Source organism: Chelon labrosus (assembly GCF_963514085.1).
Source record: "Chelon labrosus genome assembly, chromosome: 9".
NCBI lineage: Eukaryota > Metazoa > Chordata > Actinopteri > Mugiliformes > Mugilidae > Chelon > Chelon labrosus.
The window spans coordinates 23,490,692-23,547,179 of record NC_140359.1 but is presented as its reverse complement, the minus strand read 5'-3'; the positions used below and the strand labels follow the sequence as shown (position 1 = coordinate 23,547,179).

Sequence of the window (56,488 nt, the reverse complement as noted above, 5' to 3'; positions counted from 1 at the left end):
AAATTTGGCACGTATTCCCAATTTGTCCACTAAGGGTTGTGTTGTTTTAAGTAGTTGTGGACATAACACAACAGTGAGACCCAGAACTAAACAGCAAAATTGTGAATTTTTGTCTTAAGAATTCTCAGGTTGCTCATAAAATGTTTTGTAAAAAGATAGTTTATTAAATGGAAACCTTTTCATGATATTCGTTTTTTGCACAAAAACTAGGGGAAACATTTGAAATTGTCATTATTTAGAGGTTGTTATACTATAATGTTAATGGTCCGGCCCATTTGAGATCAATTTGGGCCGTGTATGGCCCCTGAACTAAAACGAGCTTTGACACCCCTGCTGTAGACAAACCAATAACTGCAGTTGTATTGTGTAACCAGATAAATGGACTACAATAAAACTGGGAACTACTGAATATGTCATAAAGCTAGAGATTTACCTATTAAGTGCGAATCCTCGATTTCTCATGATGCGTGGCAGCTAAACCTCCAAAAACGCCAGTGATTTTCTTCTTACTATTCTGCTCTAACTACCTTAAGTGGTCATTTATATTCATTATGACTTTTTGGAGATTTCATGGAACAAAATAAATTTCATGGAACAAAGTAATCCTCCTCTTGTAGTCAGTGCTGCTTCTCGTGGCTTAATTAAGCATTGCAATATACTGCACATTTAGGAATTGGGGCTGTATTCACTACACCAGTGTTGGGGGATGTCATTCCAGTCATGGATCAAGCAAGGACTAGCCACAGACCTGTTATGGACAAGCCGGCTGTTCTGGGTGGCTGTATCTGTGCGAGTGTACATGTGTGTGTTTGTGTGTTTGTACATCTATCTTTCTGGGGACCCATTAGTGTTCAGTCACCTTGGGAGTGAGGACAGTCTCACATTTTGTCAGCGAGTGTCCTCACAGAGATGGAAATAGAAACGTGTGCGTGACTGTCTCCTCTATACTAACTGTAAACCCTGTAAAAAATAGAGAATAAGAGGACTCTGTTTAATTTTTAACCAAATTAAGTAATCTGGGCAAAAAAAGGGACCCATGCACGCACACAGGCACACATTCACACATTCACCAGGTGTTCATCACTTGTACATGTGTTGACCTCTTTTTACATGGGTTGTGAAATAAGAAGATCTTTGTGGTCTGCACAAGGCTGGTATGGGCATGGTTAGCGTAACTCCTGGGATTTATCAAAGATACTCAAGAAGGTATTTGCTGTGAGCAAAGATGGCAGTGATTGATAGATAACGCCAAGATTGCAGATCCTTCAGAAACCTTATTTTAGAACTGTGGTGCTTTTTAGACCTTATATGTCTCTGCATTGGTCACGGTGACTGATCCCAACATTGTTCTGGTTCTCAATAAAATCCCAGTCATGTTGTGCTTCTCTCTTCTCTCATTCTGCTGCTCCCTCCTCCCAATGATTTATTCAGAAGGGAGAGAAAGGTAATGGGTACGACAGGTTAAATAATTCAGTGAGGATCCAGTGACAGAATGATCACGGCTGTTTTCCTGTCTCATAATCACATTGTGGTTTTGATAAGACTTATGCTTTAAACTCCCTTATTTTTCAATAAACATGTTTGCAACGTACCACAGGGATTATCTGAAGTCAGTGGGGCTGTGGAAATATCACAGTATCGCCAGAGCAAACCCAGGCTGATATACAGTTTCAGCCTGTTGATTCCATGATGAACCCTGATATCACGTTTGTCACCTGAGCAGCTGACGCAGCCTGTTGATCCGGGCTGTTGCGTTTAACCACGCACCGTCTCTCTCAGTGCTAGTTTCTCTCGTGCACTTCGTGAGGTTCGGCTGCTTTTGTGCATTTTCTGAAAGTCATGGAGAACTTCTGGATGTATCAGGTAGAAAAGCTTGAGGAGGAACAAGCCAGGGAGAAGCAACAGCCTGACAAACAGGATCCAGATGAGGTATTGACTGGCTGAGTTTGTTGTGAATTTTTCCATGGGGTGTTGATGGTTTATGTTTATGGTCATGGTGTCAGTTGTCTCAGGCAAATTCTGAAAATAAGCAAAAATCTGTTTGTTTTTTAGAAAATACAATGTCATACAGAAACAGAATCTTTATGCTAAAACTGTCTGATCACTTGTTCAGTCACAATACAATTGCACAACGCGATAACTGACAATATTCAGACTTAAAACTATGATATTACCCACTGAAATATAGAGGTACATTTCTTGAGACACACTGAGAACTATGTCATTTGAATCTAATGTCAGGGAGTCATACAAAGAAAAGTCAAACTGACGTAAATTAGTCAGACTTTCAAATATGTGCTGTCTTGGTGTCGTGGTTGGAAATGCTTGATAACAATTACGGTGTAAAAAAAGAAAGAAAGGCACCAGTAGGAAAACCAGGGCCACCGGCTACTGTAGATAAAGCAGTCACCTGAGACTAGACCAGACCGACCAACCTATGCACCACCTGGATTGACTACGAGAAAGCCTACAACTCATAGCCTCACATGCATGGATTCTTGAAACTACGACCCCTATAGGGCTTTAAAGAGCCTCCATCAAGTACTCAATGGGGCTGTGGAAAGCAACGCTTGAAGACAACAGATGTTGATCTTCATAGGCCTAAATCCACCTGAGCCAGATCATTACCAAGACTGGTTACGGATACAGTCCTTAACAGTGCAACCATCAGCCACTCCCTCTATATAGACGACATCAAGCTGTATGTCAGGAGTGAGCGAGACACTGACTCGCTGATGCACACCACCAGGATCTACAGCAACGACATCTGGACGTCATTAGGATTGGATAAATCTGGTCTGATGATAACAAGAAGAGGGAAGGATGTTTAAATCCATGTACGAACAATGGGCACCGAGATCAGGCCAACAGTTTGACTTCAAATTAGCTGTAATCAGTTGGAAATGAGAACATAAACGTATATACTTACATACTATGAATATATACTGTACAATATATTGACATTTTCCATCTCTATCTGACATCTGCCATTGTGGGAATAGATTGGGTACATTAAGAGATTGGGTTTTTTTGGTATGCACCTGACCATCAGGCGTCTGTTTTACACCAAAACTTGACGGACACAAACCATTTGGTTCATTCCACCGGTTACATATGCATTTAATTGGTTTGTTCAGGACTGAAGATTTTTGCTTAATGATCGTACTCCTTATTCTCTCCCTACAGTCTCCTCGTTCAGGCTCTCCATCTCCTCTAGGAGCAGAGTCATCCAGCAGACACCTACTGCAGGATGACAGCTATGAATCGTCTCCCTCCAGTAAAGAGGTGTGTTCAGGGTTTGACTAATTGCTATGAGGTGTGTCATTTTTAAACTGTATTGAGTAAAAATGCAGTTTGAGAAATATTAACATTCTCATCTCTTTTTATTCATAGTCCAGGAGAAGCCTTGCGTCCTTTCCCACTTATGTAGAAGGTGAGTTTTCCACCAAAGGAGTTTCTGAGAGAATACTCTTTCGACAATAATAATAATAATCATTTTTCATATTCAATTTAATTCAATTTTATTTATATAGCATAGCAATAACAATATCAAATCATTAATAAGACATGGAATTAAATATAACTCATTCTCCCAACTCGTAACTGCAATCAGTTGTAACAGTATAATACTGATTAGTGCACCTTACTGTGTTAATCCCAAAGTGGGAGTAAGTACTGTGTCATGTAGTGAGACTGAACCGCTCTCATTACTCCAGTGCCTGGCCCCTGTGACCCAGAGGACCTGATTGATGGGATCATCTTCGCAGCCAACTACCTAGGCTCTACTCAACTCTTGTCGGATAAGACACCGTCCAAGAACATCCGCATGATGCAGGCCCAGGAGGCCGTCAGCCGCATCAAGGTGAATGAATGTGGATATATGTATTTTATTTTATTGCCACAGTTGCACTGAAATGTGCATTGTGCTTATAAAGAAATACAACACTGTATAATGATCAAGTTGGGATGCTACATAAAGTGGAGTTAATGATGAAATCCACAAATTGTTTGCAATTTTACGTTACGTTATGCGGTGTTTAATTGTTAGCTCTTCACTTCTGCAAGGCTAAACCTTTCAGGGACGGTCTTGTTATATTCCACCTTTTCAAGTCCTTTGTTTCCCCTGTTGTTTCCTGTGGTGTCTTGCATGTAACTCAGAATGGCACGCCTAAGAGAGCAGACATTATCCCTGCAGAGATCCTGTGTCATCATCCTGCATAATCAGTGGCGATTAATCGCACATTAACTGTGGAAATCATGGGATTAATCGCAATGATATATTTTTTAAAATAGAAAATGTATGTATATATATCTATATACATACATTTTCTATTTTTACACAATAATACATAGGGTATGCTCATGTGTGTCTTTCATCAGTGCGTTCTGTTTCCTTAGCCTGACCCTGGTGGTAGATATTCAGCTACTTTCCTTCCCCTCCTTGACCATAGTCTTCTTGATGTTCTTTTGAGCTACATTTAATCAGAGTAAGAGTATATCACTTCAGTCTGAAAAATACAGCTGCACATTTTGTTCCTAGTTTCCTTTTACAGGAGAAAAATCATCCTATCAGTTTTAATAACTGAAGAAATGTAGTTGTTTCTGAACCTGTTAGGGATTCCAAGGGGATGACGTTTAAGCAGATACGAGTACAGTTTCCCATCTTGCCAGAAAGTCCGGGTCATTTTACCAGGCGTGAACATTGATCACCTAATAATAGATATTGGCTGTGTTGCAAACAAATAAGGAAGAACCAGAAATGCTACTTGCAAGGCACAAAAATATATGTAAGAAATTCACAAAAACAATCAAATCCTTCAGTCCTTCAATCCAACGAGTCACCAACTTTCCATACTTTTAAATGACTTTTTGTACATCAATTAATCAAATTAATGATGGCATGTGTTTCTGTATGATCGATAATGTGTAAAGTCGGCACTAGACTTACATACTTACAAAAAGTAAGGCTGAGAATTAGGGAAATAAGCGAAATGTGCAAAATCATTCATGACATGAGTCTGGATAAAGACCCTATTTTGACCCTTTTTGCTTAGTATCTTAAAATCCCCTCTATGAATTGGGCTGATAGTTAAATTAGGAATAAAAACCCTTCTCTGTATTGTTTTTCAGCAGTAGAAGGATAATCCTTGCAAATAAAATAATGCAGTGACTGGTATTGTTTTCCTTTACACATTAAGAAAACCACAGCAAGTCATCAAAAGTCCTAGTTACCGTTCTAAAACTGTTACACCACACTCTTCAGTAGTAATTTTATGAAGCTCCATCAGTAACTCTCATCTCATTAATCTTAAACACAAAAACAGTATTCCTTCATCTTCAAATACTGCACATATTTATTAAACTAAGACGTTCACCATATACAAATACAGGTACATACAGCCATGCATACAATTTCACATATACACACAGCAAATCCTTGGCTCCCTCCCTGTGATCTAACCACTATTTCCTGTGCACTGCTCTAACCCATAACTCTCCTGTCTGCTTTGTTCCATGCCTGACAGACGGCCCAGAAATTAGCCCACAACAAGAAGAAGGTGCAGTACCCCACATATCTGTCTCATCTGCTACACGGCTCAGTGCAGCTTTCTGTCGGCTCGGCGCTGTGTTTCTCTCTGTTTCTGTGTGTCTATATTATTATCCTGTCCTCTGTATCCTTCTCCGTGTTCTGTCACTCTGATGAATCGCTGGCAGTTTCCTGAATCCAGCATCAAGCCTATTGTATTGCTGGTGTTGCTCGTTGCTTTTAGTCCTGCCTTTTGGATCTCCAGTACAACTCAACATAATTTTCATTCCATTAAAATGTATAATCTGTTAATCGCTATTAATAGCTAATCTCCATTTACTTAAACTCAGAATATTTAAACAATTCTCCGTTTCTACAACCAACACATCTGCAAACACTTAAACATGCATTATCACTTGGTAGTAGTTGCATTTAGTTTTGTTCAGTAATTGGTCGGTCTAATAAGAACATGTACCGTTGCTCAAATCTGCAATCACAAAACTGCACTACATCAACATGAGGAATAGATCTCGTGAAACCTTGTGTTCAAAACATAAGCAGATAATCCCATCACGCTTTATTATGTTAGAAGAAGAAAACAAGCCAAGGACAGTATTCATAAAATACTGACAACCCCAAAAGGCGTGACCACTTTCTTTTGAGCTACATTATTGGGCGGTTGGTCCAAGCCAAGTCATGTCCCATTGCAGGATGAATTAATTCATGAAGGTGAAATATCAACGGGTTGAGGGAGTACTTCCCTGAGTTTACAGTTTGTTGGCATCCATCCATTGAGCTGCTGAATGTACTGAACGTTTTCAGTTGTCAAGGCTGAGCATCTTCATCTTCACACTTGCTCCCATGGTTGTACATTTGACAAATTGACCATTCCTGATCCATAGACTGAGAAAATCCAGACCTCAGTTTAAGTCTGTGCAGAACAGTTTCGATGACCCTGACAGTATTTCAATCAGATCTCAGTAATGATAAATGTGCAGCTTTAAGTCCAGACCTTCCTCTTATCTGTTCTCCTCTTTCTTTCTTTTCTTTTTGCTTTACTGTGCGTGCTCTAGGACATTTACTGTATGTCTGTACATTGCATCAATATTGCTTGTGTATGTGGTTCTGTACATGTGTAGGCTCCGGAGGGAGAAACTCAGCCCATGACGGAGGTGGATCTCTTCATCTCCACTCAGAGAATCAAAGTCCTGAACGCAGACTCCCAGGTACTACAGTACCACAGTACACTCTCTGGAGGAAAGGTAGAGCTGGGTGTCGTCCGCATAGCAATGAAAGTGAATATTGTATTTATGTGACCAAGGGGGAGGAGGTAGATGATAAAGAGGAATGGACCGAGGACAGAACCTTGTGGTACACCAGAGAAGATAGGAGATGGCTGGGATGCAAAAGTTTTTAATTGAATGAATTGATTTCGGCTAGTGAGATATGAGTGGAACCAGTCCAGAGGGGTGCCAGATAATCCAATGGATGCTAGTCTATGGAGAAAGATGGAGTGGGAGATGGTATCGCATCAATTTCAGCACAGGCTAAAAATAAGAAATCCTTTCTAATGGCAAAATGAAGCAGTGCAACTTTGAAGTCATTAGGTACATTACTTTCGAATAAAACTACCCTGCATCTTAGCTTTATGAAGGGTGTGAAACACAGACGGGGGTAAAAACCAATCCCATGCAAATAGGACTTTAGTTTATTTAAGGACTGTTCTTTGACTTTAAGGAAACCATGATTGACCACCCTTTGCGGACCATCTCCTACATTGCGGACATCGGCAACATTGTCGTTCTGATGGCCCGGCGCAGGATGCCCCGACCCGACTCTCAGGAGAACCTGGAGGACTCAGACCCAGGTCAAGACAGCAAGCGGCAGTACAAGATGATTTGCCACGTGTTTGAGTCTGAGGATGTGAGTCCAACATTTCTGACGTTCCTGCGATGGAACGCTAAATTTCACGGTTTAATCAGAGCTGACCATGATTATTATGCCAGGAATTTAATGTCTGCCGTGTCCCCTAGGCACAACTGATTGCCCAGTCTATTGGGCAGGCCTTCAGTGTGGCTTACCAGGAATTCTTACGGGCCAACGGTATTAACCCTGAGGACCTAAGCCAGAAGGAATACAGTGACCTGATGAACACACAGGACATGTACAATGATGATCTCATCCACTTCTCCAAGTCTGAGAACTGCAAAGATGTAAGTAGACAATGCATTAACCAACTCCAACTGCACTATTCTATAAAATATATGTTTATTATAATTTGTTTGTGTGAAATTTGATTATCGTGGGTTCTTTGACCTCAGGTGCTCATAGAGAAAGCTAAAGGGGAGATTCTTGGCGTGGTCATTGTGGAGAGTGGATGGGGCTCCATCCTACCTACAGTCATCATTGCCAACATGATGCATGCTGGGCCGGCTGAGAGGTCTGGAAGACTGAACATAGGAGACCAGATCATGTCAATCAATGGGACCAGTCTGGTCGGACTGCCGCTTTCCACCTGCCAGAGCATAATAAAGGTAGAGTCCACAGCTCCCCCTATGCCATTGCAACAAATAATGTTGACAAGAGGGTCACATACACGATCAGGCATAACATTATGGCCACTGACAGGAGAAGTAAATAACATTGACCATCTTGTGACAATTCAGTGTTCTGCTGGGAAACTTTTGGACCTGGCATTCATTTGTGTGGATGTTACTTAGACATGTAGCCGTAATTTTATGCATCTCTTTTACTTAGGGTCTCAAGAACCAGTCTCGGATCAAGCTGAACATTGTGAGATGTCCCCCCGTGACTACTGTACTCATCCGACGCCCAGACCTCCGCTACCAGCTGGGCTTCAGTGTCCAGAATGGGATTGTGGGTGGCAGCATGAAGATATAAGCAATTCCGTAGCTTAAGTGGAAATGTAATGCCATTTAAAAGAACTAACACGTCCCTCCCTTCAACAGATCTGTAGCCTTATGCGTGGAGGCATTGCTGAACGTGGCGGGGTCAGAGTGGGCCACCGCATCATTGAGATCAACAGCCAGAGTGTGGTGGCCACACCCCATGAGAAAATTGTCCACATTCTGTCCAGTGCTGTAGGAGAGGTGAGACACCATGCTGGATAAGTTGTGTTTTGTATCCTTTCTATCCTTCACATCCCGGATCTGGCCGAAATCCCAGGTCGGAAAGTTCAAAATGCCGTTTAAATTGAATTATGTTTCACATGGATGCAAATATCAGGCATACACTTAGTGCTTAGAGCAGAGTGCACAGTAAATAATCTAATATGTCTTATGGAATGTATCTTACGTAAGAGTAATAATGGGTTGCCCGTGACGTTTTAGTTTTAATGGACTAACTTTGGTATTTACATGGGATTTATTAACTATAATGTAAAGTATTGTTTGCACACTCAGCAGGATGATTGAGTTTGCATTGAGCTGACCAAGCAGGGCATGACGCAACCTCAGGGAGATAAGCTGATGAGAAATAATGCAATCATTTTTAGTATTTTTCCCCTTGCAGTGATACTGTCAGTTTACTCATCCTATGGTTTCTCTGCGAGCCTCTGCTGAGGTTTGAATAATCCACCAATTCATCTTGCATTCCTGTTCCCTGCAAAAGGAGTTACAACCACCTTACACACTTATTATACACTGTACTTAATTTGTTTTTTACAACTACTATGTCACATCCTGTTTCTATAGCGTCAAATTAATAACTTAAACGAAACTTCCAACAACATGACACTTGACATCAACATTATATTAACTAGCTGAAATGACAGAAGCCATCCTTGAAAAATGAAAAAAATTACTTGATCTGTATTTTAGTGTTTTAGTTTGGCTCAAGTCCCGCCCACTAACATGGAGGGGGTGGAGCTTATGACCTATACTGCAGCCAGCCATCAGGGGGAGCTCTACTGGCTTTGACTTCACCTTTAAGGAGCGTCCGTATCTATACAGTCTATGGTTAAATTATTCAAAGTATTTTTAATTGAGAATGCAGAAACTGACATGACAACAATAATAACACGAACAATAATATAAACTCACATATACTGTATATTAATTCAGTTGACTTTTCAGTAAAGCTATTCTCATTTACATGATTTCCTGTTTTCACTTAATGAGCATGAAATAGTGGCACATTAAGACTGTGTTAAACTGCAGTTATTTCTGTTTTCAAGCTGCTGCTCCCCACTGCTGAAATCCAGATATGTTTTGGTGTAATTCTTTATTTTTAACAGTTTCCACAACGTTGGAACGGCACATGGGGGGCAAATTACCAAAAAAAACAAACAAAAAAAACACGCTAAACAAAGGAAGGGCGTGTGGTGTAAATATATTTCTTCCAAATTTCATCAAATTTAGCTTCCCGCAACTTCCTGGAGAAAGTGATTCTTACCATTATGAAAATTTCAGGGATTATTTTGTACCAATTATCCAGAGAGGGCAGAACTGGTTTAAGAAACGTCTTAGTGATGGCTTTTCTTGCAGCAACACTCAGTAGTAAACCAAACAGATATTTTGCTTTTATATTAATCCTTTTTGAATTTAGAAATCCAGTATGAATTATAAGAAATTATTAATGGGCATGCCCAAAATATGTGGTGATGACAATTTCTCCAGTCTGAATGATGAGACCAAGCAAACACTTATTATCGAAATTGAAATTCACAATATTTCACCCATGACTCCTCTGAAATCAGAGTTATTAGTTTCCCTGTCCCACCTTTGTTTTACATGTACATAGTGTTTGCAGTTTTTGCTTTTTGCAGCCCTGTGTAAAGTCTAGACAAAATCCTGATTTTATAACTGCATACGCATAAGCTCAAGGCAACGGGTGTTCTGGGACTTCGGGAATATTTATCAAAGAAGATTTAAGAAGTTTTTCTTTATTTGGATGTTGTATTCATTTGTCGAGAGCTGACTTTGGCATGATTGGGTTCTAGGAGAGCTTACAGAATCCCTTGTCCTGTTTGTGTTTGCCTCAGATTCACATGAAAACCATGCCTGCAGCCATGTACCGCCTGCTGACCGCCCAGGAGCAGCCCGTCTACATTTAAACAGCACAGCTCTGACCTCGCACCCCTCAAAGCTCCCGCAGTCAACTCTCTCCCGTCAAGTCGGACCCCCTCAGCCCAGCTCAGTGCTCTGCCTCTGCGGCTGGTGGATTGCAGTGAGTTGTTCTGTTGCTCAGACTAGTCTCGGGGCGACACGGTAACCCGAATTATTATACACGTGTCTTCGCTAAAAGATTTGTTTTCGTACTCTGATGCATTTTTGGCCCCTAGTAACGCCCAGGGATCCTAAATCCTTTTTCTTTAACTGGTGATGTTTTGAGACATTGAGTAAAAGATGCTCTTTAAGACTGTTTAGTCAGTGTCTAATAAGCAAAATTAAACCTTATTTTCATGAGCTGAGAGCTGCAACCTGAAGCCTGCATGTCTAACGCTGATTGTACCTTTTTTTCCAATGCTGCTATTTCACTGACAGGACACTGTCTAGTGTCCAGTTACTTTCCCTTCACCGCACAACTACAAATTAACAATATTACAAAAACAGAAACAGTAGTTGCATTTCAAAGCTTGTTTTCACTCACGAAACATTCTCTGTGAGCTGATCCACAGAGATCTCCCCAGAGAGCGTGAGGACACTTCAACACATTCCCCACAGTAGCTGCATTGTTGTTGAGTCAGCGCTGCAGCTCATTTGTCTGATCCACGTCTCCGAGAGGTGGATCACGGTGGTTGCGTTTCCCTTTCCTTTAGTTTCCTTTTTGCATTCTCTGTAAATAACACCAGCGCTATCTCCAGTCATCATGTAATAACCCCCGTTAAACCCCTCTGAGCTGATAACACGGTACTGTTCGGCTAAACCTACAATGAAAAAATCTTTGCACAAGACCCAGGAATGGAATATCAGTGGAATGTATGAGGCTCAGTGGCAAAAACACTTCTCTGCCTATGGTTTTGTGCACAAACAGCATATATTATAAACAGTGCTGCTTAAACGTATGTGCACCACTCAGACTTTTCTACATTTCTGCACAAAAATGACTCAAAACATCAGCGGATTTTCACACAAGCCATGAAGGTAGACAAAGAGAACCCAATCAAACAAATGAAACTGAAATATGATGCTTTGGTATTTGGAAAATGAACCTATATTACATATCTGCGAGTTGCAAACAGAAGTGCATCTCTAGAAAGTTAATTTCAAGGCCAAATCCAATCAGTGAGACTCAGGCGTTGTTCAGCGCCCCGTTTTGAAATCAGTTATTTGTCACAGTCTGAGCTTCTGAGCTTCACAACACATTTTTGCGGACGTGCATCTTGGCACGGAAAACTGAGCTTTCTGAGGACCTGAGAAGAAGATTTGTTGTTGATCGTCAGGCTGGAAAAGGTCACGAAACCAACAAATCTACTGTCAGACAGACAGCTGTGAACAAGCAGGAGGAGATTTAAGACGACTGACCGGCAAAGGTCACTCTTAACAGCAAGAAGCATAACAGCTGGAGGGGTCGCAAGGGATCCCAGGGTAATGTCTAAGCAGCTGAAGGCCTCTCCCACATTGGCTAATGTTAAAAGTTCATGAATAAATTCTCCCAGCCGCTCTAGACGACTGATTACGAGTCACCGGAGACGTTTTCTTGCCGTTATTGCTGCACAAGGGAGTCACACCAGACTCTGAAAAGATAAATAGGTAGATAGTCCTTTAATTTATCCCACAGTGGGGGAAATTTTTAGCGTTACAGCAGCATATGAGTTGAGGACGGTGCACAAGACAAGAAAATATTAACATTAAATTAAATGAATGCAAAAATAGCAAGGTTTGTGGTCTACTGGCAGCAGGCTTGTTTGTCCAGCCTCACAGATGTGTACAAATGATTCATTTTCTTGAAGAAACAAATGCAAACGCATCACGTTTCTGTTTTATTTGATTAATCGGGTCGTCCTTGTGTACTGTCAGGACTCGTGTGAAAATCTGCTGCTGTTCTGAGTCATTTTTATGCAGAAATGTTGAAAAGTCTTAGCAGTGTAAAACCTTTTAAACAGCACTGTGTATATATATATATATATATATATATACATTCAACAGATGATATAACCCCAAATAATGTAGCGTGAGCTTGTGACCAAATCATGCTATGTATGTGAATGTACACACCATGCAGCACGGCATGAGTAGTCTGTTTCCTTAATACAGAGCGGACTGTGCACTGCCTACAGGATGTACACTAGTAAACCTAACCGTGCTCAAACATGCTACAAGATGCGTCATGTGATAGCTGGATGCATCATGGACAGATATCCGTTGCACATGTCGTACGTCACGTCTTAACTTCTGCTTTGGTGCTCTTTTTTTCTTTTTAACACAGTCAGTTTCTTACTTTCTTACCTCATTCATTTATAAATATTAATAAATAATTCCAGTTCCTTCTAGTGCACACTGAAAGTCAGAACTACTTGGAGATGAATCAGAAGCTTTTGGAAAGGTTTTTAACGATAGGAGTTGTTGGTGTATCATTGATTAACTGTGAATGAAACAACTAAGGATCGCTGGGCAGTGTGAACACAGAAAAGACGGTAAACCTGTAGGACGTGTTGTGTTTGCATCAGGAGCAAATTAAAAGACAGAAAACAGGGAGGTACAAATATGATGAAATAGTCTTGACAGCCCTTGTGTGTGCGAGCGTTACGTACCCACTGTGGGATAAATTAAAGGATTATCTTATGAAGTGCTCACACATACGTGGTGGTGTTCGTCATGGTGTTTTGTGCAAATATAATCACAAGTCTAAATGTAACACAATAAAGGGCAACGTGTTAAAGTCAATTAAAATGAGTTTGTTAAAAAACTCAGCGGGAAGGTAAATCCAAAAGAAAAAAACAAAAATGCAAAAGGCAAACAAAAAGCGCTGGAAACTCCAGGGGCGAGGAAAAAACGCAAAACGGCTGCAAGGGCAGGTAACTGGCTCTCTCAGGGAGGCAACAGGGAAAAAGAGAAAACACAGGAGTTCTAAAAAAGTGCTGGCACAGACCGAAACACACAAAACTATCTGGCACTGGAGTGAAGCCAAGGCCGGCCTTTTAAAGAGAGTTGATTGGTGATTGGCCGCAGCAGGGTCAGGTGCTCCCGCCGGTTTCCTGCCCAGGTGAGCCGAATGAGAGTGACAGAGGGAGAGAGAGTGCAGGGAAAAACAAGGCACCGGATGCACAGGAAGCCCAGGACCAGTATAGAAAGAATGCAACACGGTGCCTAACCCTAATCCTGACCCTAACCATAACCATAACTGTAACCTGAACCCTAAAACCAAGTCTTTTAAGAGGCTGTGGCCCCTCAGCATCAGTATTGCACAAGAGTTTGGCCCCTACAATGTTAAAAACAAGAACACACACACATATACCATTTTTTTCTCTGCACACTGTGTGCATAGCTAAAACAAAATCTGCAAGAACTGCGGACTGATAGCTACATAGCAGTACATAAATATCATAACCTTTAATGTCAGTCTGCCGAGGACTGTGCTGCAAAATATATTCCAACTGTAACTGCAGCTTTACACGGGTGCCACAAAGGCTTTTATCACAACTCATCGCATCATGTTAGACACAACAGTGTAACTGCTTTACCATGGAAACACAGGCAGTATGTAGACAGGAAAGCTAAAGGAGAGTGTGGTGATCTACTTTATTGCAAAAGGAGTTCACACTGACGACCTCTCTGGGACTCAGACCGGTGAACCACGACGTCACTGGAGTAGTTCCTGTTATTTAAATCCCCCCAGTCTCTTCACTCCCAATATTTCCTCCACAGCTATAAGAGAACGGATCATTCTACTAATTCCACAGCCCCTAACGTCTCCCTCCCCCAGATGAATCTGAACTGAGGCTACTTCACACCCAGACTATTTGTGTAACGCCCTGCAGCAGCTCCCATCTGCACAGACTGATGCTCCAAATCAGGCCAGCAGAGGGCGACAAGTCTCCTCAATTTGGAGCTGTTTGTTCGAGCAGTTCATTTATTATAAAAAGACACCTAACCAACCTATTTACACAGATGTTCTCCGCTATCAAGGAAGACAACACAACACAAGGTTGCAGTTGTGTTTAGTTAAGTCTTAACTGAAACACAGAATGTGCGTTCGTCTTACCGGTGTACAGTCATTCAGACGATTCACAGCCATCTGCTGCATGTTTTCCGGGGGCCGACTTGTTTTCGATCATAAAGTAAAACCATGCTAATCCGAATTTAATGTCCACCACGGCTCTGCTGCAAGCGCTCCATTATCTTCCAGCAAAGGTTCGACTCTTACGCCACCACAAGTGCAATGGGATTTAGATTGTGTGTGAGTGTGTGAGCGTGCGTGTGTCGTTTTGATAATATTTTGTATCTGTACATGATAATGGCATCATACAGTAGCTTTTTTTTGTCTGTTTTTTATTGCTGCTATAATAACACACACATAAATATATACATATATCAATTGTCTATAAGATAACAATGTGGCTATACCCTTAAATATATTGTATATTGTCACCAATTAATCTTGCAAAGATCTGAGATGTTGTGTTAAATGATCCATCACTATTTCTAGTTTCTACAAGCTGATCAGTGACTGCATCGAGAGAAAAAAATGGATGTTGTGCTGTGGAAAATAGTCAGCAGGTATTTCAACTTTAAAAAATAAATGCATTTCTACTAATTAAACTGACGTGAACTCAAACACAGAGACAAAGGGAAATAGATTTGCCCTGTCTGTGGAGAGTGTCCTACATCCTGCGCAGCGCTGTGCAAATCTTTTAGGCACACATGTCAAACCTGCAAAAAAAAAGGAAAACAGATGAAAACAAACTCGATCAAGTCAGAATTTAGTGACTTTGCCTTTTCAGGCAGACCCAGTGCTCCTTGGTACACCTTTACAGAGTTTTCATGCGCTCTGGAAGAATGTGCCTCAGTCAGTCCTTCTGTGCGTCTTCTGTCTCTTCACCCAAATCCAGACTGAGTTTACAATCTGATACCAAGTCTGGCCCGTAGCATCAGGACTCTTGCTGCTGTACACCGACCAGCCACAACATTAAAACCACCGACAGGAGAAGAAGTGAATAACTTTGACCGTCTTGTGACAGTTCAGTGTTCTGCAGGGAAACTTTTGGACCTGGCATTCATTCATGTGGATGTTACTTAGACATGTAGCACGCACCTAGACCAGACCAGACCAGACACTCCCACCCCATAGCAATGACACTCCTTGATGGCAGCAGCCATCCCCAGCAGGATGCAGCCTGACACAGACACACACACAAAAACACTTTAGGAACAACTAAAAAAAACGTGAAGAACAGCACAAGGTGTTGACCTGGCCTCCAAATTCACTAGATCCCAAACTGATCAACTATCTGTGGGATGATCCACAGAGGCCCCTCCCCTCAAAGGCCCCCTCACTAAAAACATTCTGTTTCCAGACACCACAGGACACCCTCAGAAGGCCCATTCAGGTCCGTTCTCTGATGAGTCACAACTGATTTGGAGGCACAAGGGAGACCTACACGATATCAGGAAGGTGGTCATAATGTTATGACTGATCGGTGTATGTCACCACTAAAAGACATGACAGCAAAAATTTTAAATAGGTCTACTTTTACTGGAGGATATTATTCATGTCATTTTTGTGTAACAAGTAGTCACGTATAAAAGCCACTGGTCTAATATTAAAGGATTAAAGTAAAGATTAAAGGTAATGCAGGTTGTTCGTCTTTAGCTTTACTGCATATATATAAATAAATATATATATATATACACGTACAGTGCCAGTACATAAAGGATTTATTTATGTAATAGCAAAAATAGTTTTTCAGAATTGAATTGCGTTATTACCCTTCAAGTAAAATCGAGTCAATCCGATTGGTTGAATTGATAAAGCTTCTGTAAATTCTCAAGTGACGTTAGTCTGCGAGTGCAAAAATAGATTTCTCAACCAGTACAGTATGTAATATAAAAAGTCAATTTCATTTTAATTTAGAGCTTAAAGCGTTGTGCATACTCTTTCCTTTTAACAGAAATAGTAGCGGTGCATGCACGTGCAACTGTTCTTTTCAACGGCAGCTCATCGCCAGAGGTGGTTTTATTATGTCCTTCTGACCGGACATCAACTATAGCAGTGACATTTTATTTTTTATTATTCTTAAAGCCTTTTTTTCCATCCTGTTTTTTTCTTTTTTTTTTTCTGCGAATGCTCCAGCTTTCTTTTACTTTTCCCTTCGGATGTCGTGAACAGGGCTCGTGTTCATTGACTAGACAACACGTTGACAACAACATAACGGCAACATTGCATCTGTGTGGTGTGTGATTTACAACCATATTAAAACAAAACAACAACCACAAAAAAACAGCTGGATGTATAAAATATGCACATAGGTGAACTACACAGTATATAGAAAACTATGTAAAGGTATATAACGGTTGTTTGTGTGTGTTTGGGTGGACTTGTAGGCGAATTAAGTAAGTAAATAGAAGGAATTGCTAAAAGTTGGGTGAAATGTAGGAAATTGGTCGTGTGAAATAACATCCATGTACAGTATATATTGTATATAGCCAGAGCACAAGGTGTGTGTGTGATATTTTCCCTCTCTGGTTTGTCAGGGACTGTACTCATGATAGCTGGGCCAGTCAGAGGCAACAACCCTCGATCCTGCTGGTAGGCAGGGCTGGCAAAGTATTTACAAATGCACTTATTTTGAATGTACAAGAAACATTAACTCTCGTCGTCTCTAAACATTAAAATAAAAAAATGATTATAATAAAACAAGTACAAGAAAATTGCAATTTCTGTAAAGCGGCAGTAATGTTTATTTATTTGCTAGCTTTTTTTTGTGATGTTCTCACAGAATGTTTGTAACAATAATTGCAACAATAAATGACTGGCAGAAAGACTGTGGCTGAGATTCTGGTTATTGACTGAGCAAGACGTCCTGGAAATTAAAGACATGTAGCACCCACCTAGACCAGACCAGGCACCCCCACCCCATAGCAATGACACTCCTTGATGGCAGCTGCCATTCCCAGCAGGATGCGGAAGACATGAAGAACAGCCCAAGGTGTTGACCTGGCCTCCAAATTCACTAGATCCCTAACTGATCAAGTATCTGTAGGATGATCCACAGAGGACCCTCCCCTCAACCCATAGGATTCAAAGGCCCCCCACTAACAACACCACAGGACACCCTCAGAAGGCCCATGTCCATTCTCTGATGAGTTACAACTGTTTTGGAGGAACAAGGGAGACCTACACAATACTAGGTCATAATGTTATGCCTGATTGGTGTATAAGACACAAGAGTTGTGCGATGCCCTTGACCTTAATTTAAACACATTAATGTGGCTTAAAGTATGCACAGTATGATTTGTTTAAGTTTGAAGTTAATGGAAAATGTGTTTTTTTATTGCTGTTTCTTCATGCCAGGCAGGGGCAGCGTATTTTTGTGTTTCTCTCAGGTTTGTTTCGTAGGAGCTGATTGCACAATTGGCTTCCACCTGTGAAGTCTGGTAGCTCTTGCTAATTGCTTGATTCAACCCCAGACTTACCAACTTACCCAGGGAGCCTCATGAGAAGGGGACCACCTGGAGGATCCAGTCTCCTGCCTGTGCATACTTTGAGCTGTATATGCTTTATGTTCGTGTTAATAGATATGTGGTGGAAGGTTGTTTTTTTCGTAACGTAGAGCAATTCACCAGTCATGCTTTGTTTTGTTATATTTCTTTTTATTTATTTGGCACAACCGCATGGTCCCATCCTTCCCCACAGTTAGTGTGTAATGCGTTAAAATAAATCTGTTCAGTTTGTCTTCTATCCTGACGTAGCTTCCTTCGCTGTCATGCGGTCGTCCCTAAATTCACCAAGGGACATAACATTCGACAACGCTGACATGAAATAAAACTTCGGGACAGATGCGGAAAAGCAAAACACAACACATGTAAAAAGAAATAACATAATGGATGTTTTACACCAGGCTGTGAGGGAGCAATTGCAGGACGGGCGTCAGGCAACAAGATTCCCGGTGACAACATCTTTTTATTAAACCTCCCTTCAGTGGTACAACTGCTCGGTCAAGAGGAAAATGAGAGTTTGATCTAATTGACCTCCACCAAATGTATGAAAGTGTCTCTTATTACCACTCCATAGTTTAGTAGCTGACAAACTCTGGGGTAGACCTCATAATAGACAAGACGTACTTTTATGGATCTCCCATATGAGGAAATTTGAGTTGCCACAAGAGCAGCACACTCAACAAGAAAGATGCTTCCTTACATTTGAGTAATAAGTAAATATAACAAGTATAAAGAAACTGTGTCTGGAATAACCAAGAGTTGAATGAGTAAAATATAGAATCTATCCTTATGTACATGTAATAGAATACAATGTGCAATACTAGGGGTTGTACCGACTCGTCGACTAGTCGGTTTGTTGTGACGTGACGCTTTAACGATCACGTGACAATAACAACATGGACGCCTCCGAGAAGACGGACGAAGGAGTCCAGTGGGTCGTTGCAGCAAACTAGCAGCGGTTCATGAAGTGTGTGGAAATACTTCACTAAAGATGAAGCCCGTACTACCGTAACGTGTCCTGAAATACAACAAAAGCTACGACTGCCATGCACACTCATCTGAATACACATACCCTTTTGGAGGCACAACGGAGACCTGCGCAATATTAGGTAGGTGGTCATAATGTTACGCCTGATCGGAGTGTAAAAATTTGATCAGCTTGTTTCCGATTCCATCTTTTCCTTCCCCGTGTCCACAGGTTTTATGTAAAAAATCCTGAGTCCGTTTACGTTGAATTGTATTTTTTTGATAATGTTCCTCTTACGTATGAAAACAGTCTTTACTACTATGTTAGTATTTCCTTTATATTTCAAGTGAACACTCTCATCCTAAAATTGGGTAGAACCCAAATTGGGTTATACGTCACTCACACTTTTTTTGCAGTGAACGTAGAATTTGGATTTTGACGAGTGTAAAATGAAAAGAAAAGAAAATCACAGGGGGGGGTATAATAAAGTTTAACACATTTTGTTGAATAACTCATGAACCATTTATCACACATTCAATGCTTCGTGTTCCTCAGATGGAACGGCACCTGCTAACTGACAACATTACCATCAAATGATTTTCTGAAACTTGCATTTTTGATCTTGCAAGTTGGATGAATGTGCACCATTTGTGGATTATACCCTGTGACTTTGTGAACAACCTCCAGATTGCATACGATTTTACAAAAGTGTGCGGTCTAATAAATACTTACACTAACTTACAGTGGAAATAAAAATAAATAAATCTAGACGCTAAGTTAAAGCTGCAGGAATTTGTGATGTAAAAACGAACAAAGATAAATCATATCAAAACTTAAACCTTTTAATGTAAATATTAAAACCTGTGCAACCCCGAAATAACACATTTCAGAGAGAAAAGTTTATAAGTTGGCAAACGCCTAAACTAATTATAAACTGATTCACCCTTTGGTTTTATTAAAGCTCTTGGTCTGATTTCTAGACCATGCCAAAATAGACTGGCCCTTGGAGATAGTCATAATTCTCCATAATCTCCATTAAAGCCCCAGTCACAGCTGAAGAAATGCAAAGCCAGTGTATGATGCTGCCACCACCATGCTTTACCATGGATGTGGTACTCTTACGCTGATGTACTTGTGTTGTTTCTGCATCAAACATAGTGCACCTCCAGTTCCATTTGGTTTTAGGAGACGAGACCAACATTCTTGTGTTTTTGCAGGAGTTATGAATATATTATAGTGTGAGTTTTGGCGAACAAAGTTATATTTCTTATCAAATTTGTACAATTACTTAGATATCAAGCCTCTTTGCCGTCCCTGGCTGTGTAGCTCAAGGTGAATTGAGATCCTTGCACCCTTGTTTGAATGACATTTCCAGATTCAGTTCAACATAGCGAAATAAAACAAGCACATGTTGACAATAAAACGCTGTTATATGAATATCTATTTGCACAGTTTTATCAGAGCTGAGAAGTAAAAAATGCACAGTGGAGGCAAGATTTTTAAAGAATAACAAAGTAAAGGGGAATTACCATTTTTTTACAACCTGGACCTCTTTTCTGGCATAAAATACAATCGTTTACTCACCCATATAACTTGGGTGTCATTTGGAGTCGCCGATATTTAGATCCAGCGGAGCTCCGCGTATATCCATATAGTGGGAGTGACTGGGGCACCGAAACGCAGCCTCTAATAACGCATTATCTGCCGCGAAAATCCAATATTTGGTTACCTGTAATTGGCTACTGCTAGTTTTTTGCAACATGGCTGAATATTTTTCCGATTCTGAGGTTGTGAACAACGACTTTGTTTATGATGGACGTCCTTAGCATTTTGAGCCAGAGTATACGGATGAGGAGCTCGTTGAAAGGAGGATGCGGAGGCAGAGAGAGGAACAGCTGGCCAAAGAACAACAAACCGCTGCACGTCCGCGAATAGATAACAGGTAACTCCGGACTCAACGGGGAATAGCACTAGCGTATCATAACAAAATATTGGTGAAATGAACGAGTTTCGCGGAAGATAATGCGTTATTTAGAGGCTGCGTTTCGGTGCCCCAGTCACTCCCACTAAATGGATATACGCGGCACTCCACTGGAGCTATCGTCTGAATGACTCCAAATAAGACCAAACGATCGTATTTTATGCCAGAAATAAGGTCCAGGTTGTAAAAAACAGCAATTCCCCTTTAAGTTAAACCAATGTGGATATGGTCATATCTAATATTTCACGACTTGAAAATCAGTAACAGAAACAAATGGATGGGTTATTTTTCTCTTTCTTTTGTGTGTTTTTTCCCTGCAAATTTCATAGTAACAGTATATTTGAAATTATGATGAATTATAATGTGTGTTGGACAAGATTATGAGAGGGACACACTATTGTGTATGAGACTTCACTCAAGGAAGATAAATAAATCTTGCAGGAGGTGAGACGCCGGTGTAAACGAGAGCTAGAGAGATCCATCTGGGGAAGAGTGGATTAAAGCTGGACTATATGGAAATCCAGAGACTGAACAGTATCAGCTTTCTTACACATTACATTAGCAGCAGAGGATTTAGTGCGGCTGGGTTAAAAGAAAAATACAACCCAAACCTCATGGGACAAAGAAAGTAAAAGGCACTTCAATAGATAAATAGATAAATAGATATATAGATATATAGATACTGTATTTAAGCACAGGCACTATCATAAAGGAATGCAAAGATTATAGAAGAGTATAGACATTTATATACATTTGTTGGATATAACTTCCAGTAACAGGACCTTGAAAAGTGAAGGCCACAGATAAAGCGCATTGTGTTTTTTGTTTTTTTCTTTGTTTGTGGTTGTAGTGAGAGCAAAACTCAGTGGCAGTAGGAGGTTTCACTTGCTGTGCACAAACGGAAAGAGCTGCATAGGCGAGAATACAAAAGTGTTTCCTGATCACTCGGTTTTGACACTTAAAAGTTACAAACATAAAAGCAAAGTGACGCGTGTTATCCTCCGCTCGCGGACGGACAGTGCAGACTGTTCAGGGGAGGTATTTATCCTCGGTATCAAACAAGCAAGAGTCGCTTTAAAGTCAGCAGTGGACTTGTGCGGGGCGAGATGGAATGATTAGTAAATAAGGGAGTGCACCTCATGTGCAGTGCATTCGTGTATGTGTCTGTGAATGCTGAGGGCAGCTGGAACGGCTGCTGGCACGGCTGCTCGGCGGTGACCCTAAAGTTCAGTGTCCTGGTAATGATGAGAGTCTATGGTGTAGTAGCCGGCCAGTGTCTCCTCCTCTGCCTCCTCTTCACTGAGGTTGAAGGGATGTTCCTCATTGGACGATGGAGGAGTATGGGGTTCAGGACAATAGCTCGAGCTGCAAGCGCACAGAAAAAAAACATTTAAACTCCAATATACAAAATGAAGAATAACCCACTAACCCTTTGGTATGTGGACAACCCGCTCTACCTACTGAGCCACAGCCGCCAGAGCCAGTGCAGCTTGTGCTTCACTATTCTTGGTAAATCAGGTTGCAAAGACACAGCAACACTTTAGTCCAGAGTTATCTCAACAATTATTGGATGCATTACTGTAATAATGTACGGATCACCTGCTACAGTTCCAACATTGTGCGTACAAGCAATTTAAGATCAGATCCGTGAACATGCACGGTTTGTGCATGAGGCCCAAGATCACGACTTCGAAGACATGGGGAAGGCAAACACTGCAAAAAAAACTTTAAATACACTTACAAACACAGTCAAAGCAAAGCTGGGATAGAATGGTAAGCCTACCCGATCAGCTGCGGATGACTGTGATTCAGCTTGGCAGTCTTCACAATAGCGTAGATGTCTGGGTGCATCCGAGCGATTTCAACCTGGAAATACAGAGATGATGAAAGTGGTTTTGACTGGTATCCAATTAACATGCAGTTTATTGTTAGAAAAACAGAAGAATTAGTTTACACTCTAATTGTTGCACTGCAGGAATTAGAAGAAAAGTATAGAATGTTTTACGTGGGGTATCAAAGTGGGCACATGTATATACTGGTAAATGATAAAAAGCACTTCATAGCCGAGCTCTAGGGTTCAGTGTCGTGCTCAGTGACACTTCAGCATGTGGTCCCATAGACTGCAAAAAAAGTAGATGCCATGATAGATTTCGACATTGAAGCCAAAGCCAGTAGAGCTCCCCCTGGTGGCTGGCTGTAGTATAGGTCATAAGCTCCACCTCCTCCATGTTAGTGAGTGGGACTTGGGCCAAACTAAAACATTAAAATACAAGTCAAATAATTTTTTATTTTTTGTTGAAGATGGTTTCTGTAATTTTAGGAGGTTAATATAATGCCGATGTTGTTTTAGTTAGTTATTTTGGTGATATATAAAAACAGGATGTGACATCGTGACGATTGACAGTTGCCAATGACAACCATACCAGGAACATGGAAAATAACCGTCTGTGTAAAACCTACAAAATGAGTAGTTGTGCTGTAAGCTGTGCTAACCGATCTCAAGGGTCTAAGGGTTCTTTACAATTAAGTTAAACTGTTGTTTTGTGAGATTGTAAGTGAATTAATGTAAATAACTACCTAGCTAAAACAACACTCCAGCGTAAGATCTGTTGGGAAAAGTTGGAAATCAGTAGTTAGCATTTACAAAGTCTCAATCCATAATGGTGCTTGTTTTAAAAAAATAATAAGTGCAGTGTATAATCTATTGGAAGTGTGGATGGGCCATCGATAACTCGACTCCACACTCGGACATTATGTGTAAAACAAAGGAAAGTCCTTTCAAATATAAAAACATGCGCTGGTGCGTGTGAAACCTCAACTCTCACCTCGTCAACTGCGACAGGTTCGGATGAGCGGCTTATGGCAGAGTTGTGAAGCGTTCCCCCCTCGGGCTCATTGTCGGTAAAGGCGCCGCCCTCGTCCGCGACGTCATCTGGGTTGGAGACCAGCCGGCTGTCTATGCTGAGGTAGTCAGCTGACATCGTGGACAGAAAGGACAGATCCTCCATGACCTGGCATTCCAGGTCACTTTCTTCTGCCTCCAACTAAAAGAGACACATGATGGACGTCAGCACCGTCGCTGTGCCTCACCAAAAAGAGACAGTTGCTGCCACAGCATTATGATGGTCAATAATTTAGTAAGGCCCCCAAAGATGTTATTAAAGTTGAAATAAGGCTCTCACAGAAAAATGCTCCACACCCCGGATGTACAGGCTAAATTCAGTAGGTAATGCTGCTACAGCAAAGAACAAACTCTGTTTCCTAGCATTCAGCAAATGATATGTGTTTATGGTTATTTGCATGAAACAAGACATTAGTCTACTCCAAGATTATGTCTTTAAATGTGTATCCCTGCCAGTATCTCTCTTTTTTTCACATTTTCCAGAAAGCCATTCTGTCTTTAAGAAATTTAAGAAATCATTTGTGTAGATTTTGCAAGAATTGAGATTGATAAACTTGCACCAACCGTGTGACAGAAGGCTTCATTACCCACAACCACTTAACAACTGCTAGTTGGTTTGGATTGACATGTGGCAGGGGCTAGAGTGGAGTTAAGTTGGAGATCAGCAGTTTAGCCAACACTGAGGCTGAATAACGATATAGTGTATAAGTTCCCAGTTCAATAGGTCCACCTAGCTAAAACCAAGTTTATATTGTTATGTTGCTTGTAATGTTTGTGTCTGTTTTAGGTCACTCTCATTGACGTAAACTGGATGGACACAAAAACACTCCATGTCAAACACTCGTAGCACAAACTGCTGCTGCAGCCGTCAGCCTCGCATATTTGGATTTGTTGGCTTGTTTTAACGCAGCCTTTTCTGCAGGAACAAGATACACCATCAGGGATTTGCACTGACCATTCAATTGACTGCAGTTGGGAGAATATGAGGCGCACAATCTCAAGTGGATAGGGAATTATAAACTGAAATGTCTGTGAAGTAGATTTTCTTTTTAAAATGCGTTTTTTAAAAATTGTTCAGTGCCTCAATATTGTATTTCATTTCCCATTTACGGATACTGTTTTTTTAAGAGGTGAATTCCAGATTGAATTTTCTTTGTTTTGTAAACTGACTGAAGCAGGTGTCTGTGTGATGACTTTCCAATCATGTTTGCACTGGCTTTTATTAAGAATTCATGGTTTCCACACCGCTATGCCCAGGGCAATGCAGACTCTGGATGTGCAGTTCCATTTATTTAGGGCAAGTGTCAGTCTGCAGCACAGATGGCAACTTCAGCAGTTTGCTAAATTTACGAAACATGCAGATGCCGAAAGCAAAAAAACGGTGTTTAGATTGCTAAACTAAACAAAAACATAATGCACTGTGGTAATCTGAAAGATGTTGGTACTTTTCTAAATGCAGGGCATTCAATTCCCAGGTGGTAAAAGGCTACAGTAACACACAAGGTAAAACTGTTTGTGTGTCTATGTATTTACCTTGCCGTCAGAGACCCAGACAGCCTGCATCTGCTGCCTCCGGATGGAGTCTTTGACGCTGCCGTACCAGGCATCGTTGGCAGAGTTCAGATCAATGGTGTCTGGATGAGAAAACCATCCAACCTCAGCACACAATTAAATATTTTTTTTAAAAAAATATGCACAGCTATAAGACTAGTGCTTTCCAATGATTGAATCTCTGTATGATTGTACCCGTGAATAAGTGAGAGCAGGTTTTCCTTAGTTTGACAGCTTGTTCATAGAGTTTGTGGGCACTGCGGTTGGAGTTGGGTATGATCCTCTGTCTCATGACCTTGATGCCGTTCTTGCTATCTGGGTTGAAGAAAATGACAATGGGATACCACTGGGTGTAGTTCAGGGTGTCCACTGCCTTGGGTGTCACATCCAGCAGGGCATGCTTGTCCTATTAGGTGTGAGGGACAAAGAGACACGAAATAATTGTGGACATGGAGGTGTATGTGGCGTATGTTATTATTACTGCAACAATGCAAAATTGTCAATTGCTCAATGCCACTCCAGCCAGTGATCAAATCAAACCGAGAGCTTGCGTGTAGGTGTAAGTACCTGCTCAATGATTTGCCGAATGGTTTTCAGACGAACCACACCCATGGTCTTGTCAGAGCCGGCATCCTTTGGTTCGGTTTCTAACAGAACCACAGAGAAGCGATGGGGTTGTCTTTTGTGTTTTCACGCAGGACAAAAAGACTGAAAGGTATAAATGTGTGAACAGACGGAGACTCACTAGCAATTACAAACAGATCGGGCATTTCAGAGGCCAGCTTCTCAGTAGCAGCATCGGCAATGGGGCCAAAGAGAACCACAGGTCGTCGGAAACCGGCTGCGATGACAGTGTTGATCGTAGATGCAGAGGGGAGACAAAGGGAGATGGAGAAGGAATTAGATAAGAAATTAGAGGATAGGAGTTTGGTCCCAGACAGAAGAGAGTAGAGGACAGGTCCTCAGTGCATCATCCCCCAGCAGCCTAGGCGTATAGCAGCATAATTAAGGGATGGTTCAGTGTCACTGACATCCCTAGAGTCCCATAGCAGGTGCTTCACCCACCTTCGCGGAGAATCACTCGTTCATATGCTGGGAATCGGGTAGTCGGGCTTTGACTGCCCAAGCTCTCTCTGCTCTTCCTCAGGTCATTCCTCTTCACAGAACGCTGGCCTCGCAACCGCCAGAAATTAGCTCGATCGCCCACAACAGATTTTTGACATCTCTGGACGCTGGCCATCTGCTCCGCTCTGTCGGGGGAGGATAATGTATTAAAGTTAGTACTGTTTTAGTATTTTTAAGGACAAAACAAATACTTAAGAATGCATATGGTATTATGGAGTAAACCAAACAGTGTCCTTGTACCATTCTTCAAAGTACAGCCTCTCGCTGTGTTACAAACTTTCACTTCCATGCCCAGCTTAACTCTCAACTGCAAGAACCTCAACAGCCCCCTTCATGGTGTAATAATGTTTAAACTGTTATGTGTGAAATGATGGACGCTGATCTTGGTTATGTAGCAGAGGTGAATGGACCACCATTCAATTTTCAAACTTGGAAAAATGGCACCTGACGGCACCTGAAGAGATTAACACCTCAACATACAAATGTTAAATTATTCACGACAACACAAAGAGTCTGGAGGACAGGCTGTTACAGATAATGTGTACTTCAGCCTAGCCTGATCAGAATCAAATAGTGCTGTGCATGGCCATCCACCATCCAATAAGCCTTTAGCCTGCCACCTGTGATCAAAGGCTCCATATCCATTACTATAGCTACTAGGGGTTGTACAGACTAGTTGACTAGCTGGTTTGTGGACTTCACTGCTGTGACATGACGCTTTGAGCATCATGTCAACTAGTCAACAACATGGACAGTTCCAAGAAGACAGGTGAGGAGCAATGCACATTCATCTGAAAAGGCATCTGCTAATGCTAGAAGAGGAACAGTCCAAATACTGATGAATGCTGATGTGCTGCCTGTTTTATACAGGCTATACATACCTGCAGTGCACAGTATGTAGCACAATGAGCTGTCTGTCCTCAGCATATGTATTCAGGTCAAGAATATAGGTTTCATTGTTGCAAAGCATTACTTTCTGCTGTTTTTGTTTTAGTAACGTCATCAGTGACTGGTCGGTGTAGACTTGACTTTCATCACATTAAAAAATCTGAAGTAGTGCAACCTCTAATAGCTACACTATCTCTACAGTGTACCCAAGGTGGAGATTTGACACGGTAGTAAAAGAAAGAAGAACAGGTATTGGCTCTGTTTCTCAAGGCCTCAGTGTGCTACAAATGAAGATGTGGTCTGGACATGTCTGAAGTGGTTTACGTCCTCTAATTGTCCACATTCTAAGGCACGGTGGAAAGCAAGCTATCACAGTCCAGGCCCTACCTGCTCTTGCTGGGGATAATGCCCTTCTCCAGGAGCTGATTGTCCTTGCCAACGCGGATTGCCAGCCAGCTGCCCAGCTTGCCATCATACAGGGTATCAACCACCTTGAGAATGTCACCCAGACTGAAAGCCAGGCTCTGAGAAATTTCCTTTTCATACTCAAAGTGGGTGCGGATGGAAAAGGAGTCACCACGGCCCGTCGCCAAGATATCATTATAGACTAGAAAGACAAGAAAGTTAGAGGTGAAAATAAAAGTATTAAAGTATTAAAAACAGTGAGACAACTGTTGATGTAGGAAACGAAGAAGGAAGGGAGTAACAGAGTAAATGATGAATTGAAATCTTTGCCTCGTGGCTCAACTCCCTCTTCACCACAACACCGACATTTGCACCAATTTCCACCTTCATCTATTGTTTCACTTTACTGTCACTTATGAACTACACTAAACTCCTTCACTTGGTGCAGCGAGTCAGCCCCAGCTCAGAGAGAGCAAGCCAAAGTTTTCCTGTAGAGCACGATGACCTCTCATCTCATCATGATTCTCATCCTGGCTGCTTCACAAGCTGCAAACTACCCCAGCGCATGCTGAAGGTCACGGTCTAATGAAACCACGTCATCTGCAAAAAGCAGAGATGCAATCCGGAGGTTCCCATACCAAGACACCCTCATTACCCCGGCTTCACCTCATCCTGTTCATGAACATGTGGAACATATGAACACAGGGACACATGAGATTTTATACGAACTAGTTTAGCCACACACTGATAAAATAGGTTACGCAAAGATTGCCCTTGTATAATTTTCTTCAAAGACAAAATCCTGTGGGTTGAGGCAGTGAACTGGAAGAAGTCTGAATAAAGAATAAGTCATCTGTTATTTGTTTAATCCTAACAAACAAGAATTTAAAACAAATGGCATGCTCTGTTTAATGTGAGGTTATGTACCCAGAACAGTGATTTGGTCACCACCCAAAGTTTTGCAATAGCAGGTTTCTTTGAGGGCAGGGTAGTTAATATGTACTTTAACAAAGTTATAGAGGTACTATATCTGATTACTATATATATATATATTATATATCCTTTAATCTTCACAAACCCCACTTGAAAATAACACCACCAACAAAGAGTCTGTGGCTCTGACCTGCAATTATATTAGTTTCTACTGAAAACAAATATCATATTTACCTACAGGGGAGAATGGGATATGTATTCATTTTTTTAATGAAAGTTTCTCTTTTGTGTGTGTAAAGGTGAAATATCTGTCATGATAATACACAGAATATATTTGTCATTTTTAAAAAAAAAAAAAAAAAACAAAGGTTGCATTCTCATTCAAATTTGAACTTAATGTGAAGAACCGTGACCATGCTTTTGTGTTAACTGATGTTTCTAGAGGACGTGTATTACCATCAGGTTTGCTCTGGGCCAGGATCGTGATCATTTCCCCTTTAGGGATGTCCAGAAGGAAGAGCACTGCTTCCTCCCTCAATACACCTTGAAAATCGACGTTGTTCACCTTCAAAGCACAAGCAGAGTGAACCAGAATTAGGGCTGTTTAATAGTGCCATGGAACCTATAGATAAAGCATGATATGAATATTTTATTTTGATAAACTCATTTTTCTCTCTGTAAATTTAATGGAGTCAGCCAGTTTACATCTCTGTCTGTCCAGACTCAAATAATACTCAAACAGTTTGTATATAAAGCCTATATCTATATCAGAACAAGCTTTGCCAACATGTGCCAAGCTGATAAGACTCTTATCCAGGGCACTGCAATAAAATCAAAGGCTGCACTTGTGTAGTTTATACTACTTTTTATTAATCTGCATTTTTAATCTGATATGATTTATCTTTGTTTGATTTCTTTTTTACATCCAAAAACCCACTGATTTAACAGGAATGTACTGTATTATACCCACTGTCTGTAGTGAAGACTGTGAAGAATTTAATAAAAGTGTTTTTGCAGATCGAATGACCTTTAATCTTTGTCGTTCTATCGGTCAAGAATTTTTTGCTAAATTTTGTCATAAAATATGATTGTTGAGCTGTCGCCACAGTTTTTGAACGTTTGATTTCGTAGAATTAAGCCACTCATAGCATTTAACAAAATCACTAGGGCCTAATAATAAAGTCTTTGTACTGATTCAGCTACAGAGTCTCTCCAACAGGATGCTCTTCATGTTAAATAAACTACTATGGTCCACGTTTAAAGAGAGAAAATTAACTGAGATAAATGTTAAATGCTGGAGAGGTCATGCAATTTCAGACCACTATCCAGCAGTTCAATAATTGTCCGAGTTTATATTAAATAATCAAAAAGGCTGAGACAGATTGACAGATTATAACCATGTAAGCAAAGAACAAGGAACAAACTGTATTTTGTTCATGCGGTAAATTCTGTGTGATCAGAGCACCTTCAGGATCTGGTCTCCGATGCGCAGGCCTTCCACTTCAGCGGGACTGCCCTCCTGAACACCAGCAACGAAGATGCCGACCTCATTTCCTCCCGCTAGCCTCAGCCCGACGCTGTCGCCTTTCTGGAAATTCACCATCACTGTGTTTGGCCTGCGGGAAGAGGAACACATGTCGCCATTAATAAGACTTACTAACATGAAAGTACACTACAAATATACAGAGTTTCTATATAAATCTGATCCAAACAACCATTAGACACGTGTAAACCCAGCGGGATGTGTCATTATTCATACACCTTTCTTTCTTTCTTTCTTTCTTTCTTTCTCTGTTTGATGATAATGTGAGTGTAATTCCATCACTATGTCTCCTGAGGCTGCTCTACTGTAAATTAAATGCAAAAGTTTGAACACGGACGTACGAAGCCAACTGAAGTCAAAATTTGAGATTTGGTTTAAAATGATGGAATATGCACAAAATGAGCTTCAGCTGCCTTCACCATGGAGAAGAGGTCTGTCAATTTTATAATGCCCAATTTGCCCAATAGTACAGAAAAGCTGTGAAAAGATAAAAAGGAATAATCACCCATATATTTTTTCCTCTTCTGGACTTGGTCGGAGGAGAATCTTTGGCGTGGTTGTTACAGCGACTAGGAATAACAAATTAGACATGTTAAAATCCTAACGCTAATAATCACATGTCATATAAATTAAAATTTATTCCAGTAAATGGAAGAAGTTTCTGAGTTTAGACAACGATCTAAACATCTCTCAACATGAAAATAAAATCGCCATGCATGCGTCAGTGTGAGGACTGGACTGATGACCTGGAGGCTCCTCTATGTGCGGCGTATCCGTGTCCAGTTCAGCTGACGTCTGGGGGTCTTCAGGTACTTTAAAAGGAGAGGCCATCGCTGGTGCCTTGAGTTGGGTCTTCATGGGTTCGTTCCTGTTACCCCACCCCCCAGACACACACAGATACATAACATACATACACAGGATGAGGCTCTAGAGCAGGGGTGTCAAACATACGGGCAGGCGGGCCAAAAACGGTCCACCAGAGGGTCCGATCTGGCCCGCGGGATGAATCTGCAAAGTGCAAAATTGACTTTTTTCAATAAAACTAACTGCGATTTGTCCACTAGGGATGCACTGTTTCAGTAAGAGTTGTGGTAAAATGTTTTGTAGAAGGATAGTTTATCTCATTATGATATTATGTTACTGGTCCGGTCCCCTTGATATCAAACTGGGCTGTATGTGGCCCCTGGTCTATAATGAGCTTGACACCTCTGCTCTAAAGGAACCACACGGTGTATCAACAACTGATTTTAAGCATGACTACAGTAAATTGGTGCATGCAGGAGAAGGGCGACATTGCGGTAAAGCTGCATCCGCACAGAAGACATTTCAAATAAAATTTACAGTCGTCCGTCTTGACTCTAATCTAATCAGTCCGGCTGAGAATGCTACATCTGTTTTGTGAGTGCTGTGCTCCAGGTGCTACCCATCCATCATTGTGTAGCAGGTGATTTAGTGCACATGAGGAAGGATAAGAGCGAGATGGAAGAGACATCCGTATTTTTGTAGCTAACACTTAAGTCTATAGTTTGAGTTTTCGGTTGTTGTTTAACATTCATTCATCTTCTGTAACTGCTTATTCCTGTTAAGGGTCACGGGTGTTGTTTAACATCTATAGTTAAATTATGCCTCAGTTTGGTTTCTCCTGCTTTGACATCGATCAGGCATAACATTATGACCACCTTCCTAATATTGTGTCCCTTGTGCCTCCAAAACAGTTGTGATTCATCAGAGAATGGACATGGACCTTCTGAGGGTGACCTGTGGTGTCTGGTAACAGGATGTTGTTAGTGGGGGCCTTTGAGGGTAGGGGCCTCTGTTGATCATCCCACAGATACTTGATCAGTTTGGGATCTAGTGAATTTGGAGGCCAGGTCAACACCTTGTGCTGTTCTTCATGTTCTTCATGATTTTTTTAGTTGTTCCTAAAGTGTTTTTGTGTGTGTGTCTGTGTCAGGCTGCATCCTGCTGTGTCATTGCTATGGGGTGGGGGTGCCTGGTCTGGTCTAGGTGGGTGCTACATGTCTAAGTAACATCCACACAAATAAATGCCAGGTCGAAAAGTTTCCCAGCAGAACACTGAATTATCACAAGATGGTCAGTGTTATTTATTTCTCCTGTCAGTGGTTTTAACGTTGTGGCTGATCGGTGTATATTTATGGCACAATGTCACCAGGGTGTGTGGATGAGGAAAAGATAAAAAGGTCAAGACTTCAGCAGCACTTATAGTATATTAGACTGACACATTTGGGCTTATGGCCCTGATGAAGCATTGTGGAGTCCTGACCTTTTTTTTTTTTTATATTGCTCCACACCTCACCCTACTCAGCGCATCTCTGGGAACCAAACACTAGTTTTACACAAGTGAAAACCATATCTGTTATAGAATATTTTATGTTGTAATTTCCAGTCACCAAAACACAGGCTGAAGTCTTTGCCTGAAAACCTTCTATGTGGACAAGGTCACAGGTCTCAGTGAGAACTAATGGAAGTCGCGTCCAGTCGTGAGCCTCGCTTTGACTTCATGCATCTATGAAGCGTCAATCCGTCCTACCTGTGGTTGTCTCTTTCATGAGGAGAGCGGTAGGAAAGGTCTTCTGGAGGAGAATAGGAACGGTATGACTCCATCTCTGATATGTCTGACAGACAAGCAGACAGACATCTTAGTTAGACACAAAAAACATCTTTCATTCACCACCTTCCACCATTAAAAAAAAGAAAAATGAAATGATTTGCCACAAGAAGCTGCAACACCACCACCAGCACCACCACCACCAAATGAACCCATGTCACAGAGTGAAGACGTCAACAGAGGATGTTGTTAGAATCACGAGAAACAGTTGCCGTGACTACTGCCACAGCTCAGAACACAGATAAAGGAAGATGAGACAGAGTTGTTAAACACACTGAATTAATAGCTTGCAAACAATACAGATGAAAACAGCATTAATATCAAGCATTAATATAACGTCATTGGTCTCCCATTGATACCAGTACACCTTTTAGTGATGTTTCCATAATGCTGCATATAATCCTTCAGATTCAGCTGCTGTAGAGAGATTGGGTAGACAGTGAGAGTCAGCTTTGGGGATGCTATACTAATGGGCCGTAATGTGTGGACGGTAACAACAGCCAATTACATCAAAAGGAACTAATGCCGTGCTATTATTATAACGGCAACAAAACAGACGCGCTCAATCAAACAGTGATAGAAAGCTATCCACCAAGCTGAAAATATGCCAACATCCGATGCTTCAAGTGTAAAATGGTTTTGTGCCCTAGCATACTTTCAATGTGAAACCAAAAGGATCCATATCAGATGCGTACAGCGTAACAATGTAAAATTCATGAACCTTGCTTCGGGACCTTGGTTGAGGTCTTCGGGTGTGAAAAAGAGTCTTAGGATGCCGCCTACACTGAGTCATGACCAGACCTAGAACAAGCTAAACATCTCATCTGGCCTGAAAAGACAATGCCGGCAAGGAGCTGGCACAAGGGTCAACGGTAGAATGTTTGAGTTGGCTTGCTGCAACATAGCTGTGGAAGGACAAATGGATAAAGTTGAACTGAATAACAGAGTATGCTGCTGTTAAAACAGAAGTTGGATGAAGGTGATTTAAAACACATAATGAGATTAAAGACTGTAATGATTACTCTGGATCCATATTATAATTATAACTTGTGGATGTCATAGGAAGGCAGTTCTGACTTTGTGGATACCTGGATCAGGCATAACATTATGACCACCTTCCTAATACTGTGTCCCTTGTGCCTCCAAAACAGTTGTGACTCATCATAGAATGGACATGGGCCGTCTGAGGGTGTCCTGTGGTGTCTGGCAACAGAATGTTGTTTGTGGGGGGCCTTTGGGTCCTATGGGTTGAGGGGAGGGATCAGTTTAGGATCTAGTGAATTTGGAGGCCAGGTCAACACCTTGTGATGTTTTTTTTAGATGTTCCTAAAGTGTTTTTGTGTGTATGTCTGTGTCAGGCTGCATCCTGCTGGGGATGGCTGCTGCCATCAAGGAGTGTCATTGCTATGGGGTGGGGGTGCCTGGTCTGGCCTGGTCTAGGTGGGTGCTACATGTCTAAGTAACATCCACATGAATGAATGCCAGGTCCAAAAGTTTCCCAGCAGAACATTGAATTGTCACAAGATGGTCAATGTTACTGTCCTGTCAGTGGTCATAATGTTATGCCTGACTGGTGTATATCCACACTGTACTGTAATCTCCATCAATTAATTAATAAATTGTTGTCTTGTGAACACAACACATCAGATTTATCTGTCAGATTGCTGGACATTATGCATTAAGATGCATTTGCCTCTCCTACCATCTTCAAGAAATGTCAATGTACAGAAAAGCTCTGACATGATTCAGAGCTGACAGTTTTCATTCAGACTGAGCTGGAAGTAATATAAAACAAGTCATCTGCATAATTTGAAGTGGAAGATGAAAGACTTGTGGAAGGAATTGTGGAGGAAAAAAAAATAAATGAACAGCTTATGATCCACGGCCATCGAGGAGCATTCTGTCGGCTCACTGCCGGGCGTTAAAACATTCAGGAGGACAATGGTCCTTATCATGCACCCAAACCAACCAAAGTGTTTTTCAGGGTGGAGAACGGGAACGTCCTCTAAGTCAGTCACCTGATCTCAATATGACTGAACTGCATTCCACTCGTGGAAGACGAGGCTAAAGACAGTGACCAACCAAGAGCTGAAGGTGGCCGCAGAGAAGGTCTGGGAGTGCCCCACCTGAGAAGATACAAAGCATCTGCTGACGTCTAGGATCCAAGACTTCAGGCAATCATTGACTGAAAGGGATTATCCAAAAAAAAAAAAAAAAAAACTAAATATACTGCAAGAGTAGCTGTCCAATAGCTCCTAAACCTCAGATACTCCTAAAATGTCCTTCTATATTGATGTAAATTATCACAATTAACACTTTTTTTTTCACAAAAAAAATGTTTATGGTTTCAGCTCTTCCAAAACATTTAATATGCATACATTATGTGGACTGATTCTTTGACTGACACACACAAGATGATACTGGGAATGACTCGAAGGCTAAATGGGTCAGTTGCTCGGAGAACTGCACACCCTGGTTAATAACACATGGGCAAAATGAAATATTAAAATCCAATCCCACTAGCCCGTTCACCACATATTGCTTTGGATTACTCTCACCGTGCCGTTTAACACGCAGGGGAGGCCGTAGCTTCAAACGCAGTTTTAAAACACAGAATAATGTTTTCCTAATAGCCTTTTAGATGCTGCTGCTGCTGGTGCAACAGTCTTTGTTTTGACTGGGGTGTTTTCTGTTGAAGAGGAGTTTCTCTGTGGTTGTCGTTCACGCGCCGCTTCTTACTGTGCATATGCATTCCTCACAGCAAATGCTTAAATGCTAACACGCCACAAGAGCATCAGTATCTGCACAGACCATGCCAGTCCCAGGTATCTGTGGATTATAGTGCTGCTGTCAGATGAGTGAGAATGATATGGGGATGTTTGTGTGACATGAAAAGTGGTATATCAGCTAGAGAGATAACTGTGAGTTGCAACTATAGACTGTATAAACATGGATGGCAAAAAAAGTGAAGCCAAAGCAAGTAGAGCTCCCCCTGGTGGCTTGCTGCAGTATAGGTCATAAGCTCCACCTCCTCCATGTTCGTAGATGGGACTTGGGCCAAACTAAAACACTAAAATACACGTCAAATATTTTTTTGGCCAAATTTATACAGTCTACGGCTGCTACACATAAAATTGAATGTCTAATTTCTCATGCTACATTCTGTAGAAAAATATATCATCCTTAAATCCAACATTACGATCCAGTACGCTCGTGTCCGGCACCGTCACAAACATAAAGCACATTCATCTTCCAATGGCATTATTCAACATCTACACTTAATGAAATCACACGATTAGATAAAGATTTATATGTATTTATTTATTCCAAGAATATTAGTAATTTATGAAAAAGTTAAAAGGGGTTAGAGCAGTCTCAAGAGGAAGCGCAAAATAGTTACGAGAGCTTTACAACTTTTGTGTCGCAGCCATTTTTTTTCACTGACAGAAAGGCAACAGACTGTTTACACATGCTGTGTCTTGGGTGGTCCTTCATCTAAAAGTATGACATTTTATCTGAAAGAGAAAACACAAGACAGAGATGGCACTTTTGAGCGATTGCAGGGATTGCTTCTGCCTGTCTAGGTGAGTACGATCCAGTATCTACGTATATACATAAGAGGCTGAAAGCTTTTCATCAAACACATTTTAATCTTTGTTGCTTGATGATTAAATGCAGTCCTGGAGGTGCAAGCAGAAACTCAGAGCTGCTCAGTTTAAGGTGGTAGTTTTAACTGCATGTTTAACTTTTGCGTAAAGGTATGTCTGTACGTCTAAGAAGCAGTTGAAATAATGCCAATGGACACTTTTCAAACTCCTTTTCATATATCAATTCAATTTGCATTTCAATGATGTTTATATAAAATGATGATGATTATTCTAAATATACAGAACATACTGCACATATGGGCACACATACATCTACGTACTGTATAATCACACATACTGTATACAGTATATACAGCGCAGTCCTAGGAACAGAGAACCTGTGTTTGAAGAAGACACAACAACAACAACCGCCACATGTGGAGGTGACAGGATGATTTATAAATGGGGGTCCAAAGGCCCGAGACCACATATTTACATGTAAATATGGAAATAAACATATGTAGAGAAGACAAAGTACTCTGACATATAAAGCAATCAGAATTAAGCAATTAAGTTGCACTGACCTGCAGATTTTTTTCTTGAGTTATATTCCTTACACTGATCAGATATTTGATTACAGAAGCTTATACAAGCCTATTTTTCCCTCTCCAAACTCTTATCCCTCTTCTTGTGAATGCTCTGATTGCCAGACGTTCTAGACCGACTTCAGCACCAACCGACACGACTGCCGATTTCTCATTAACCTTCAATGCCTTAGCCGGGAGAAGCTGCGCAAAATTTAAAACCAAAAAACGACAAAACGAGCCAACACCCAGCTGCTAACTCTCCAAGAACAAAAGGAGCCACCTGTAACTCTCGATCGGCAGCTGAAAAAAAAAAAAAACAGCAAACAACTGGGAATCCGTACAAACGGGTAGCCACAGATCCGCTAAACTTTTGTTGCTGTTTATTTTTGTGGCTGTTGATGATTAGGTTCTTAGTTCGCTTTGCCACATCGCTGAGTACATGTTAGTTACACTTCACACGGAAATAAGTTCTGCATGCAAACTAAACATTTATTTTTTTAATTTGTTGCACAAACGAATGTTGCACACCTCTGGTATTTATCCATTCCTCCTAAACTCTGTACTAGCGATATGATTCCAAACTGACAATTTAGCAGGAGACTCCATTCTACAGAGACATGCTACTCCCTGCTGGGCCTCTTTGTGGAGAAAGATTCATGTTGCAGCAAGATAATGCAAGAATCACACCTTTTTTATTTGAGACCAGATTACTAAAATTCACCTTTTACAATCATACTGTTCAGCCAACATTTCATTAATTTGTAATAATAATAAAAGAAAAAAAAAGTTAACTGCATGGTCTCAGACATTTGGGCCCCAATCTATATACACACGAATACACATATAATGTACATATACACACCATAGCCAACACAGTGGTCCTGCCTGCAAACCTCCTTATGGTTTAACATTGTTGGTCAGGACATGCACTCAGTGACTCACCGTCATTATCCGAGTCAGAGTCTGTGAGGGGCGGGATGCGAACGAGGATCTGGCGGCTGTCTCTCTGGACCACCAGCTGCAGCTTTCCTCTCGATTTCTCTATGAGCTTCCCAGCGTCGTGGAGAGACAGGTTCTCCGTCACCGTCCCGTTGATCTGCACATGTGGACGGACGGACTCATGTTTGTATGGCTAGCTTTGTGAGGACATTCATTGACATAATGCATTCCCTAGCCCCTAACCCTAACCCTAACCTAGCTGCAACCCTAAAACCCTAAAAGTCTTAACACTCAAGTGGCTTGAAAATAAGTGAGGCCCAGCCAAAATGTCATGACCACGATGGTGTAAAAAGACCAGGATATAGCATTATAAACCTTCTTTAAAACACTATATATACTATTGTTAGTACTTTAGATACTATTGGCTGGAAAGCGTAACTTAACGCTTTCTTAAAAATCTGCTATATATCTTTAAATGTCTAGAAAATCTTATTTAATTAACATGCATTTTTCTATTACGTCCCACTGTGATAAAGGTACTACTTTGCAAAGGAATGCATTTTCACCTTGAGAATAATGTCTCCCTCCTGCAGGTTCCCATCCTTTGCAGCCAGGCCCGTGCTGGTCATCTGTTTGATGAAAATCTGACTCCCCAGACGTAAACCATACTCTACAAAAATAGACACAAAAAAAAGAAAAGCACATTACAGTTACACTGTAAACCATTGCTGGATCTGACTTTATATATACAGTACATCGATGGACTACACTGGATCCACTGACATTGGAAGTTGAGCATTGATTATCTCATTACAATGCCAGCTTTTTGGGGAGGGATGTAGCAAATTAGACAGAAAGTGAACAGTCAGTTCTTGAAGTTGATGTGTTGGAAACTGGAAGATGGGCAAAAATAATCTGAGGGATAAATTATGATAGATAGACTTGGGGAGAGTATCTCCAAAACTACAAGTCTTGTGGGGTGTTTGCCGTGGTTAAATTTGACACCGTAGCTACGACGACAGCCCAGACCCTACGCCGACCCTAACATTGTAGCCTGACGTCCCAGAAATGTAACTACGCGTCACGGCAACGACCGCAAGAGCTGTGATTGGTCCGCTTGGTAGTAGCATATTTCCGCTTTAGTATTTCCGGCTGCTTCTTTATCTTCGCAATTTTCAAATTGATTGTTTTGGATCAATAAGGATGGAACACACTGTGGAAAGGTTAACTGAGGAGGTTCAGAAATACAAACAAGAATGACAAACATGTATGACTTGTCTTCGGCGCCATTGTTGAAAGGGCAGGAAGTAGAAACAAAAATAAACCCGACTAGCATAAAAGACACAACGTCGACTAGCGTTAGTATAACTGGCTCGAACATGGTGTTGGCTACGTGCGGATGTTATGGCCTCATTCATTCAGAGAAAACAAACACAACCCCTATTGAGTGATTGCCAAAAAAGGCTAGTGTTCATTAGTAGAGAAGGCCTTTTATAAACAAACACATCAGCATCTACTTATGTTGATATAGCTCTGCAGCCATGTGTAGTTAAGATACACATTTCTTCAATAATGACGTATGCAGACAGTGTGTGTTGACTCTTCCCAGGTTTGAGTTATAAACTGAGATTTGTGCTTTTCTTGTCACTACAATAACTAGCGTCAGTGGGGGATATATAAATAAATATCAACTTAACGCATGCGCTTTGAGTGCGGGCGACTCCACAACTCATTGTGTTCCAAGATTTGTGTTACGTCACCTTGTCAAGAGGCACCCACACGCACAACAAACAGCACTGTTTGTGCTTCTGAAAGATCGCTGGATACAGTAAATCCATTGTTGTGATACAGCAGCTGTTCGTACAATATTCCAGTGTGCCCAAATGACGTCTATGTTTATTACGCACAGAGAGCAAAACTGTGATCGGATCTCAAGTTGTGGCTCTAGAAGCTTCTAGAGATGCATTTAGATGTCAAGTGTGAACACAAGTGCTTAAAGGTGGGCACTCAGGATGCAAGTTAATACCAGGTCTGAACAAAGTCAGGGAGATGGTCCGAAAATAGGAGTAGCTCCGTCCACACAAAGCAACTGGCTCGTCACTAATGACAGTTGTGGACATCTCAGGCCCCAGTTCCCTGGGTCATGTGAGTGAGTGAAACAAGCAGAACTGACATCACCAAGAACTCACTCTTCTTGCCGTCACCGCCACCACTCTCTTTTTGAAAAGAAAATACCATGTCCTCTGGAGGGTCGCGAGGGGGGACAGGAGCCTATCCCAGCTGTCATTGGGCGGGGTACACCCTGGACAGGTTGGCAGTCTACCTACCGGGGTACCTAGGAGAACCCACGCAGACACAAGGAGAACATGCAAACTCCAAGGCCCCACAGAAAGGCCAATGGACTCGAACCCAGAACCTTCTTGCTGTGAGGCATCAGTGCTAACCACCACACCACTCCACTTCTCCATCAACTGTGCTTCCCATGCATGTCAAGTGACACACAGTCACTCACAGTCTTAAAACACAAGATATGATGCTCATTTTATCCACAATCAAACATCACAACGATGTGAGTAGTTCTCATTTTACCTTCGTTGGATCTCTCCTTCACTAGCAGGACATTGACAGGTTTCTCCAATGGCTTCAAATGTTTGGAGGGTTGTGAGGATGGAGACCCGTCCCTACTCCTGAACCTCCCACCTTGTCCTTTTTCATACTTGTCCTCTGTGTGATAACTGCCCCCGGGACTGCGTCCTCGGCTGTGGTGCTTCTGATGGCCCGTGTCCGGGGCACGCGAACTCCTTCCCTCCCTCCTGGATCTATCGGGGCTGGGTGAGGCTTTCTTCTGGTTCTGCCCGTTGGTTCTCCTTCTCTGATTGTGGCCCTGTCCTCCTCTGTATTCAGAGTCCAGGTAGCCTTTGCTGTCAGGGATGTTGTCCTGGCTGTCTTCGCCGTACCAGCCGTTGTCGTTGTCAGCGTCATAGTAGTGGGTGAATGGGGTGTACTCGCCGCTGTCTGGGGATTGGGGCTGCTTCATGGAGTGGACCGCCACTTTATGCGGTCTCTTCACTGTCTAACAGAGGAAGAACAAATAATAAAAGTCTTTGATTAAAATCCTTTTTTTCTTTTTTCATCTAAACCATCAACACCCAACTAAGTTGCTCAAGAATGTCATATCCTAAACTAACACCAACGCCATATTAAGCCAGATGGATCTGTTTAGTAACAAGTTACTAATTTAGCCAACTATAGACCTATATCCAACCTTCTTTTCCTTTCTAAGGGAGAAATTTGTAGTTTTTCCCATTGCCAGACTTGCCAGATAGTTGTCCTGCTAGATCTCAGTGCTGCATTTAACAATACATCACTGCAGAGACTGGAATATGTCACTGGGTTTAAAGAAACCTTCAGACTGCCTTGCATCTTATTTGGATACGACATAATCTATTTCTAGATTCAGATTCCTTCACATTAATGATGATTCTTCCACATGCACAAAAGTTAGTCGTGGAGTTCCCCAGGGTTCTGTGCTAGGATGAGGATTACTGAGATCAACTTATAGTTGCATCACCGTTAAGACAAGTCAGGTTCTGCCAAGATGCCAACCGCTGGAGACACACCACCCTGCCGTGAGGAATCCTGTGAATAACGTTATGCAGGGTCTGTCCATCTTTATATTAAGTCAGTGGTCTATACTCACTATTTTTGCCACTTTTCCACATTTACGGAGGGACTGTACAGCAAAGGAATGAGGCACATGGTCCATGGAAATAGAGTTGACCTGAATGACACGATCTTTCTCACTAGATGAAAAAACATACGAATAACACAAAGAACATTTGACTTTGTACAGTTTAACAGTATAAAGTTTATACATTTACACAGTGGACATTTCCCTCCAGAGCTCTGATATAAAGTTGTGACTACTAACTCAGGTGTAAGCAACATAGATGTAAAGATTTCCAACTCAGCCCAATCGGAAAGTTGGTTGCTGTTAGAGAGACTTACAAGAGTAATCCATCAGCTGGTCCTCCTTGCAGCACATCTGACACAATGATTGACGTGTCACCGTTTTCCACATTGGGGTTGTCACGACCACCGGACACAGCGATGCCAAAACCCATCTTAGAGTCCTAGAGGAAAAATCAATCAATTAGAAAACACCTTCATGGAGGCGCTGATCGGTTTGTGAAACTGTCATATGTACACAATGGACATCTCCTTAATTATTATCCATCAAGGATGAGTTATGTGTCTCATGGCTAAATGTTTTTAGATACAAGCGGCTTTACTTTATATAGTACAGTACAATAATTTACATAACACAGTATATTTTGGATGCCAAGAGGCAAGAAACCCTCAGGAGAAGGGGTAGTGTGCAACAGAGAGAAAGAGGCACAAAGCACAAGATTTATCAGCCTTCATCTCTTTGGAAACAGAGCAAGAAAGCATTTACACTGACTTCCTACAAGTCCACCACACAACGGACAAATGGAGTGGCAAGCCACATTGTCCAAAGAGAGGAAGTAGAGGAACATTGTGACCCAAGGAGGAACCAGAATCTAATGGAGTGTGACAGACTCCTGAACAAACCAGAAGCACAGGAAGGGTTTGAGATGGCAGAACCAAGACTTTGAGAAGTAAGAAAGGTGGTTCAGAAGGTCAGAGTGAAGTCTACTCTGGGACCAGAAGGTATCTATTATTACAACATTGGAGTCTGATGACTGTCCTCTGGAGGATGCCTGTAGTGGCCACACTATACTTGAATTTAAATTTCAGACGAACACAAATCAACAAGGTCAAGTACCGTCTCAATACACTGACTTATGTCTTGTGCCTTTGGTGATGAAGGCGACTGAAATGTTTTGGGGTTTTTTTTAACTAAAATTCTACAAACTACTGTATGGCTGAGTATATTTATAGCAACAGAGAAAAGACTTCATGAGAGCAAATACAGAAGGCTTGGCATGAGGCGCAAACCATCCATAAACCTGAAGAGTAAACCTAAAAGACACATGGAAAATAATATGCAGAAGGCTTGGAACAGCTCATAATCATCATCACCAACTATAAAACAAGGTGGAGACAGTGTGGGCACTGGATCTGTAGTGTTTATAGATATGAAAGAAGACAGAAGCAGCTGGATGAATTCCTAAGTGTAAGGGAATATACTGTGTGCTCACATTCAGCCAAATGCAGCAAATCAATTGTGCAGTGACCCAAAATATACTGTGAGAGCAAGCCAGGAGTCGCTGAAGTTATAATACTGGAATATTATGTAATGGCAGGGTCAGACACCTGATCTCAACCCGATCTAGCATGCGTTTAATTTGTTGAAGACAAAAATAAAGGCTGAAAGACCCATGGAGGGAGAAAAGTAGATTGAGGTCATAAACATCATGGGTGAGGTGACTGGAATTGTTGAGCATTACGAGTATTTGTATTTAAAATCACAGAGGCAGTAGGAAAGAAGGGGATTGCAGATTCTACCAGTCTGTGGTGGACTGATCAATGCCAGAGATGCAGGATCAATCAACATATTCACAAAGCTAGCCACTGGATATTAGGCCAAACTAAGGAATCAAAGTTCAATAAATAAAATGCAATAATCCCATAGTTGTCGGTGGACTTTGGAGATGCATTGTTAACTTTCTATAACTGCGACACTAACACAGAATTTGTTGTCTATTGTAGATTTATGGTACACTGAATTTGTATCTTTTCAACTATTTGGATGCACTCAGCTTTCATATTTTTAGATTCCCATACAAATCAGAAGGGTGGGTTAGGGTTAGGCTCTAGCAGTGTTGGAATCCCTAGGGCAAAAGAACACGACTGACATTGTTGTCTCATATAATGGAGCCATCTGCACTTCAATAATGGAGATGGCCCCATTCAACGTTGGCTGGCCACTACAGTCGTCCTTGTAAGACATGAGTTCTCATGAAAGACTACTTTGGTGGATTCAACGCGAGGCAACAGAACGGCAAAAGCATGAAGTAGCTACAGTGACACAATGCACAACTGGTCATTGTGTTTGCCACAACATTACATCTGCTATCGAAGTTGGCTGAATGGTAATCAGGATCAGGACTTGTGATGAGGTCGAGAGTTCAACGACAGCCCACTCGAGTAGTCATGGGTAACCATAACAACAAAGTAGGTGGTGGAGGGCAAGGAGATGATGGACAACAGAGAAATGCTGGTTACTCCGGCCAGGCTGACGTTCAAGCCAATGCTACAAGTCTACTGCTGACAAGGAAGAGGGGGCAACACCTGCAGGTTCAAAATTGAGTAAAAGTAATGGCAAGGTGGTGACAAGACAGGCATGGGACGAAGGGTTGACACAAAAGTGTCACATGGTATTAGGTAACAATAATCCCTCAACAGGGAAAGCCTGCAGTTAAGTTCATCATCTGCTGGTAGATATGTTCATTACTTGAATGAATACTGTCTTTCAAAATGTTATTTTGCTCTTTAGTTGTGTATAAATGCTATACACCGAGACAGGGTTGCTGATGTAACTGTAAGTAGTGGTGCTCAGTTGGGTGCTCATTTCTTTCTGCTCCAATAAAGTGATGTGGACACAGTCCATTGAGGAAAGTCATCCTCAGGGTGGGTTAGCTAGGGTCAGGACAGAGCTATTCAAAATAGTGGCCTTTCAAAATAAAAATAATACGTGCACTGTGAGATCATACAATTTTGAAACCTTAGACTTTTTCTGATATAGCTCAGGGATGCCCTCTGTATTTCTGTATAATTTAGATCTAAGTTTATGTAACATCAGTAAATGGAATATTGTATGCTGCCTATTAGACACTCTTATGTTCCCCTGCTTTAAGTATATGTATATTTCATAAGAAAGATAGCTGCAGTCTTTTTCCTTTTTTGTTCATGGCCTTTTAAAAATGTTAAGTACCAATGAACAGCTGGGCCTACATTGGCTAACAACAAACACAATTGAACTAACTGGATAAAATTTGGTCCATCTAATAATGTAGAGAATTTATTCTAAGGCAACGTGATGTTCTACGTCAGGGGTGTCAAACTCGTTTTAGTTCAGGGGCCACATATAGCTCGATTTGATCTCAAACGTAAGCATAACAACCCATAAATAAAGACAACTCCAAATTGTTTTGGTGGAAAGACATACAGGAACATTACGAAAGTGTTTACCTTTTATGAACAAACTGAAAAACAATGCAAACCTAGTGGACAAATTAGGAATAGCAGATACTTCTACTGAAAAATTGCAGTTAATGTCTTCTTTGTAAATTTCATTCTTTCTTTCAAGTCATCCTGAGGGCCAGACTGGACCCTCTGGCTGGCCAGTTTTGGTCCACGGGCCACATGTTTTCCATCCCTGATCTATGTGATGGGAATTTCCGATTTATTAGAATTAAACCAGGATCAATGCAAAATTTGGTCCCCAGATACTGATTCATCCGGCAGATGAACAGATAGATGGACGGGCGTTTTTCTCGGGCTGACAGCACAGGTGAGGAAAACTCACGCGTTGCAGTGTGACGGTGTACTGCTCCCAGACCGTGTCTTCCATCCCGGAGCCCTGCACGAAAGACAGACGCAACAAGAAATGTGAGTGGTAGTTACAATTCACTGAGCAACACAGGGCAGTCTTAGAAAGTTCAAAATCTTGTGAAGATTCATAAAATTATCGATTGTTTTGCAAAGCTTTTCCAACTCATATTCAATTTGAGTGCACATTTGAGAACTGCCAGGCGCAAAGCTGGGCGCCAGCTGCCAGCTTTTATGGCACGCACTCTCTGTACAGTATTGAATGACTTGAATGAAATCTCTACTTCTATCTACACTTTAAACATTACGTGAATTTACCTTCTTGGTCAAAACTTACTAAATAAGATTAAGACTAGATACGTTTTATTAAAACACATTTCTTGCCAGTAACAAATTAAATTATTCGTCTTCATATACAGACTCATATGAAGAGCAATTATACACACTAACACCAGTAATGTTAAGATGACCAACTTGGCAAATCTCCTCAACAGCTCAGCCTGTTCACATCTCAGTTTGGCAAAAACATCAACTCTGTTCAAGTGAATTTCAGGTATAAACCATGACAGCTTTACTTTATTTTTCAAAAAAACAAACAAATATCTCAATTTTAATATTTGATATTTTGTCTTTGCACTATTTTCAGTTAAATAAGGGGTTTAAATGATTTGCAAATCCTTGATTTTATATTTCTAATCACATTTTACACAGTGTCCCAACTTTTTGAACACAAATAAATGCTATGACGTGAGGTGAAGAATACAAAACAAAAGAAAATTTAATTTTTTGGTCAGTTTTCATTGAGATTATGTTGAAACTAATAAAAGAAAAGCAAAATCTAAAGCCAAATCATTTTTGACGTGAACTGGGAGCTTTTATGAACCTAAATTGTGAAAGGTTTCTGCGATGATCCTGCAGCTGTGAGGCAGTGGGGATTTAAAACTATATCTTTATTGATACTCCTCCGCACTGACAATGTTAAACTCCCTTAAGCCTTTTACCAGCAATAAATTAAAAACTACTATCCATCCATGCATGCAGTTATCACAAATTTAAGCAGACAGGAGAAAACATACACCGATCAGCCACAAAATTAAAACAGGATAAGACAAGAGAAGTGAATAACATTGACCATCTTGTGACAACTCAGTATTCTGCTGGGAAACTTTTGGACCTGGTATTCATTCGTGTGGATGTTACTTAGACCTTTATCCCACAGCAATGACACTCCTTGATGGCAGCGGCCATCCCCGGGGGGATGCAGCTTGATACAGGCACACACACAAAAATGATTTAGGAACAACTAAAAAAAACATGTACAGCACAAGGTGTTGACCTGGCCTCCAAAATCACTAGATCCCAAGCTGATCAAGTGTGTGTGGGATGATTCAGAGGCTCCTCCCCTTAAGTCATAGGACCCAAAGGCCCCCCACTAACATCATTCTGTTGCCAGACACCACAGGACGCCCTCAGAAGGCCCATGCCCAGTCCCTGATGAGTCACAACTGTTTTAGAGGCACAAGGGAGACAATATTAGGAACATAATGTTGTGCCTGCTTCAGAACACCAGCCTGCCTCTAAGCTGTTTGGTGTCCAGCCTCTTTAACAGGATCCTGTCGACCCAATCTTGCTAGCCTCCCCATGCCTGCACCAATGCCAGCTGGACTATCTGGCACAGCCCATATGCATTCACTCTAGACATAGCTAGCCTAGAGCTTCCTCCGCGCTCCTTTGAGTAAAACAAAAAAATGAATGCCTTGCCCTGTCATAACCACACCGCCGAGACGAGCAAAATCCTGCTTTTGTATGACCTGGCTCAGTTTAGGTAGCTTAGAAAGCATTACATCAAAAGTAGGCTTCCCACAGGTGCAAGTCTTGCAATCTGGATTAGCCCGTGCAGAGGCGGATTAGTTTAGGCGTGGGGGCATGAGGGTTGGGGGTGGGGTGGATAGGTACTAAAAATAACAGCAGACTCGCAGTGTCTCCAGAACAGCAATAAAGAAATAAAGAAATAAATAAATCACATGATGCTGCTTTAAACAGAAGAGTACATGTGAAGTACATTATATATGCCAATACTAAATTTTATATTATATAGATAATATCAGTGCATTCATTAAAAAGTACACGCATGTGAAACTACCAAAGATTTCCAAGAAAAAAAGTTGTTGTTTTCCAGGCAGACATGAAAATTACAAGATTTATGTCATGTGAACTGTGGTTTAATGACAGAGACCTCAAAAACAACAAGAGACAAATATGGATCTCCTCAAAAAAAAATAAAAAAAAATGCAGTGCTGGAAGTTATTTCCAGTCGCTCACAGCTGCTGCAGATGGCAGCAGCCGGTAGATGCAACTTGCAGAGAACCAGAGAATAGCAAGGCCGTCTGTATCTGGAGCCACGTAGGAGGAAAGCTTGAAAATTATGCAGGATTGTAGCTGTGTAACCGGCCACGCATAATGGTTTTAATAAAATTAATATCAACACTGTAACTAAAGCTATGCAACTATTTGCAGTCATGGATCAGTGACAACACATTTGAAGGCTTTTTACTATGAAATAACATTCATCATCATGATCGTAAACTGACCTCATGAAAGCTATGCTTATACTGTATATGTAGACAAAGTAGTGATTGTAGCATTTTGGGTGAACTGGCCCTTTAAATAGGCCAGAGGAACAGCTGCCAATATGTGTTTGAGTATAAAAGGCTCTTATGAATGCTAAAATCACACAGCACAATGATACCACAAAGAATTATTAAACTGTATAACTACCACAAAACCTTGATAATTATCAGCCCAAACTTACTAACTATAATTTAATCTCTAACACCAGCACCCAATATCATAAAACAGGCTGTCAACCGGCTCTGTGCTGTATTAGGGAGCTCTTTAGACAAGCTGTTCTTAACTCTGGCCTGGCTAGTGCCGGTAACTATCTTAAACATCTGGACACAGCGAAGGGGGAGAAGAGCGTGACACCCTCGCAACTTTCTGTGAACCGGGTCTTTATTTTCCCTCAGAGAACAGCGTACACTGCCTCCGCCTAGCTTGCTTTGAAAAGTGTGGACACGTCAGAAGCAGGAAGTCAGAAGATGAATACTGGCCCTAACAGCCACAAACTTTTAAAACGAATAAATTAAATGAAAGGATGAAACTAGGTCAAATAAAATCTTGGGGTTTCTTTTTGAGGGAGAAAAGGTTTGCAAACTTAAGGCTGTTACATACTCTGCGAGGAGTGAGAAGTTTATTCTCGCAGCTTGTTCCTGACACATCAACAGAGCAGAACTTTTTTTCGGTATACTGTGTGTACCCGACGTCCAAAAATAATACGCAAAGTGCTTCTCCTCATCCATTTCCCACATATCCTACAATGCTTAGCATGTGTGACGTATGCTGCAGTGGGAAGGGGCCTATGAGTACTTCCCCGGAATTTGGCACTTGAGTTTCTCATGACGTATAAAAATCTTGTTCTCGCAGCCCTAGGAGCAAGAACAAACTTCTCGTTTCTTGCGGAGTATGCAACAAGCTTTAGTCTGTGCCTCCTTTACTGATGTGAGATATTTTAAGCAACGTCCCCCTAGCTCAGCGACTTGAAGCTCAGGCCTTTGACACCTCTGAGGAGTGTTGCTAATGACCCTCCTCCTGGTCTTGACTGGTGTTACTATGTCCCGCACGGTGGAGTAATGCTAATTAAAAGACATGAAACATTAAGGAGCCAACGTCATTACAAATTTGGATGTCGATCAAAGCAAAAAATACTTGAGTGTAGATGCAAGAGGGAAATATTTTTTTTTAGTGCACAAAAGTTCTGCAATTACAGTGAACTCAAAGAAAATGTATTTATGATAACTGATAAGAAGGTCCTCATGGCAAATAGGGTTAATTACTACAGAAAAAAAATAGCTCTGATGTGTGACTGGCTTCTAAAGTATGCGATATTAAGGAATTTGGCGGCTGCTCTACAGGTAGTACTGCCACCATGCAAATTAAAATCCCCGATAACAATTATTTTGATTAATAGAAGTTAAAAAGTTTGTAAACTTGAATAAAACTGACCAGAAAATCAAATAATTTGAACAAGTTCTGGTGGGACAGCATCAGCTAGCGGTCACTTTGGTGTCCTTCCCTGACAACACTCGCAGAAGCACCAATTATCACAAAATTCCGGTTGTTATCCTCACTAACGCTAATATGAGCCAGGGTAAATGTGTGGTTCTGGTCACAAAACCAACTCTGAGTTTACTAAAAAAAAGCTGCAGGGCCCATCTAAGCACCCCCAAAGCAGGAGCACTGCAAGCATTTACACGAGCAGTACAGCAGCAGTATTAAATCACATTGCAGAGTGGGGAGGACTAACAGCTTCATAGAGCAGGAGAATCAATATCACCATCTATTGTGGGCTGGATGGTGACACCAAAACACATCATCAATTATCAAAATCCAATGACAGGTCCTGATCACAGAGGAATAACCCCCCACTCTGTCTGGTCCCTGCGTTGTGCGGTTTTAGAGGACTGACTCCGTTAATAAAATGACTGTAACAGCATTTGAATCAGTCTAACCAGTAATTGTGTACAAGCGGCACAACAGCGGTAACTTCGTTATTCCTTCATGAGTATTTATTCACAGGATCACGATCTGTACATCCCTCCTCCTGAGCAAAACTGCAGCAAACTGGTGGAAAATTGATCAACTATTAGTTTTATAATCGATTTGCGAGACTTAAGGATTCACAGGAGTCTCATACCACTTAATAACACCATGGCACCGCATTTTCTGGGCAACAAAAGGAGATAGTTCACCCAAAATCACCTCACAATTAGCCCCACAAATGGCCTCAGATGTCTTTCTTCATGTCAGTCTCTTAATTCATCTGTGTTTTTGCTCCAACGACCCTATCTGAAAATCCTGTCCTTTTTTTACCGACTGATCTATTTTTAGTAGGTTGTTTAAAATCTGGTAATAACTCATGAACGTGCTGAAACACTAACCTCAGACCTGAGACACTTGTTCAGGACTTTTTACTTAGCTTGCATGTTACATTGCACAGCCAAATGGAAAATGTCTGAATGTTGTAGTTGGCCGCACGGATTAGTACAATTCAATTAAGCGCGATCTAGGGTCACGACTCAGTCCATGTCTGCGTCAGGTCATCCAACCCCTCCAACAGCGCTAGGTTCCCATGATGGGAACCTAGGATGGGAACCTAGGGATGTTATCAGATATATTTTAACATCTCACTTTCCCAGGGTGCGGTGTCTGTTTGTCTGAAAACATCCACCATCGTTCCGGAGACCAGAAACTCAACTGTGTGAAGCATGGATGAAAACCCTCCGGTGGCACTCTCCCCTATAGTCATGAAACGCCGGTTCGGACTTCATAAAGCACACAGTAAACGTCAACATAGACCCCCATCGGTTTGCTCACAGAAGGAACCGGTCTGTCCACGCCACCCTCACCCTCCTGGAGAACAAGGACTCGTGTTGGACTGCTCTATCTGGAATTTAGTTATACTTTAAATACCATCATTCTGCAGACTTTGGTAGTCGGCAAGCTGCTGCTGTTTGGATAAAATCCATTTCTCTGTAACTGGCTCCTGAACGTCCTGACAAACAGGTCACGCAGTCTGTTAAGATCAATGGCATCTCATCTTCCACCATCACACTCAACACCGCCTCCCTATAGGGGTATGAGTCCTCACTTTTACAGATCAAGCACAACAATATGACCACCTTCCAAATATCGTGTGTAGATCTCCAAAACAGTTGTGACTCATCAGAGAATGGACACGGGCCTTCTGTTCTGAGGGTGTCCTGTGGTGTCTGGGAACAGGATGTTGTTAGTGGGGGGTCTTTAGGTCATATGGGTGGAGGGGATGGAGCCTCACACATCCACATCATCCCACAGATACTTGATCAGAGTGGGATCTAGTGAATTTGGAGGCCAGGTGCTGTTCTTCATGTGTTCTTCACACGTTTTTGTGCACCCTGCTGCCATCTAGGAGTGTCTTTGCTATGGGGTGGGGGTGCCCGGTCTGGTCTAGGTGGGTGCTACATGTCTAAGTAACATCCACACGAATGAATACCAGGTCCAAAAGTTTCCCAGCAGAACACTGAATTGTCACAAGATGGTCAGCGTCATTTACTTCTCCTCTCAGTGGTTTTAATTTTGCGGCTGATCGGTGCAATCTGCAAGAGAACAGCCATATCAAATGAAAGGTGTCAAAACTGGACGTTACCACAGTCCCTGCACTGAGACTGAGTCACCTCTGAACATTGCTGAAGTTTGTTCCACCAGTTTTTTCTCAAGTATAGCAACTAGAAACAGCAACACACACATAAAGTATTATTTCAGCTGTGCAAGCGTCTTTTCTGTTGCCTGAGACACAACAACAGGTGTTCTGACTACAGGCTCCCACACCTGCACCTCACACTGTGAAACGATCCACGTGGACAGTTTGATCTAAATCGTGACTGCGTTAAAGCAAAGTTTGTCAGTGTTGCCAAATGCAACGTCGCCAGCGCAATCGCGGCACGGCGCCACTTACTCCGACATTTTCGCTCTTGCTCGGATAAGAAGCCATTATTCCTTTCACCGGCATGTTGCTGCCTCTTCTGCTCCTCGGATTGGCAGAACGGGAACTTGGGCACGGTCAAAACACGCAGGTTCAGAAAGTCGATGTCCGAAAAAATAAATAAATAAATAAATAAATAAAAGAAAGGAATGAAATGAAATCCCTTGACAGCCGCGCTAGATCCGTCCTCAGCGTGTCCAGCAGACGGCCAGCTGGAGCAGAAAGAGGGAGGTCCGTCGTACCGACACGATTCCTCGTCAGACTCGGCTCTGTGACAGCTACAGCAATCGTGGGAAACGCACATTTCTCCACTGGAGAGACATTGCGTGCTGTGTGTGCTCTATCTGGCCTGAGCTGGAAATCTAAATGTGGCAGCAGAGCACAACTACAGCAAACACGCACCAGTATAGCTCCTTTTCCTGGTAGCTGCAGCCACTCCACATTCTCCTGAGCTTTTAAAATAAATTTTGCAACGGGGGTGTCAAACTCGTCAAACATATACAGCCCAGTTTGATCTCAAGTGGGTCAGAGCTGCAAAATACACCGATCAGCCACAACATTAAAACCACTGACAGGAGAAGTAAATAACATTATCTTGTGACAATTCAATGTTCTGCAGGGAAACTTTTGGACCTGGTATTCATTGGTGTGGATGTTACTTAGACATGTAGCACCCACCTAGACCAGACCAGGCACCTCCACCCCATTGCAATGACACTCCTTCAGGATGGAGCCTGACACAGGCACACACACAAAAACGCTTAAGGAACAACTCAAAAAAACATGAAGAACAGCACAAGGTGTCGTCGACCTGGCCTCCAAATTCACTAGATCCCAAACTGATCAAGTATCTGTGGGATGCACAGGCCCCCGCACTAACAACAGTCTGTTGCCAGACACCACGGGACACCCCCAGAAGGTCCACTCTCTGATGAGTCACAACTGTTTTGGAGGCAGAAAGGGTAATAATGTTACGCCTGATCGGTGTATAGCACAATAATCTATAAATAATGACAACTCCAAATGTTTCCCTTCGTTTTAGTGCAAATAAGCACATGTGCTGTATTTATTTATTTTAAATACATGAACAAACTGATTTATTTTTTTCAGAAAAATAAGTGCAATTTCGGCAAATTGCTGCCATCTGCTGTTTAGTTCTTGGTCTCATTGTTGTGTCATGTCTGCAACTCTTACTAAAACAACGCAACCCCTAGTGGACAAATTAGGAATAAGTGCACTTTTTATTTTTTTATTTTTCATTTTTTAAATTGCTGTTAATGTCTTCTGTGTAATTTTCACACTTTGCAAACATAACCCAAATTCCTCAACTCACTGCCCGACATGTGGGAACTTTCTCAGATGGTGACATGTCCAGAAACGCAAAACTGAAGACTCGTCGATTGCATGTGATGAGGGCCCAGAGCCCACAGACACCGCACAGCTGTTCATTTTTAATTAGGAAGTTGACGATAACTGAGAACCAGAATGACTAACATCTCAATCACCAAACTTACTCCTGCCCTGCCAACCATCCTTCTGTCCAAAGGGCAACATCACTGGTTCCACTGAGTCCAACACTGTTAAAACAAAGATTAATAAATCAGATTACTACAGGCTTGACGTATACCCCTTTTCCCTTCATTAACTTTAATCATACAAGGATGGTTAGAATCAATAGATATGAAGTCATGTTATATCTAAGCATGTAATATTCAGCAGTCTTTTTTTAGCTCTCTCGACCATCATACCAGTCATTACAGTACTTTACCAGGATCCCTGCTAGACTGATGGCAGACCTCAACACACATTCCTCCTTGCCTCATCCCTCGATCCATTCTCCTTTTTCCATTCCCTCCTCGCCTCTTATTATCCATCAACTAAAGTTTATATATTTCAGCCGCCTGCTTTGTTTTCCACAAAGCAACGCAATGCATTTCTGTTTCAGCTAATTCAGTTAAGACTGGACTTGAGCGTTTAAATTTGCAGCTGTTACACGTCACATCGCCTGATTGTCAGCTAATCAATGCAAAGCATTTCAGCTCTCTAATTAATTCTGTTCGGATTTCAGCATTCCCAACTTCTTTAGGCTACCCAACCTGCACTTCATAGCAGGAACAAAACCTCACTCAGCAAATAGAACACAGCGTTACACTGATTGGACTATTTATAGATTGGACTAGGTATATAGAGCATGAGGACCACAAACAAAAACAAAAAACAAAGACATCATGGTTGGTTGAAGATGGTGTGAAGCTTCCTTCCCAACTTTTGAGCTGGTGATCCGATTACCTCAATGGAGAAACTACCCATAGTTGGTAGATCGTGGAGTTACAACTGCTTTTTATCATGGCGAACCCCACGGTTACGGCATGTAGCATGACTTCAGCACTCAATGAAAACGCAGACTTCACAATGTAGCACCAGAAGGTGTCTAGATTGGAACAACGGATCATAAAAGCCCATGTAACTTCCTTATGTCTGTGGGTTCGGCTAAATAAAATGACATGTAGATGTGTTGGGGACAGGACTTTTATCAAGCGTGATAAAACAGGAGCAAATCGCTATACCACATTTTCAGTGGACGCCAGCACAATACGAAGGAGAGGCCGATGGCAGGCGTAATAAACAGACAAAGTCTACATCCAGTGTGTGTGGGATCTGAAACTAACACACCTCCAGGCTTTTTTGATCTGGGCTTGTACTCTCTGCATGTTGCATGCTTTGACATTATACCCAAGATCAATTCAGTTCAATTAGATTCACAAATTAATCAGTTTTCATCCTCAGCTCAGTCACTGTAGCTGTTGGAGCCTTTCAGTCTCCAGCTGTGTACCTTCTATTTCTTAGTCAGTTCGGTTGTTGGTCCTCTTCTGGAAATACCAAATCTCCACGCACGTTGCACGTAACCTTTCTGTTTGGGCCTGCTAATATAGTACCCTTGCAGCAATTGAGCAATTTGTTGTCTCAGGTCAACAGTAACGGCAGAAAAGCTATACATATAGTTTAATGGGTCAATATGTTTCGTGTTTTATTCTGAAAAATACATGTCCTGTCCCTTCAGTGGTGGAATTCGCTCTCTTGTCTTTAAGTTTTATAGCTTCGCCGATGCCCCTTCATGCCTTCAATATGCCTGGCACCGGGTGTCTGTTGTAACCCCACCTTACCCCAAAGCAGACTTGGTTTACAGAACCTTTTGTTTCCACACCTGTCCTGACCTTACCAGAGCCCAAGCTCCAGTTTTGTCAAGGTTGTGGAGCCAAACTTGCTAACATAGTATGGCTTTATAACATGAATCCTGAATAATTCCCAAAAGGTCCTGACAAGCTTGATGGGTTTTGCATCTCAACAGTTTAAACTTCACTCCGTCTGATTGCACTGCCTCTAGTTCCATCGAGTCAAAACGCGAAAACATTATTTTTGGAGCGGTGTGAAAAATGATTGTCACACAAAGACAAATCTAAGTATTCATCTTCAACCCTCACCCTCTGAGCCGCTACCAAAAATACACTTTATCAAGGAACCAAAAATAGCAACACGACTAAAAGAAGAGATCATTTTCACCCCAGAGTAACTATTAATCAGAACACATTTTCACTGCGCTGCACTGTGTTTGGGTTTGTAAACGTTTGTATATCAGCACATGCCGGACAACTGGAGTGGTGTTGCAGAGGGCGAAGCAACATGCTGTCATCTCATCTGTCTGACCTCTGCTAATTAATACTGCTGCAGGGTGTCTGAGCGCGCACACAAACACACACACACTGTAGTATAAATTTAGCCCTGAGTTTACCACAGTTACCAGGATTGGGCGGCAGACAGGCAATAAAGTCTGTTATTAAAAGGTTCAGTCCAGCAGGAACCTATATATGGGCTCGGGGAAGGTGGATGGGATGTAATTTATGTTACTGTTTCTGTCTTTTGTGTCTTCTAAGGAGAGCCATCGTAATTTCGTTGTGTATGTGACATGCAGTGATACTACATCAAATGTATTGGAGCTTGGGATGAACCAAAAAAGAAATCAGTCTGTACCACTTGTACTGTAACACGTGCCTTTGTACATTCATATTCCATTAAACTATAGAAACACCACGTGTCACTGTTATTCTTAAGCAGTCACCAGTTATTTCAGTCTTTGTCCAAATGTGTACCTGTGGTTACGGGGAATTCAGACTCAAATTCATGACTCTA

General features: G+C 41.6%; 2 protein-coding genes across 3 annotated transcripts in view; one reads left to right on the top strand and one right to left on the bottom strand.

Moving 5' to 3' along the window:
* Window positions 1-10,956, top strand: part of apba1a (amyloid beta (A4) precursor protein-binding, family A, member 1a) — a 13,082-nt gene extending 2,126 nt beyond the window's left edge. The window contains exons 2-12 of one of the 2 annotated variants that reach the window (XM_084551981.1): window positions 3,187-3,285; window positions 3,394-3,433; window positions 3,717-3,862; window positions 5,526-5,558; window positions 6,667-6,753; window positions 7,265-7,450; window positions 7,561-7,740; window positions 7,849-8,061; window positions 8,285-8,404; window positions 8,497-8,637; window positions 10,530-10,956. In XM_084551981.1, the coding sequence (XP_084408107.1) occupies window positions 3,187-3,285; window positions 3,394-3,433; window positions 3,717-3,862; window positions 5,526-5,558; window positions 6,667-6,753; window positions 7,265-7,450; window positions 7,561-7,740; window positions 7,849-8,061; window positions 8,285-8,404; window positions 8,497-8,637; window positions 10,530-10,601 (1,317 nt within the window). In that variant the 3' untranslated portion in view covers window positions 10,602-10,956. The remainder of the gene's footprint in view (window positions 1-3,186; window positions 3,286-3,393; window positions 3,434-3,716; window positions 3,863-5,525; window positions 5,559-6,666; window positions 6,754-7,264; window positions 7,451-7,560; window positions 7,741-7,848; window positions 8,062-8,284; window positions 8,405-8,496; window positions 8,638-10,529) is intronic. The other variant, XM_084551982.1, reaches the window with a different exon arrangement.
* A 10,513-nt stretch (window positions 10,957-21,469) lies between these two features.
* LOC311493709 (tight junction protein 2-like) lies at window positions 21,470-52,493 on the bottom strand. Its single transcript, XM_084552478.1, has 21 exons — window positions 52,274-52,493; window positions 45,698-45,751; window positions 42,193-42,317; window positions 41,885-41,987; window positions 40,774-41,257; window positions 38,751-38,854; window positions 38,188-38,341; window positions 32,994-33,078; window positions 31,189-31,310; window positions 30,948-31,011; window positions 30,365-30,515; window positions 29,356-29,464; window positions 27,949-28,168; window positions 26,614-26,798; window positions 26,294-26,389; window positions 26,116-26,195; window positions 25,744-25,954; window positions 25,531-25,631; window positions 23,921-24,139; window positions 22,879-22,961; window positions 21,470-22,460 (listed from the first exon to the last, which is right to left on the bottom strand). Exons 1-21 carry the CDS (start codon window positions 52,325-52,327, stop codon window positions 22,316-22,318), a joined length of 2,949 nt encoding a protein of 982 aa, XP_084408604.1. The 5' UTR covers window positions 52,328-52,493; the 3' UTR covers window positions 21,470-22,315.
* Between the last annotated feature and the right edge of the window lie 3,995 nt (window positions 52,494-56,488).

Excerpts from the sequence above, each read along its gene's own strand:
- LOC311493709 (XM_084552478.1), bottom strand. The coding sequence starts at position 52,327 with ATGCCGGTGAAAGGAATAATGGCTTCTTATCCGAGCAAGAGCGAAAAT. Across the intron at positions 26,196-26,293 it reads CGATCTGTTTGTAATTGCTA|AAACCGAACCAAAGGATGCC; the intron begins GTGAGTCTCCGT and ends TGGTTCTGTTAG. Across the intron at positions 25,632-25,743 it reads CTGCTCTCACTTATTCACGG|ACACCATTGATCTGAACTCT; the intron begins GTACAATCATAC and ends TTTCTCATCCAG.